At 41.8% G+C, this 72,089-nt stretch overlaps 3 long non-coding RNA genes across 5 annotated transcripts in view; all 3 read left to right on the forward strand.

The window, feature by feature from the left end:
• On the forward strand, positions 7,529-12,446 carry LOC110394785. Its single transcript, XR_002435882.1, has 3 exons — positions 7,529-8,055; positions 11,535-11,771; positions 12,186-12,446. It is a non-coding gene; the product is annotated as an uncharacterized LOC110394785 (long non-coding RNA).
• LOC110394229 lies at positions 21,612-56,495 on the forward strand. Of its 3 annotated transcripts, none has more exons than XR_002435465.1 (5): positions 21,614-21,642; positions 22,167-22,213; positions 34,199-34,326; positions 44,855-45,057; positions 55,870-56,495. It is a non-coding gene; the product is annotated as an uncharacterized LOC110394229 (long non-coding RNA). The 3 variants fall into 3 exon arrangements; XR_002435466.1 differs by lacking the exons at positions 44,855-45,057; positions 55,870-56,495 and adding exons at positions 36,005-36,143; positions 36,578-37,064; XR_002435467.1 differs by lacking the exon at positions 22,167-22,213 and having other exon boundaries at positions 21,612-21,642.
• LOC110394623 overlaps positions 63,374-72,089 on the forward strand; it is a 13,796-nt gene continuing 5,080 nt past the window's right edge. The window contains exon 1 of the long non-coding RNA XR_002435756.1: positions 63,374-63,683. This is a non-coding gene — a long non-coding RNA (uncharacterized LOC110394623). The remainder of the gene's footprint in view (positions 63,684-72,089) is intronic.

Genomic DNA, 72,089 nt, shown 5'->3' on the forward strand with positions numbered 1-72,089 from the left:
AACCTTATCAAGGTCAGAGTTTGTTCTGGCACAGATTTGAATATGAAACTTTGTAGATATCTGATTCCCAAGCATCTTTGAAAGCCATTTTCAGCACTGCCAGCTTGCCTGTAATTGTGGTCAAATTTTAACTTCCTTTATTTCATTTCCATTTTTAGAATAGGCATACAATTTAGCTTAATCTAATCAAAAGCTAATTTAATTTATTCAAATCAAAATATAAGAGAGTTGCATGAAAAATTTTTTGGTTTTGTTTCGGGTTCTGTTTTCTTGGCTACTGAGCAAAATGCTATGAATAACTTACATTTTTGAGATGATAAATTTAAATGTTTTCTTTTTTTTCCCTCTTAAAAGTGCTTGAAAATAAGTTACTTGTTTCAAAAGAACTGAGCTTATTTTTGTTTGTTTGCTTGTTTGTTTGTTTTCAGTCAGAAGCAAATGCAATCTTATGGTAGCTTTTATCTCAAGGCCTGCTCCAATGTTCTCTGTAACCAAAAAGTGAGCGATGGTCCCAGGTACAGGGATATGGTACAGCTGGGAAAAGTTTTCTCTAGTTCTGCCTCTTGATTATGTTTCGCTACTTGTAAGGCACCTAGATTTTCCAGGAACTGGCACTCACCTACATGTGGAGTAGTTTAGGAGAGGCATTCATTTGCTGCCAGTCTCATTCACCATATAACTTTCATACAGTGTGGAAAGCAACTGCAAAAACTACTGGAAAATAATCTCTGCCTACATCAACCTATAATTTGTTGATTTGCACTTAAATCAGTCAAATGTGCTCAAGTAACAGGATAGATACCAAACAGTGCTTTATTGAAAACCACTTGGTAGACTTACAGCAAAAATTTCCTTGTACATGTTGCCTGGCTTTATACAGTTGTGAGATGACAAGTTTGATTGAGGTGCTCAGCCATAGATGTCTACATGCTTTTTGACATGCCATGCCTGCGGTGTACCACACCCCAGTTTCAGCTGCTGAGCACTCAGCCTGAGTCTCCCATACATTTATATTGTGTCTAGCAGCCTTGTGCTGATGTCCCAGGTGCCCTGGAGCATGACGGATGGGCTCCTAAGCAAGGGCAGTTGCTTTGACCTACTTCTGCCCATTCTGTCCAACTGCATCCAAGTTTGAAAATCACTGAGAACTAGGGGTTGACAGCCTTGTTCTCCTTCTCACTATGTTTTATCTTTAGTCTAAATTATTTTTACTAATATTTTTATGTATGCAGAGTATAAGTAAAGAGATGAGACTACATATCTGAGGCAAGAATTTTTTGGGTAATTGCACATAAAGAGAGAACAACAAACCAGAAATAATTTGTTCTGCAATTTGTCCCAAAAGTAGTTTACAGTTGTAAATATGTAGATTTTATATACTAACTGCTGAAAGTCTTTGTGTAAATATAGGGTGATGTGAAAGAGGAGAAAAGCAATAAAGAAACTAAGCTTTGTAAACATTTTTAGCAGATGTTCTTGAAGAAATACTGAGGCAGTTCTCATGCTCAAATCTGTGCTGGATCAGTGGGATGTCATCATGCTCACCTGGATGTTTTGAACATGTTATGAAGGTAAGAGAGAAGAGAAAGCAAGGGGAGAGAAGGTTATTTGTTTATCACAGAAAGGGAAGCAAACATTTATGAGATGCCAGCTCAAATGCTCAACTGTTGTCTGCCTTGATTTGTTGGTAAAACTTCAGGACAGAGACAAGGCCTCAAAGCCTTTCCTACTTTGTGCCTGCAGTGCCAGCCCTTATCTTAGCCCACAGGTCACCCCAGATGTTAAGGCTACATTAACTTTTACGGGGTTGCATAGTGTGAGTTTTCAAATACCTAAATCTGTGCAAACTGATGAATGTAATTGCAGGATGCTACTGGTATCAGGGTGGAAATTATTATTTGTTGAAGTAGTAGTCCTGTATAGGGATAGCTATCAGTAGCTATCTAGGCGCACAAGGAAATGCCTTCAGTTTTTGGTCCATGGATGCATCCCACTCTGCTACCACTTCTTTTGTCTGAACTTTTTGACCCAAACTGGGCATACCCACTCTGTCTAAAAGGTGCTTTCAGTGTTGTTCAACAGCCCCTTTCACATCATCTCATTTGCCTTTGTCCTTTTGCTGCTCTGTGTCAAAGACCAATCAATCGTGAAAGGAAGAGTGTGGTCCATTTCCAGGATGAATTTACTTCTGATTAACTTCTGGTGTAAATGGGCAGGATCTTGCATGCTATGTTCAGCGTGGCAAGGTGACCCCTTTATCTAATGCCTCTCATCGTTATTCTCAGCACTGCATTGTACTCAATGAAGCAAGCTGCTACAGTGCCTCCTGCCACACGGGATGCGGCATCCTCTTTCTGATCTAATCCGTCTATAATTGAGAAAGGTTATGTCCCTGAATGTGCAGGGGTTAACTGTCTGGAAAGTTGCTCTAACTCTGCAAAGGATCATAAGGTGAACAACAAGCTGATGATGAACCAGCAAGGCATCTTCATGGCCAACAGTATCCAGGGCTCTGTTAGGATGTGTGGCCAACAAGTGGAGAGAGGCGATCCTTCCCCTGAATTCCATACTGGTGAGGCTGCATCTGGAGATCTGGGTCCAGTTCTGGGCGCCCTAGTACAAGAGAAATATGAACATACTGGAAAGAGTTCAGCAAAGGGCCACAGAAATGATGAAGGAACTGGAGCATCTCTCCTATAAGGAAAGGCAGAGAACTGGGACTGTTCAGCCTGGGAAGGAAAAGCTCAGGAGGATCTCATTAATGCCTACAAATATCTCACAGGATGGAATGAAGAAGACAGAGCCAGGTTCTTTTCAGTGGTGCCCAGTGTCAGGACAAGAAGTGTCAGACACGGATTAAAACAACAAAATTCCATCTGAATATCAGGAAACACCTTTTTTATTATGAGGGTGAACAAGCACTGGCACAAGTTGCCGGGTGAGGTTGTGGAGTCTCTATCTTTGGAGGTCTTCAAAAGCCAAGTGAACACAGTCCTGGCAACCTGCTTTATATGACCCTGCTAGAGCTGCGGGGGCAGATTAGCTTGTGTCAAGAGGGTCCTGCCAACCTCAGTGTTTCTGTGATTCTGTGATAAGGTCATGCTTTGTACTCTGTACCTCTAAAGTGGAATACTTGTTTAGGATTACCCTGATAACTTAAAAATCCAAAAAAAAGTATTGCTTTTTTCTGTAGGGTTATATTTATTGTTTAAAAATATTGCTGATAGTTTGTTATAAACTTGATACCAAGGTAAATGAGTTCTAAAGTATAAACAGAGGGCTGTATTGTGCATTACCATGAAAATCTCTTCTGGACAGGATAATCTTTCAACGTCATCCCCTCTGGTCTCTGAATTCTTCCCTGCCCACCTTCTTCTTTAGCCACACAGTCTTCTTTGAGTGTGCTGAAAGGAGAGATGATGTTGGTGGCTGTTGCCTCATCCTCAGTGTGGATGTTCATGTCCCATTGAGTGGAGAGCAGATCTTCTTGCAAGGGTCCATTGATTCCCACAAGGTTAACCCGAGAACTTAAACACCAAAGTGACTATTAGAATCTGACAGAAATTGATTACAACAGGGTCTGGATGTATTTGTCTCATATTAAGCATTCAGACACATCCAGAAGTCTCCAACAGTTCTCGAAAAAAGAAAGTCTAGTGGATCTTCTAATTCTGAGTGTTTTTATAACATAAAACCTTTGCTGTGAAACCCTTGTTTGGTCTTCTCCTGTGAACACATTTCTGAACTGCAATTCTTAACCATGAAGAATGTTCATATGTTTTTGAGTTCTTATATGATAGCCACAAACACCAAAAGTTATTAATGGAATGGCATATAGTAAAAGCATGAAAAGTGAACCCAGAGGGTTCACAACCATTAACTTCAGAAGCAGAAAAGCTTTTGAAGTTGGAAATTTGCTAGCCATGGAAGCTTCATCAACCACTTAGCTTTTACAGTTTGCTCTCCAAATGTGATGCTGGTGAAGGGACAGAACAGCTGGAAAGATAGTTATTTTCTTGCCAGCTCCGTGAACTCTGATTATAAACACATGACTGCATGGCACACTCAAGTGACAGGTTAGACCTGCAAATAAGCTCTGCTGAGGGTATATCACCAGTCATGCGCTTCTATGGGATGACAACACTTGCAAGTAACAAATACAGCTTAAAAGTTTAAAAAATCAGCACTTGTATCGTATTTTGCTCAGAAAGAAAACAGCATGTCATATTCTTCCCTCTTATTATTGTGAATATAATGCTTTAATACTGCAAAATAAAATGTATGATGCACATGAGTTAGTGTATACGCACATATTAAGTATATATGCACATGAAAACAAAAATATACGTCTATACACATGCACACATCTGCATATATTTCTGTGGTCCCAGTATACACAGAAGGCTATAGCCAAGCTGTCTGGTGAACTGGACATGTCCCAAACTGTCCTGCCCATGTGAAATAAATCCTCTAGAATATATTAAAGAAATAATGAGAAAAAGAAGCTAGTGCATTGAAATCCCAGGAAATGTGGCGAGTTTCATACACTTGATTGCTGGATAGCTTGCATCCCTTTTTCAGAAAGTGCAGCATTACTAACTGTTAGCTGTCATTTTTTTTTATATAAAGCTAAAACCCATGTAATTCAGACTGCATTGTTTTCATGTTTACCTTTTTAAAAAAAACAACAGAATAACAATAAGCAAATAACAGTTTGCTGTTTGACACAGTAACAACTATTGTGTTACTGGTTTGTCTTGCATCAAGGTGCACAATAAGGCACAGCCTGACGTACCATGCTGCCCCACAAACAAAACCACACAGACGTGTGTGGTCACAATGGCTGCTCTGCAACATTCCTGCAGCTGACCTGCTGAACAAATGATAAGTCTTTTTCATCAGTTTCATGCATCTTAAAGAATAACAGCTGTTACAGATTTTCTCACTCTCCATTAACTCTAAACTTCAGAATTTGAAGGCAGAGAAGTTTCTGCTTGATTTTCACTCTGAATCTTGTCTAAAAACAAACTGGAAACAGCTATGCCCTCAGTCATCTCAAAAAATGTAGCTTTAGCTAATGAAGATGTATTAATGAATTGGTGCTTAATTCAATGGCAATTTTAGCAACAACAAAATGTTCCATTTTAAGTACTGTTAGTCAAAGAGCAAACAGTGGTAGTGGAGTTCCCTCTTTGGGGCATAAATACACATAGAAAAATTATTGACAAGCCAACAGGATAGGAAAAAAGCTATCAAGAATCTGTGGGATCAGATATGGAAAATCCTACTTTCATCTCCTGCTGAGACTCACTGATTGTCACCACTCTCCATCTTTCCACCTTTTCTGCTCATTTAGCAAGTGCCAGGACAGCATTAGCCAAAGGATTTTTCCACTTATGTCTATTCTAGCCAACAGGGACGACGACAACCCCTTATCTCGGTTGCCACAACCTCTGAGGAGCCTCAGACAAGGATCCTGTGACGCTTGGGTTGATATGAAATATAGAGACTGTCTTTTGGTCTGCCTCAAAGCAACCTCAGGCTAAATATGTGCCCTGGATCTCACCTTGCAGACAACTGCAGTGAATGGATCGCCCCAGTACTCTCATACTGAACCCCCACTATCAGCATTGATAGTGCCACAGGCACTGGGTGCAATGAGATGCATGCCCAAATGAAGGTTGCTTTCTTACTCCTAAAGCAATACTGGTGATATTGCACCAACAGTATTACCTTTAATCCAGAATTTAAGTTAAGAGATCTGGTTTTGGCATCAGAGACACCTAAGAATCAAGATGAAACTGCTTATACCATTAATTACATACAGCTCAACATACAAGCTCAGGTAATACTAGATGCACATTTACAACTGATTTCTTTATTTGTGGATGTGTTGATCTTTCAAGGAAATTAAGCTGCCCATATCCATACCCTCAGGCTTGAGGCTCTACTGTTAATTGCTTTTTTTTCTGAGTTCTGGTGATACTTTCTGAGTTGCTGTCATTCTTTATTTTTTGTGGTTTACATTGCCACATCCTCAAAAAATGCATACAATAGACAAAATACCCACCCACTGGAAGCCATTTATTTTTCTTCCATATGGACATCCCCACGCTTACTCACCCATCTATTTAATGTAAATAGAGTAGGTAGGGAGATAGCTGTCAGGGAGAATGTTGTGCTTTAAAATCATTGGAGACAGCAAAGTTATGCTCCCTCTCTTTAATAATAACAAACCAGAGCTTATAACTCTTATCAAGCAGTCTGTGCAACGTCTGCATCCTTTCACTAATTTCAACAAACCGTCCTCGTGAGTGGGAAGATTAGCTGTGGGGTTGTTTATTCTCAGTGGAATTATGGCTATGTTCTCCTCAAGTGAGGGAGATAGGAAAATAAAATCTTGTTTGTATCTCATCTTTCCTGTGTTCCTGCAGTGGGAAAAGAAAATGCCGAGTGAGTTAAAATGCAGGCAGACGTAGGGCTCTTCCCTGTTAGAGGGCTCTGCAGCTGAGCGGGCACGGAATTTCGTGGAATATTTCTTGGAATATTCCAATATTTTCTTTGGGAAAACCCAAATTGTATCAACAGCTGAAACATTTCCCTCTTGCTAAAAAAAAGAGATAAATTAATTTATAAAACATTGTTGCTCACTTGCATATTGCCTACAGCAGCCCAAGCCTGCCTGAGCTCACTCCATTTCTCACTCTTGTAATGTAGCAAGAGAAATATGGTGGCAATGAAAATGTGGAGTTCTAGGTCCAAAACTGCTTCATTCTTTGCATTCAAAGAAATTTTGTAGGATGAAGAAAGTTACAATGACTGAACAATCAATTGATTAAACAGCACACAGTACTTCATAGCATGTCAGTAGGCATTAATTACACGATTGGCATTAACAGAAGACCTCTGTTTATTATTCTTTTTTTTTTAAGGGTTTTTTTTTTTTTTTGATCCAAAGTAAGCTATTTCCTCAGCTTCATAAATGCAGCTTTAGACCTCAGATCTTGAACATCCGTCGTTGTGGGTTACTTCAGCAAGGGAGGAAGTAAAGGATATTGTGTGTGAGTCAATAGCTGACTTTTTTTTTTTGGTTTAGTGTCTGAAGTAAGAAGGAAAAATTGTTCAGGGTTAGCTCTGACCTAAATAAAAAGGAGATAATTTTCTTTGCGGGTTCTCCCTCACTTTCTCATTTTCTCTCTTTACATACTTACGTGTGTGTGTGTGTGTGTGCCTGTACATACATTCAAAGATACATATCTTCAGGTTATATTGTATCATTTGTTTAGGTAATTCTTTTATGATTTAAAAAATGTGTTTGATTTTGAAGCAAATGGTATATTGGATGGAACTTTTTAAAAAAATCTTTCAGAAAAACGTATCATTTAGAAAAGATTTCAGATATTGAAATCCATTTCTTTTCTGTCTCTCTTTACTAAGTTACACAGGATTTTAGACAGAAATTTGTTCAGCTTATATAACCGTATGTTTCAGTAATTACTTTAGTGTGAAACCTTTGTTGAGCCCCACTGCGGTCTGTAGTGATAATAAGGAATTCACGGTTATCTTTTTTTCTGACAAATCTATGGAGTAGGTAGAGAGGGATAACTTTGACTTCAGCTCACAGGGGAGGCTACACTCTATATTGTAAACTCTGCATCAAGGGGGACAGTGTTGGGAGGTAATAAACCAAAAGGAACTATAAAGAAAGTAAGAATCTGGCTTTTTTGATGCTAAGCTTACTTCCACACATTTTTTCTCTGTGTAGACTTGTCCTACATTTCAGCATTTGGTGTAGCACACTGCAAGCCCCAGTTTGAAACCTGCAGCCCTGCAAACCAAGTGACGCCGAATTTTTGCCTGCAAAAGATGTGCTATTATTTTTCTCCATCATTGCTGAGGGAGTTTGCCTCCGCTGTGTTTATCTGGGGTGGAAGAGGAAACCTGCAGGCAGCTTGATGCATGGGCAGCAAGGGCCGGCATGATGTCATAGCGAGGGGGAACAGAGCCCGGCTGTGTCGCACACTCTGGGCAGGGAGCAGCCACCTTATCAATTAGGTAATGTCTGGGGAAGATTGGGGGGAATTTAGCTGCAGTGCCCTGGGCTGTGTTGCTGATGGGACCTTGCAGTTTCTCGGCAAGCGCCAAGATCATGCTGACATGACCAAGCAGGGGGAAAAGATGAGGAAAGGGTAGGAGGGAGAGATGACTTCCTTCCAAAAAAACCTCCATGGGGGCTTTGCAATCTGTGGGCTTCTCACTGAGATGTGGTGGAGACACTGCTTGGTGTGCTGCTTGATGGGGGTAGTGGGATGAAACATTGTGTTTGCCCCAGATACCCCAGGTCTGGCGGCAGATCTGCAAAGGGCTGAGTGCTGCTGAGGAGTTGACCTTGGGAAGCCCGTGGGGGCCCCGTGCAGGGAACTTTTCCCTCCCCTCTTCCTAACAGAGAAAGACCAGAAAATAAAGGACTGTGAGAGCAACAGCAAGGAAACACTGGTGACAACCTTTCCTTTCTAAAGGGAAGATTTGAAATCAAATGTATTCCTAAGGAACACATCAACATTCTATTCTCTATTCTACAACAACCTCAAGGCTGCCATAAATGAACTGCCTCTTTCACCCAGTATCGTGTCAGGAAGGTGTGTGAGCACCTGGTTTGCTCTACAAAATGGCATATGTCTCAGTGCTGCCTCACTATCAGAGAGCATGTCCTGTACGTGTTTGAAGCCAGGGCTGCTTCAAAATGCTCATGGCTGTTCATGGTAGGGATACTTCAAAATGGCTGCTGGTTTTAGTAGGGATGCTTTAAAATGGCGGATTTTTTTTTGTGGCCTAACCTCAGTACATGTGAGAGAGGAGCTGAGCTCAACGCTGCAGTGAGTGCTCCTAGGCCTTGTGATTAATCCTCTTTCCTCTAGCTCCCAACAGCAGTTATTGAGCCCCAGTAGTGTTCAGTGATGCTTTGCAAATGTAGGGAGAAGCTTGCTCTGACACAAGAGGCTAGGAAACAGCGACAGCCATGAGTTTTGCTCCCACCAGTGTGAGGAGGCTGCGACCTTCCTCTCGATGAGCACTGTCCCCATGACTGTGGGGCTCCACAGGGGCTGCTCCCGACAAAACTCAGCATAAATCAGGATTAGTGCACAGCATCTGGGGAGCTGCGCCAGCGGCGCGTCGACGCGAGAGGGAAATCAGGCCTCACTGAGCAGGCTCCCCAAGTGACATGTTTATTCCTGCCAAACTCCCATCCTTTATCCCCAGCACAGAGCTGCCCTGTAAGCCCCTCTAAGTCCCTGGTATGTTAAACTGATAGGGCAGCTCTGCTCTCGTCGTACTGGGAGGGAAGGTGGAGGGAAGAAGCCGGTGCTGCTTCCTTCAGCCTCAGTGGCCCAGGCTATCACCTTCTGCCCCACCATGGGACTGATCCTTGTTTGTGGCCAAGGTGCAGCCTGCAACCTGCTCATGGAGTGGGAGGGAGCAACAGGAAAATGCTGAACAGAGCAAAATCATTCCCCTTGTCCTCCCTCCTCCCTCCCTTTCCTGGCCGCAATTGATTTAGGAGCTTTTCTTAAGTAAAATATTTCATCACGAAAGAGCTTTTTTCCCAGAGCTGCTGAGAAATTGTCTCCCTCCATCTCTCTTATTTATGTATATATATATATGTATATAGGAGTATACAGCTTTCCTGGCCTGGATTGCCAGTACTTGAACTAATGGGTTGATTTTCTCTCCCTGCCTGGAAAACCGTAAGTAGCAGTAGAGCCTAAAGTGGCACAAAAAATGACCAAAACATTGTTTCTGAATGTTTAAAAATTTCTCTTGATGGATTACAAGGGATAAGAACCTTGACCTTTCCTCTAAGACTGGGAGGAGAGCTTAGGAGATGGCAAGTAGGTTTCCTAATGTGTTTAACATTAAAATTTCAATAAAAATCAAGTAAATCCACAGACTAAGGGATACTCTTAAAATCCATGGCATTATGGGGATAGGTTTTAGATTGCTTCTGATTCCACACTTATCTTTCTAGAGTTTGGACACAGGATGTAAGTGCTGTGATGTAAGACTTGCTCTTGTGTGCCAGCACATGAGCAGGGGCCTTGTGAAGCACCCAGATGTCTCACCACGATACTGGGGACATCCTCTTCTTCTGAGTGCTTCATAGGGTGAAGACTTCGATGCTCTATGTTCCACTGTGATATTTATAAGATGTTTTAAAAAATTCCTTAGAAAAACATGAATTCCATTTGTTTAGATCATACCTGTAAGTATATCCAGGTTTGCAAAGTGTGAAAATGTCCAAACTTTCTTCAGTGATTAGGGAAGTCTTGTCACATATAGAAAACTACCTTCTGGGACATTAGTGGAGGCATTCAGTATTTAAAATCATAATAACATGTGATTGGGACCCCACCCTGGACTAGACCCAGTAGAACTTAGTGGAAAAACAGGAATTTTCATTAGGAAAATTCCCCAGTTAGGATATTTGAGAAATGAGCATTTTTCTTTTTGCCCTTACAGGAAAATTAAGACAATTTAGACAGTGGAAAATTCTGCTTTCTCTTACCTTCAAACTGTTTTCTGACACTTGCCTATCAGACAAGAACAAAGATGAACAAAAAGTACTTTCCCCTATTTCTTGCTTCAGCTGTTCAAAGAAGCTGTTTAAACAGGAGATGTTAGTCTCTTTCTTAAAACTTTAGGTTAGTAATGCATATAATTACCTGCTTTTCTAGTTAAAAAAAAGAAAAAAAAACAGCAAAAACCTGAAGAAGAGTGAGTGTATCAAAAATGCTGTGGAATTAACATCTTCCAAAATACCAAGTAATTTCAGAACTTTTAGAAAAGGAATTGTTTAACTGAACAAAGAGCTTTTCCTGAAAGAATTCATTGTCACTTAAGCCAGACTTACAGTGAAAGCATGCCATTAAAAATTGCTTACCTGCAAGGTCTGTGCACAGAATGCAGAAATAATATGCACTACTTTTAAAATAATTCTAGTTTAAGACCAAATAACAGCACCTAATTTATTCAAATTATTCTGCCTTGTTGAGAGTTTTAAGGAAGATGGAATTTAAATTAACGGGTAGCATATAGAAACAACATCCAACCAGCAGCTGTACCAGGCAATGAACTATTAATATTTCTTTTCAGACTTAGGTATTGATTGATACCAAAAGGAAACTGGGCCTGAAACGGAGCATCCTTGAATAAGAAGTGGAGATTTTCTGGGGCTCAGAGCTCTCCTTTCACACCACAAAAAAACAGAGGCAGTGATAGGGCAGAGCCTGCAGCCACCTCCCTGCAAAACTCTGTTTGCTGGGGTGAACATGTGCAAGATTTGAGTGCACTTAGTAACTACATTGTGAATATTTATTTTAAATTAACTACTTTTATAAACTTTCCCGGCAGCAAATTCATTATTTTAACTAATTGAGGAGATCAAACATACCAGGACTATGATACAGTAATTCACTAATGAGAACTTGTGTTCAGAAAAGAGTCTGATCTTTCATGGTGAGGTATCAATTCTGCAGGATATCAGCTCCTACGAGACAAACCAAGAGGGACTACAGAGCAGCTCACATAGCCAGATGGTGACTGAGACCCTGGAGACCAGCAGGACCACAAACAGGCCTGTTAGAGGGCGGAAATAATATTTGGGTATGGCAATTCATGAAGTATCTCAGAAGAGATGGATGATGGTCTGAGAGACTGCCTAAAAAACATCCAGGAGTGGAAATATATGACCCTGGCATGGCTGCATGGGCAAGGTAAGGGAATGAGCCAAAGAAAAAACTGTAATGATTTTTTTCCCAAATAACTGCCCTCAGTCCTATTAAATTCACCATCAGTATTGACACTTAAATTCAAATTCTGGGTTCAAAACTTGAAATTAATGTAAATGCTGAATATTTTTTAAAGCTGTAGAAGAAATAAAATCATAAAGCAGAGAAATCAGAGGATTTGTACATAATCCAACTGATGGAACTAGAGTTTGTTGGGACTCACAATAAAATTGGTTCCATTTGATTCTTTGCTCTCTAAAGAATCCTGCCAGTAAACCAGAATCAGTAAGGTTTTCCCTTTGTTTGCCCTCCTGGATCCTGGGTTTCCTAATGAATGTATTCCATTTGCAAGGTTAAAAGTTGCCACTGCAAATTCTCATGTTTGTGCTTTCCTCAAAGACCACAGGAGCTGTGCCGACTTCAGGAACACTGCTCATGACAATAAAGCTGAGCCACAGAAGAGTTTCCAGAATCTGGATAACTATTCACTGCGCTCTTAGTTAAAGAACAGTTAAGATAGACATCTTAGAATAAATATTTCCTAATCTTATTGCACAATATTCAATCTGTAAACAGCTTGCACACATAAAGTAAGAGATACAGGAGCAGCTGATAACAATCCCTTCCTGCTCACAGTGAGGGAAGAGTTTGCACGAGCACAAAGAGCTTCCCAGCACTGCTTTCTTGATGTGATTCTTGATCAGGGAGCAGCCTGAGATTCTCCTCTGGCGGGGGACACGAACTGTGAGCCAGAAGATATTGAAATACAGTATCAAATCCCTGTCCCACCTGATGCAGGAGAAAGAGCATCTGCTCCAGATGTCTGGTTGCATCATTGCACATCACCTGTGAGAAAAATACCCACCCAAAGAGGAAGGGAGGGGACCTTCTTCCTCAGATCTGGCAAGGAATGAAGCAAGGCTGTAAGAAATGTGTGGTGACCAGCATTTACTGTGGCCTTTGCTCAGGAAGGCTTTTGGGAGATACACACTGAGATGAGAGGTGTTACCTACTGTGCACAGGGTGTCGGTGTGGTGGGGTCACTTGCCACTTTCAGGTGTTAGTGTAATGAGGGACAGCAATGTGTTGGAACTCTTTCTTGTGTGGGATACTTATGGCATGTGACATGAGTGTCTGGTGCGTATCTTTCTATGGTGGTATTACTATAGCTGAGCACCAATGGCCATAGCAATGTATGATTTCCCTTGGCCCTGACTTCGGTGCAAGCACCGTGCCTAAGGAGTTGAAAAGTGATGACTGAACTATGAAACGCTACTTGCCTGGTATTTTAGTGGATGGGGAGCTCTCATGCTTCTGTTTAATCAGTGTACTCTTGAGTACTTGGTTTTTGCTTGTCCTTCCATCAATCAGAACTAGGTTTTCTTCATTTAAAATACATTTTAGGCAATGTGGGCCTGCAACTGTGTCTGGCCACTTGTAATTTTTGTGCGGTTCATTGATTTAAGCAGAATAACTATTCATTTTCCAAAATTTTTTAACCTTTAGAAAGCTAAATTTCAGGAAAAGAAATGCGTCCTTTGTTTTCCTCCTCTTCCCGAAATTTCCACAAGTCCTTTGCCTTCCTGGCCATATCTGCCTTGAAATGCTTTTGCCTGTTGGTTTGTGTGTGTGCGTGCACACATGCCTGCTGCAAATTTTTGTGTGTGCATATTTATATCTTGGTGGCTGTGTTGCCAAGGAGCTCTGAAAGAAAGCAGAGCTGAGATAACTTCTAATCCACCTTTCTGTGATAATGTGGCGCAAGTGAAAAAAGCCAGGGGTCTCTCTTCACTCTAGCTATGCTCTAGGCTTGGTAGACTGGGGCCTTTAACAGGCACTTGGGACTTTGCTCTCTCTGTCTCAAGCTGTTGCGTGGCAGAAAACAAATACCAGGATGACTGGAAACTATAGGTCTTTGATGAGGAAGACTCAGAAATTGGATGAATGTTTTTGGTTGGATGCGGGCAGGCTGGAGCACCTCTCCTGTGAGGTTGAGGGAGTTAGGCTTGTTTAACTTGGAGAAGTCTCTAGGGAGACCTCCTTGTGGCCTTCCAGTACTTGAAGGGAGCTTACAAGCAAGAGGGGGACCGACTTTTTACACAGTCTGCTAGTGAGAGGACAAGGAGAAGTGGTTTTAAACTAAAAGAGGAGAGATTTAGGTTAGATGTTAGGCAGAAATTTTTTACTCAGAGGGTGGTATGAGGCACTGGAACAGGCTGCCTGGAGAAGCTATAGATGCCCCATCTCTGGAAGCATTCAAGGCCAGGTTGGATGGAATTCTGGGCATCCCGATACAGTGGTTGGCAACCCTGCCCCTGGCAAGGGGGTTGTAACCAGGTAATCTTTAAGGTCCTCACCAACCTAAGGCATTCTATGATTCTGTGATTCTATGGTGACCCTTTCTGCCTCTCAGAAACTTTCCTCTTATATCAAGATATCAGTCACACTGTTTAAGCATGGCTGCTTTTACCATAGTCTCCCAGAATAATTTGGTTTTGGAGTAGGCATATTCCAACAAGTGTTCTTCATCATGCAGTTCCTCACTTGGCTCCTTCTGCATTCTTTACATGTACATAATATAATATATCTGCTGGTAGTGGGGATTTGCAGAGCTATTTGCTGATGTTGCCCCTGTCTAGCAAATAGAAAGAGACAGTTTGACAGAGAATCTTTGGAGGATAATTAATTTTTCCGTTTGACAAGGATTCCAATTAAGTGTGTTACTCTTCTTCTTCTGGGTATTATGAATAATGGGCCAAATGTTCCCATGGTGTAACTGCATTAATGATTTCAATCAAGATGAAAACATATGCAGTATCTTTTGAAGTTTTGTCATATGTAGACTTTCCAGGATGTTCAGTGTTTTTTCTTCATCTGCATTCCTTATCCAGTGGAGTTGGCTTTGCTTTTTAGTATCATGGATGCATTAAATTTCAAAGGTTGACTCTATCCATCTGGAGCACTTGGCATCTAACTAGTGGCATTACTGACAGGCTGATACTATTCTGTAATTTGACTTCTCAAAATGTTTTTGAATGGATTGGTGCCAATACAAAGGCAAAGCATCTATTATTGGTCAGTTTGTCAGAAAAAAAAAACCAAAAACCAATAAGCAAGCACAGGCGATAGTTCTATTGCAAGAGCTGCTGTGAGGCTTAGACTGAAAGATCTCACCAAGCTATGAAAGAGATTACCTATATTACTGTTGTATGGTATTATGCTATATGAAACAAAGGATATTACTTTACTGAAAACGTGACTGTTTCAGATTGAATTGCATTATTTGTCATAACTATGGGTGACTTTAATTCTACCCCTTTTTAATTTTTTTAACATTAAAACTTGGCTTTGCAGCCTTTTCTTTCTACAGGTATGTCATACGAGTTGTAATTTCCTTCCAGTATAGCTTTTAAAGCATGTTGAGAATGGTGAAATGTGGTTGTGTACAATTGTACCAATTTCCCCACCTGTTCCTGACAGCAGCAGTGGGATCTATGAGCAGATGCACCCTCTGGCAGGGGAGGAAAGGCAGTATTTTTGAGTGCTGACTCTAGGCTCTACCAGGCCAGGGTGGTCTTTCTTTATCCCTCCTGTTTAATACCATTCCTCTTAGCTTCTGCCCTTACCGTCCCTACATCCACATCTGCTCCTGTCTTCCTTGCATCTCTTTTTCTATGTACTTTCCTCACTCATCTGAGCTTCATCTTTCCTTCTCCTTCTTCCCCTCTGCTTATTCAACCCTCTGCACCTTTGCCAGGCTGCTCTCATTCTTCTCTGCCAGAACATTAACAAGGAAAGTGGAGAGCGCAGCAAAGGCAGCTTCCCCGCTGTCAGCTCTGCTGTCTGGCTCCACAGAGGCCCCAGATAGGAGAAAAGACTACAGGAAGAATAATTGCAAAAAACATTTTGCTTGGCCCTTTAGCCCTGGGATGTTCTGTGGAGACAGCATAATCCGGTTGAAGGCAGGAGCTGAGAGAGGTTAGAGCAAGGGACCATCAGGGATCTTTGCAGACAAACTAATAAGTTCCAGCTGAGCATTTGTGAACACTAATTTATTTTTGCTTCAAAGTTGAGACTTCAAACTTGACCAGAAGCAGAAAGCACATCAAGGATGACAACGAGCTACTTCCTAAATGCTAAGCTCTCTTCCCAAGCACAGGAGATCCTGGAGCTCTACACATAGTCGAGAGATATCCCCTCACCCCCTTCTCTGTCAATGAAATTACTAAGTTTAGGGAAATCTTACCTGAGGTGTGTGCCCAGAAATGCCTCAGGGTGGCAAAAGTAGTCAAAAATGCCAGCAAAATGAGCATCCCACTAGTAAGGTACCTTATGCATGCCTTCCTCTGTTGCCTTTGGAAAAATGAGGATTACTATCCCCTTTGTATTAACTGTCTATGTGGTTGTAGCAATAGTCCTTTCTCCATCATACATATTACTCATGCTTTCCCCTTGTTTGTTTTTGCAGCGTGTTTGTAAGTCACCCTTTCATTTTCGGGCCTTCAGGCACAAAGTCAATAACACAAAGTCAGTAACACAACTGCTTCCCTGCTCCTTGACAAGACTTCAGTACTGCTCACTTGCAGGACACTGGGCTCCCTTTTTCCTGTGGCTGGCATGTAGCTCTTGGTATATGACCAGCTCCTGGTTGCTTGTTTTAGAGCCTCTCCTCTTCCATGCTCTCAGGCAAAGTGGCTCTGCCAGCAGTGTCTTGAGTCCTACCCTGATGCTCTTCTAGGCTGTGGTGCCCAAAGTTTTTTGCTCAGGCTGCATATTGCTCTGCCAACTTGATGTCTTCACAGAAAGTGGCAAACATTCTGTGGTAGATATGATCAGGTAATGGGAAAGGTTTGTGTTATCTGTCATATGAACTGGGTCTTTTGCTAACCACGGCCTTTTGAAGGGTCAGCAGACTTACCTATCTGGATGAGAATTTCCAAATTTTGTCCCTGAAAGAGATGGCCTTCTCCGGAGTTTCCATGAATAGCTAAAGTCATCATGGTCTTTCTACGGCTTTGTATCACATAAATGTCACACAAATATCCAAGTAGATGAAGCTGTGACACTGCAGGGTTAGATCTGGAACCACAGTTTTCCTGCAGCATCTTTCTTCAAATCTACTCATTTTGCTCATAAGTTATGGGACTCTAGACCACAACTTTCTGAATGGAAATCCCAAATACACAGATGCTGATTGTTTTTCTTTGTTATGAAGCCTTTTGTACTGAATTCGTGTCCAAGCCTGCTCTGTACAGGTTGGAGTAGATGAAGTTCATCAAGGAATTAAGTAGTTATCTCAAAGGTCTGTCTTAAGCAAGTCAAAATAAACACATATCCACATTGAATGTGCCATGCTGGATTTACTAGAGGAAGAGCAAATTCTGCAGAATGACATAGCTCAGCCATCTTCCTCCACGCTCATGTTTTGGTGATACAAAAAATTTAAGTAAAGAATAACTAAGTGAGGAATGATGGGAGGTGAAATGTTCAAAGCTTAAAAAAAGCTGTAACAGGGAGAGAGTGTTATTAGACTTTATTATAACTGTACTGTGAAGCAAAGCAAGTAAAATGCTTTCCTCAAGCATACAAGCTTTAATGTGAAGAGATTTTGCCTTTGGCAGAGTGATGCTCATGTTCAGTAGTGAGGCAAAGCTCTCATGTTTGGGAATGAAAAATTAGCATGTGTCTATATAATAAGCTTTTGCTGTAGCTGAGTAAGAGTATCATGAAGTAGCAAATGGAGCATTCCATACTTTAGACTGGAATGGAACAGTGTAGTACTTATTAAAAAGGCTGGACACTGAGTCTACTTAGGAAAAAAAGAAAAAGAAAAGGCTCTCATTGGAGTTTGTTTGACATCTGCCTGGTAGCTGGATCCATTCCTGCTTTAACAGCCCACACAGAGTGATGCTCTGCAAACACAGCATTGTCACCTGAACAATTCACTCAACAGCTCACTGTGCTGTCAATCAGAACAGACTCATTTCTTCTAAAAAAAAAATTTTATACCCCCTTATTTTTTTCTTTTTGTCTCCAAGCCTTTGTTGATGTTGACAGCTCATCCTTTGGCCATCATTCATCCTGGCTACTGCAAACTTTGGAGAAAATAAAAACCCTGCTCCCCTAATCAGATTACAGGGCCTGCAAATTGAATTCAGCTCCTCTCAGTGTCCCCTCAGCTGGCTGTCATTAGGAGCAAAGGCTGGCCCTTGGCAGAGGTCCAAACACCAGCTAACTGAATTTGAGATGCTAGAGTCTTGACAGGCCAACGAAGGTAATTGAAGAGCCGTGGGGATCTTGTAAAATTGCAGGCATTGGGGATTACACTTGGGGGGATCTTTGGGACTCATCTGTAGAAGGGACAGTGCACTGGAAAGCTGTTTTGTGCTCTTGTCTCCTTCCACTGTTAAGACTGGCACAGAAAAATAGAGGAAAAATACTGAAATGCAAAAATGAAATTTTCAGTACACTGACTTCTCTGCCTCTGTCTTGACTGAAAGCCCAAATCTGAATGTTATCCAGTGGTTGTAGTTTAGAAGTGTCTAGAGGCCTCAGGGATAATATAAACACGCTGAATTAGTAAATCTATGTTTGAATAATGCCCGTTCTTAAAATATTAAGAACTGAAAACAAGCCTAAAACAAGGCTACAAACTCATGTTTGGATTTATTTTCTGAAGTATCTTATCCTGGAGTCCTTGTAACTCTTCCATCTATATGACTTAATGTTTTAGTTCCAGTTTTGCTCTGTCTAGGACCAACTATCTTCCAGTGAAACTGTGTTGTTTTGGTGGCTGATGTCTCCTACCATCATGATTTACTAAATACACCAAGGCAGAGGGGAATTCTTTTTTGCCTCTCTTCCAGCACTTATAAATACCTAGATTGGTAAAAATGTTTTGGTTTTATCCAAACACGAAGAGGTTCTTAGAAAAATATTAATGTTCTGGTCTGTTGTTACTTGTGGATTTGGGGTGCTTTCACAAATTGCCCTTCCAGAAGACAGATACGTCAACTCCTGAAGACAGGCCCATGAAATACACATGTTGAAACTGAGCTTGAACTGAGGAAATCATGCAGAAGATTGGATTTGTTATAACAGATGAATCATTGTAAAGGACCTTCTGAGACACCTGATTCAAGCTCTGAGAAAAATGGGCTGGTTTCACAAGGGTAAAGCTGGACCTAAATGGGCTTCTGCACCTCTTCCACATAGCTGCACCATGCAGAACATGGTAGAGAAGAATCCTGTTATAAAAAGCTCTCACAGCTCTTTTTTAAAAAGACTTAAATTTCTGCTGATATGTATCGGCAAGCATGCCCTTGGCATAACAAAGTACATTGAAGTGTGGAAGCAGATGCCCAGCAGGCTGATCTGGTTGCAAGTACCTTTGATCTATTTGGTATCGCTTCGGTTATTGATACATTAATTGCATCCTTCGTTAAATCATAATTGGTTTTAAAAGTACTATTTCTCCCCCTACTCCATCCCCAGAGAAAAAGCTGTTTTACAAAAGAAAACTGTTTCTAGGATTCTGGGGCTGACACACTCTTGGGACACTTCATCTGTTTTTCAGCCTGAACCCAGCTCTATGCCAGCTACACGGTTTCAGCTGAACTACTGGTGCATATTTACTCTCTCACCATTTAGCATCGTTATCAGCTGCTTCAGCCTCTCATCCATCATTCAAAGTACAGTTTAGGAAACCAGAATAACACAACATACATTATATGCAGTCCTCTGCTACTGTAAAATTGTATAGCCCTGGAGAGGGCAAAGGAACTATGCTGACTTCCTATATTTTTCTCTAAAATCTTACACCGTTCAAGTAGCAGCAGCAGTATTATAAGTAGGATCAAAAGTGTAACCTTTTTCTGAAGTTCTTGACCAAGGTCCAATCCTCAGTTCCCATTATTTTGTCAGATAATATCCCCTTTCAGTACTAAATGTTTGCTTTGGACTGATTTAATATGATAATAGGGCTTTAAAACCTTTAGCTCTCCTGAATATCTGTGTAGAGGACAGTGTGAGGCCACATGATATTCCCAGTGTGCCCTTGCTCAGTTCTTCCTGCAATTTGTAAAAATGCAATAGTGTTCTTCTTCCCTGTAGCTGAATATCTAGGTACTGAACGGGCTCTATGCAATTGCGGTTTTGAAGATGATGTAATGTATTAACACCTATGGGTTGATCTAAGGGTTGCACAGTAGCCGTGGTTCTGGTGCTTCCCAGCTCGTGAATGCTTAACTGCACGATCTTTCTTGTATGCTTTTTTGTGGTTTTGTTTTTGTTTTTGGTTTTTTTTGTTGTTGTTGTTTTTTTTGTTTTGTTTTTTTTTTGTCTTTTTCCTTTAGGACATGAGGTAACCCGTCATAGAGAGGGGCTGAAGGGAGGAAAGAAACATATTGGTTGTCAGAGTAGTTAGCCATGTAGAAACTACTGAAACTGAAGAGTTTGCTTCCTTTGCATAGGTGCAAATCCATCTTTCTGGAACATCATCTACAGTAGGACCTCTGAATATTCTAGGTAAAATTAGAGGTTTCTGATTAGATTTTTATTTTATTTAAAATTCTAATTTTTTTCTCTTACCTCCCTCAGAGAGAAAATAATTAAAAATATGAAGTGCAGACATTTTTATTGGGGTGGTGCAGAAGGCTGTGGCTCTTTTCCAGAGGTTTTACTCTGGGAGCAACAGCTCTGACATTGTATATACGGAAGCCCTATCACCTTCATCAGTAGAAGAAAAAAACAAGGAATATTTCAAACACCTTATAATGACCTGTCAGATCATAAACATTAAGTCCTTAAAGCATAAATGTTTGCCTCTATGAATCACTGCGTTATGTGGAAGATGAATTCTGCATCTTCGGTGTAGATGCAGAAGAATTGAGATGGTCCCAGAAAACACATTGATCTCTCTTTGTTCTGATGGGTCTGAAATCACTTCAAGGTGACCACAAAGGTCTCAAAGTAAGGTCAGGCAATCCTTTCTGGTGAAGGACAGAAATGTCCTTAAATATACTAGACCTGTAAGCTTAAGACAGAGTTGCACTGAATGCTTTCAATAGTCAAATAACAGGACTGTCTCCCAGATAGCAACAGGCAATATCTCAAATCTTATCCCTGTACTTGAATGTGCTATATTTACAAAAAGCAATAAAATATGTTTTTACAAACCTCTCATGTTCACTTGTACGAAAGACTTCTGACAAACCTAACATGGTTACAGTACCCTTTTGTGCTAGCAAGGCTGTGTGACTTCAAACTATCAAACTGTCTGTCTTTATGTTTCCCATGACTCTTCCTTCTGCAGACTACACTCCAACCGGATGAGCATTGTTTTTCTTCTATTGTGCTATATAGTTTGTGTTTCCTTAAAAGCCATCTTTCAGTCACTATTGAGGGTGCTTTTTTTTTTTTTTTCTTAACATAATAGGCTGCTATATTCCAGTAAGATTAGTATTTGGGAAATTTTGTGCTTAGAGTAGAGAGTAAAATAACTTTTTTTTTTCCTTAAACCTTGCTGTTATTCTGTTTTAACCCTTCTTAGCCACCTACATTTAGGACCACAGTGAGCAACAACCCTTAGCATGATATGAAGCTCTCTACCCATCTGCTCTACAAACACAAAATTTAAGCTGTAGTGGAAATGCTCAGTCACAGCCTGAACCAGTGCTTTAGCACCTGGTGGGAAGGCAGGGCCAACCCAGGGGAGCTCAGGTGCATGCAATGTGCCAGAGTGACCGGAAGGGGTGGAGCCAGGATACGCCTCTTCCCAGACCCCATTTAAGGGTTGGCAGTGGAGGTGAAAGCATCTCACTGAAGATCCCTGCCTACCTGAGGCCTTCCAAAGGTGGTAGGTTTTTTTTTTTTCCTTCCTTCCTCTTCTCCCTCCCTCCCTCCCTTCATTGCTATGTCTATGGCTGCTGTATTTGGGCTTGTCTTCATTTGCTGCAGCCAAAGACTGCATCTTGCTATTATCTCTGTACTTTCCATTGCGTTACAGTGTTACTAAAGCTTTCTGAAATGAAACTATTGGCCAGTAATGGGCGGACTTGAAGGGATGCTTAGAGGGGATAAATCTGTAGAATCATAGAATATCCTAAGTTGGAAGGGACCGAAAATGATCACTGAATTGCAGAATTGTAGGGGTTGGAAGGGACCTCTAAAGAACATTGAGTCCAAGCCCCCTACAGTAGGTTACAGAGGTAGGTGTCTAGGTAGGTCTTGAATATCTCCAGAGAAAGAAACTCCACAACCTCTCTGGGCTGCCCATTCCAGTGTACTGTCATCCTTGCTGTGAAGAAGTTCCTTCACATATTGGTATGGAACTTCCTATGCTTAAGTTTATGGCTGTTTCCCCTTGTCCTTTCTCCACAGACTGCTGAAAAGAGGTTGGCTGTGTCTCTTTGACTCTCGTACTTAAGGTATCTTATAAACATTAATGAGATCATCTCTGAGTCTTATTTTCTCAAGGCTGAACAGACCCAGTTTGCTCAGCCTTTCCTCAAAGGGGAAATGCCGTGGCCCTCTGCTGTGCTCTCTCCAGGAGATACCTGTCTTTTTTTGTACTGGGTAGCCCAGAACTAGATACAGTATGCCAGGTGAGGCCTGACCAGGGCAGAGTAGAGGGGGAGGATCACCTCCCTTGACCTGCTGGCTACTCTCCTTTTAATGCACCCCAGGATCCCATTGGCTTTCTTGGCCAATGGTCCTCAAGTCCAACTCCTGGCTCCACACAGGATGACCCAAAATTCAAACCCTATGTCTGAGAGTGCTGTCCTTGAACTCTGGCAGGCTTGGGGCTGTGACCACTGCCCTGGGAAGCCTATATTGATTTTGGCAAAATGTAAAAATAGATTTCAGCAGAACATGTTGTATTAGTCTTTTTCTATGCCAGTTAAATGCAGAACTCCGTAACTATCGGGAGACTGCATTTCAACCACTCAGCCAGCTCCTCTGGTTACTAAATCTATGACAAACCTGCATGACAAAATTCAGACATGAGCAGATTGTGGAACTCTTTCTCTTCTCCCCCACTTGGAAAGCAGTTGGGAAAACAGTATGCAGCTTTCAAATGTTCACATAGTGCTCTTTTTCACTTTTATTTATATTTAATATATAATGAGCACATATTAATGTTTCTTGTAGTATTAATCTGTTACAGATAATTAATGTTTGAATCATAGAGTATTCTGAATTGGGATAGACCCCAGGGACCATCCAGTCAAACTGCTGGCTCAGTGCAGAAGCACCCAAGATTCCAGCCCTGTGTCTGAGAGCATTGTCCAAAAGCTTCTTGTATTTTGGCAGCTTTGGCAGTGACCACTGCCCTGGGGAGCCTGTTCCATGCCCACGGCCCTCTGGTGAAGAACCTGTTCCTAATCCCCAGCCTGACCCTCCCCTGATGAAGCTCCGTGCCATTCCCTGGGGTCCTGTCTCTTTTCACCAAGGAGAAGGGATCAGTGTATGTAGGATGTAAATGAACTCTGGGCGGGTTTTGGCTTGGGTGCATTGTGATACCCTGAAGGTGTTCTGCCGAGCATACTGCAAGTATAGTACTAGACTGCCCACTGTTCATCCTGACAACACATTGATGTCTACTAATTGGTGCATATATATTTTTTTCCTTTTGATTGGTTATGATGTCTCCAGCTCAGGTGAGGTGAATGCAGTGGGGCTGGAGAATTCTGTGCTTCTGACTACTCGAGAAGCTGCTGATTGTCCTTATGTTCTCCTTCTCCAAAAGTCTTATTGTGTAACTAATTTGTTATGAATCTCTTTAGGATAACCTTTCACAAAGGTAGGAAAGCATAATCTCTTTCTTCAAGGGTTGTTTTTATTTTTCAGTCCTCCTTCAGGCTTGTATCTTCTGTCTGTACCAGTGCATTTTTCATCATCTAAAACTTAGGGGATACCTTGTCTTGTTATACTGAATTTCTAATAGGCAGCCTCTCTAAAGTAGCCTTGTGTGTCTGCTGTACAGCTGAGAGGGAGGCCTCGTTTTGTGTAATGGTTTAATTATAATGTCAATGTGGATTCATTAGCATGACAGCTGTCACCGTAAATGGCGACTGGGGAGGCTTTTGGACCCCATGGGGTCAGGGTAATTGATGTAGTGAACAGAATACTGTATTCTCTGAACAATGGGGTAGGTCCCCATTCTGACCTGGGAAGGGCAATCAGTGTAAGCAGGGAATCGATAGCAGCTGAATTTTCATCCATGATCAGATTGATTCAACGATGTTAACCTCCCGTGCAGATTATGTTCTGCTGGAGCCTGGACAGGTCTCTCACACCCTGAAGGTGACCAGGCAAATCCTGATGCTCTAATTTTTGATATAAACCTTGAGCAAACACAGGAGCAGCTGCAGTTCTGCTCCACTACTGTTTGGACGAAAAGGGGATCTGCCCAAACATCTGGAGGCAGTTCTTTAAATTTGTTTTGCTATTGCTTCCATAGCTCTTACTCTTCTTGACATCTACTGCACAGCTTGTCTTCTCTTGCCAAGCTTTCCTCTGGAAAATGAGCTAATAACATAGTATTGCTTGATTTCTTTAGCCCCATGGGAGTAGCACAGTATTTAAGCTGCCATTATAGGAGTCCTGTTAAATGTTTGCGATCTGTGTTATCTACTATGGGCTTGTTCTTCAGCAAGGCCATCACAGCTCTACTGTTGATGCTTCTCCAATTGCAGTGTCTCAGGCTGATGATTGCTTCTTATAAAATATACTCATTTGATTTGTTCTTGTCTATTCAGTGTGCTCATCTTTTCAGCCTATGCAAAATTCATAATCAGAGACATATTTTTGGAAACTACCTAGATTAAGAAAAACAAGGTGTTACTATAGAATAAGTAGGTGTTGAGTCTGTAAAACATGGAAGGTAATTTGAATACTAGATTAACTCTGCTCTGGTAATGGAAAGTTATTTTGGGGGGTCGGGAAAAATAATTTGAAATTATTTCACATTTAAAGGGTGCAGTGATATAACTGATCTGCTGTAACTTTTCTTTCTTCTGTGATAGGATAAGAAGTATTCTCTACCTTACCATCTGTCTCTGAGAACAGGTAGAATTGTATGCATGAGAGGTGTACAGAGATTTCCCATCTCTTTTATGGGATGTATGGGTTTATACATATTTTTAAAGGAAATTATTGTTTTAAATTCTGTTGAGAAATAACAGTAAAAGTTAGGAGAACCATGGCAAGACTCAAACAGCTTACCCTTCTACTTTGCCATCCATCAACCACGGCTCCTGTTGTAATAGGGAGGCTGTGTTTGTTCAGAGGAAAAGCACATTGGGTATATGCAACCCACCTCTGCTGCTGTATGCCAACCCTGCCTGCAGTCACAGCTGGGTTTTGTTCTACCAAGGCCCACCCTTCCACTACTAACCAGGAGCCTGATGCTGCCCAGCCTTACCATTGCTGCTCTGAGCACTGCTCCTTGCCTTCTTACATGCTCTGGAGCCCAGGAAACTCAGGTGTGCTGAAAGGTAACTCTGACCACTTGTCTGGAAATATTGCACACTGCTGCTGAACCCTTTGGAGGAAGAGAGGAAGCCTAAATAGTTGGGGATACAAGCAAACAACTAATACAAGTACGGGGGAGGGATAGTGGAGGGAAAAATGCTGAGACCAGCGAAGCAAAGTGACACAGGACTCAGTGGGGAGCATCTGCTAGCATTTCATGAACTCCAAAGTGCATAACATAAAGGGAAGGGAAGTACCTATGCTAGGGTCTGATAAATGACAACTGTCAGTGATTCCTCTCTTCCACTCAGGATTACTGCAAGCACCAACTAGACAAAGGCTGGTGGCAGACCATTGCTCAGCTCCCCACATAGAACAGAGGCCAAGAGCCCTGTCCCAGGGGTGCAAAATGGAGCGGAGGAAGGAGAGATTTGCTATACTGGCATCTGTAGAGCCCTTTCAGCAACTTCCAAACACACCCGAAGGCAGGAATTGCATGAGGAATCAGTATATTTAAAAGTAACATTTTCCTGTGTTAACAGTAAGTGACAAGAAACTTATAACAGCCTCAAACATCTTAACTTTGAACCTTTGGAATTTTCAAGCTAGCTCTATTTCTTAGCCTGAAGGAGCTCAAGCATCACTGGATATTAAGATACACAGTACACATCTCTTTGCTTCTTTGGTGGCACTGGGTGTCAAGATCTCTCTTCTGCAGGTACAAAGACAGAGTTTTGATTAGGGGACTTCCTCATTTGGTGAAATGAGGATAGTGGAGTTCTTCCTCCCTGTATCCCATCCGACAAAGTTGGGATTGCCAAATGTAACAGTTTGCGTTTCTGCCTGTTGAACTGTTCCTGCCAAGCCTGTAGATGTAAGTACAGCTGCTTCTAACACAAGAAATGCTGCCTGGGTATGTAGAAATATTCCCTTCCCAGAGCTGGGATTGTTTGCTTGACAAAAGTCACCAAGAAGGGCCAAGAATCTCCAAAGCCTGTCTTACCCATGGGGTGCTTAACTCTTCAGAAGACTGCTGAGAAAATGAACTGAGATAATAACGTACCGCAGTGGAAGTACTGTGTCTAGAACGACAGTCTCAGTATGGTCTGTCTCTGGCTGATTGCCCTGGCTCAGTGATACAGGGAGTCCACTTTGTTTCTGTCAATGTTGTCTGTGCTTCTTGTGCTGACTTTCGGGGCAAATATGGAGTGTGTAGCTGCCTTTGTTAGCTGAAAGCTTGTTACTGGATTATAAAATGTCTCTTGTGAACAAGAAGATAAATATTTCCAGAAGAAAGCACTAATATTTGAGAGGGGATGAATTAAAACATAAGCAACAGCAAATAAGACCACACTCTAATTGGGGCTGGGGAGAACCCACTCCTGAACCAAAATCAACAAACCCCTTCTCCAAAAACTGGGAAGAAGTGTCACTACAGTATTGTTTCATTGCAGAGTAAGGGGAACCACTTAGACCCCTAAGCCTGCACAGGGGATGTATATATGCAGGTTTAATCTAGCAGTCAGGGGACATTGATCTGTTATGACTTCCATGGTGAAGCCAGGCTTGTATAAAGTCATCAAAAGGGCATTCTCTGTGCCTTTTCCACCTGAGGTGAAAACTCATGTTTAAGATGGATACCATGGATGTAACCCTGCACGTAATTAAAATGTAAAAGAATATGATTAATACTGATAATGGATAGAGAAAGGAGAAAGTAGGGAGAGGGCACACTTGCTGCCTCTTGAGGAGGCTTGTGTATGCACACGCACATGGTGTTGCCTCTCTTGGTTGCATAAGTGCTTTTAAAATAATGAAATTACTTCCATCAGAAAGAGGAGAGAGATGCTTGCAAGATATGGGTTTTGGGGAGGAGGGAGGGGGAGTAGGAAGGTTTGCTTTTGTGATTTTAAAAATATCTATGCCTGTATTTATACCAGCCAGGGAAGTTGTGTTGCCAAGTCTTTTAATGCTTGCAGAGGAAGTACACCACAAAGCAAGAAAAATATCTGTGGAAGCACTTTTAGAATGAGCTACAGAGGGGGGAAAAAAAAACAAAACCATAAGAATACAAATGCTTCATATTGTGTGGTCTGTAGGGGACTGCTTTGAGGGAAGGGAGAAGAAAGTCTGTATAGAATAAGAACGTGCGTACATATGCCGCCTGGTAATCTGACCTGATTGTTGTGACCAAAAGCAAGGGACTTTTAAACTTTTTCCTTCTGAGAAGAAGGAAGGAAATCTGCTGCAGTAACCCTCTTCCTATGTCTGTGTTCTGAGTACTGTCAGGATTAAAGGGAGCACTGTAGCAGGAGGAGATATTTCCCTTGGTAGAAGGGGGAGGAAGGGAGACCCCTCTGTGAATAATCTCTAATTCAGCTAGACTTTGAGCAAGGTACTGAAAAGCCTGGAGACAGGTGCAGAGGGGTTGGTGACAGATAGTTCTGACTAGAGCTCTCATAAACCGGTGGTAGGAGCAGCTCTGACTTGGGCTGGGGCAGTTCACAAGTTAAGTGCTTGCCTGGTAGCAAGAGTCAGAAGAAGAGAAAGCAGTGGTGCACTTAACGATAGTGCAGCTACCTCCAACTTCCAAGTACCAGCCTGGAAATGGAGGCAGTGTGTCTGAGTAGAGACTTGTGGGCTCTGTGTGACTGGGACTGTGCTGTACCAGGCAGGAGTGATGGGGGGGAAAGTGCTTCCAACAGCCCTCGTGCCTTTTCCAATCCCCACTAAGCCTGTTTTGATTCATAACCATTCTGCTGGGTTTGGTACTGTTCCAGTGAATGGTCTGGCTGTGGACGAGCAGTTCTTTATCTTGGGGAATCCTGACAGCAGATGCATGTTTTTGAGATCAGAGACCATCTAACAAGTCAAGAACTGCTCAAGTGAGACTTCTGTGCTAGATGATTCTAGCTTATCTAAAACATTTTTTTTCTCCACAGTGAAATAAATTCCATCTCTAGTAACTAGATGTGAGCACACTTTATTTTGTACCCTACTGATAAACTGTAGTGAAACATTTTAATTTCTTTAATGACACATGCTTGCATATAAATTTGCACTGCAGTAAGCAAATACCTGAGCCCAACCTCAGCTTACAACTATTCTTGGACCAGCACCTCTCCTCTCACCCTCCACCCAGCTAACCATCCAAAATAGTGCCTACTGCATGTGACAGCTAAAGAAGCTGTGCTGTAGCTGCAGCAGTGGCAGCCTGCATTTGGCACTTGCTATCCAGGGTTCTGCCGTACCACGGAGCCCTTGTAGAGGTTGACATGAGCAACTTCAAAGGCTGAAAGCATTCCTAGCAAGCCAGCCCTGTGGACCAGCCACCTTAGTGCTGTTGCTTTGGTGTTTGAATGCTGGGCTCAATGTACAGTTGGTATTTACTTGGTGATCTGTTTTATTCTGACAAGCTGTGGATTTAATGTAGTAAGTGACCTTTTTCCTACACAACATATCTATGAACATGTTTCTGTTGGTAAGATGGACAGTGTGATTATGTGTAATGCACAAGCAGATTCTTTCTGATCAGGCTTCTTCCACCACTGACCTTTATATAAAGGACTCTTGCACCAGCAAAATCTGTTAAAAATAAAGCGAAGACCTTCTCCTAAAGGCCTTCGTTCTTCCTTAAGAGTCCTGTTTTCATTTCCCTCTTTCCCCTGTGACTGCTCAACAATCTCCCTGAAATCCTGGGGACTGTCAAGAGAAATGATGACATGCCTTCTCTTGCAAGTAGACCAGAAGTCTGCAGTGGCAGAGTCAGAGCTGATTGCCTATCTTATCTCAAGTCGCTAGTCTCTAATTCAGGCTTTTACAAACAACTACCAGTCCTGTGTCTTTCTGGAGCTACAGGTTGGTGTTTAATGTACTACTTTCCTAGGGCTTTGCCTATCAAGTTGGAGAAAAAAGCCTTTTGGCTTTTTGATCCCCGTTGGGAAGGGACTCAAATCAAAAATTCAAGGACCAGAGAGCCCTGTAGGGGAAAAGGTGAAGGACAAGGGGATATTGCCCATCACTCAGGACTGCTTTTTCTTGAAACCATCCTAGAAGTACAACAGGCTGTGATTTATTGAATACTAGGTCAACTTACACACACATATATATATAAAAAAAAGTTAAACTAACTTTGGAGGTTCACATTATTCTTGGCCAGTAAGCTGCTGATTATTTTAAAATTTGTTCATTTTTGGCTATGTAAAATTTGAAGTGGTATCTGTGGGGGTGAGGGGTGATAGAGATAATACTAAAGAAAGACTTCCTTGGAAATTATCTGACTTATCTCCATCATCAGGTCATGAAAAAGGTTTCTGAGCAGTTTATGAAGGTCTGTCCATCCTTGGAGACATGCAGGCTGCCCTCTGGAATGGCAGCTGCAAATAGGGTACATCTACATGCCAGTACCACCATCCAGTTTAGTTCAGGGTTATACCATTTCAGTGCCATGGGACCAGCAAATTGCTCTAAAACTTGTAAGAGAGCTCAGCATAGCATGCATACTCTCTTTTTCAGAAGTTCTGGACTATGGGTTTATGCTTCTTGGTGTGGTAACAGTCTGGTTGCTTAGAAAAACATGGTGCAACCAGCTGCGTTTTCTGATAGTATCTATGTGAAGCTTAGAAGCTGCTGTGAAATAACAGACTGCAATGATCCCATTAACAAACCTGTGGGGCTGCAAGGCTTAATTTGTTCCAGTGCATTTTTATATCTACTTCTCACTTCAAAAGGAAGTGTTGCTCCTTTAAAAAAAAAAAAAAAAGTCAGAAAACTGCTGGTGGAGAGTGGAATAATTTTGCTTACCAGGAGGTGATCACAGATATTTCCTGTTGCCGGTCCTAGATTATTTCCTTATGTGGCCGTTCAAAGATGCCATGAAAATGGTAAACCAGTGCAAGGTCTCTGATTAGCATGATGAGCAAACCTCTCATGCTTGCTGGGAAGAGTGCTCTGACCTCTGGGTGTTGAATATTGGACATGTGCACTCATGCTGTGCAGTGGCTCAGTTTGTCCTGCCTTGGTTGTGCATCAGTCCAGCTCCCGAACACGATGAAATCTGCTGCTGAAATAGTGATTCTGTCTTTTTCTGAAAGATGTAATTACAAAATCTACTCTCTCCAGCTTGTTTGACTTGGATACGATTTTGAAGTCTAACTTGAAGCTGATATATTTTCTTTGTACTAGCTACTGCAGAATTCCACAGTCCCTAGGAGATCACTTACGTCCCTAAGAGAAGATGCATTGCAGAATGAAAAATGTTGTGTTTCAAAATTTGAACAGCGAATTTCTCTAATGCAGATATACTTTTAGACAAGCTAGGATACATCTACATTAGTGTATCAGTGCTTTTGAAGCCCATCTCCCGCATCCTCACTTAGCATGCCTTGGTTTGTGTTGTGAGGCAGCCCTGAAAGTTACAAGCCATTTCTTTTTGGATGGAAAGGAAGCAGATGTGTGCCTGATGCACTCTAGCTAATGGGTGTTGAGTCTGGGGCAAACCAGGTGAGCTCGATGCTGAAGCTCCCTCCAAGCTGCATCCAGGGTGCAAGTTGGGCTCCCACCACCACTTGCTCTACTTTACAAATCCCTTCCTGTTGCAGTGTCACTGCCTGCTACTGTAGAGCTGGCCTTAATGTTCTGTAGGATTTTAACTTACAGTCTGTGTTCTTTTCACTGACTTCCATTTTATTACTTTGATAATTTCACAGATCAGTGAAACTCAACTGTCCCAGTCCAGTTGTTGGTTTTGGTTAGTTGGTTTAGGCTTTCAGTGGGTTCTGGTGGTTTGGCTGTCTTTCCTTCACCAGGCTTTTACCAGAAACTGGACGTTTAAAGCTTATTTTGGAAGTGTATCAATTTGCTGTTTCTATCACGACTCAAACACTTTAATAGCTGCTTATGTATTGTAGTGTATGTTAATCAGTCAAATCTGCTCTACATATCTAGAATAATGTTTTTGTCTGCAGGCCTGTCACACGCCTGATGGTGCAGGAAACTTGCCCAAGGCAAAACCTCTGGACAGGCAAAGCCACAAAGCATCTTAATGGCACATTTAACTGCTGTTTTTTTTTCAGTTTGAATAGAAAAAGCAAGGCCTGGTGAATAAACACATACTGGTTTTCTAACACTAATAGTATCAGTTCTGCAGCTTCTGAGGGAAGCTGTACTGTGATTTCAATTAAGTACATTTTCTTCTTAATGCCAGACTTAAAACTCATAATGATGCATAATACAAGATTTATTGCTGTTTGTGTTATTATTTGATTCATGTGATTTTACTGTAGCGTTTGCTAATTCACTATTCATGTATGCATAGTGGGTGGGGTTTTCAGTAGGGCTCTCTATTAACCTAAACCTTTTTCTGTCGGAGCTTGTGAAGGCTTAAACTGGCTCTTATTTCAGTCAGTAGGTCTCAGTACTGATGACAAGGAACCAATTGTAAACTACAGTCAACACTTCCTCAAAATCTTTCTCATTATAAATATAGATTTCTCCTGTTCTCTGCCCTGAAGAAAGTATGATTGTGTTAGTTCTCTCTGGACAGCCTTCTATCTTTGTACTGATCTACTCTGCAGCGTGTACCTGCGTATGCTGCGTGAGTACCCATAATTAACACTTTGCATACGTGTTGTTCTGGCTGTTTCATTTCAAGAAAACAAGCTAAAACCTACACCTTTTGGCTTGAATGCTCTTTTGCCAGTGCCAGTACGTGTGCAATGTTTCAGAAGCATGCTGCTAATCAACTTCTCCTCTGATTTACATTTCTTTATCAAGAAGGCTGAAACCGCTTAGGTAATTCACAAGTGAGATACCGATGCTTTCTGTTAGTGGAAAAAAAAAAAATAACATCTATCAACACACAACGTGGATGTAAACTTGAGCACAGACACAGCATCCCAAACCAGAGTGACTGAATCATTCCAAAAGTGCATTCAAAACCAGCCTTTTGGAACTGGATGATCTTTGAAGGCTCTTCCAACCCAAGCCACTCTATGATTCTTTTGCTTTCAGCTCCTGTGGTACCACAGGGAAACTTTCAGCTGCTCTTACTAGCAGCAGTGTCAGCTCCTGCTGGACTGGAGGGGAGAAGGAGAGCGAGCCTTTGTGTTTTTGTGGTGGTTAGACAGGAGAAACATGACTTATTGTAAACAAAACTAGCTATTGACTCTCAAGCTGTACCAGGACAGCTTTTGCCTGGGTTTTCTTGCCATCATAGCACGCTGTCCTTGCTGCACGCTGCTGCTGACTGGTGTGCAAAGTGCTCCCGTTTAGACTTTGCCACAGTAACATTACATTCTGTGTTTTATGACAGCACTCGCTAAACTCAGAGAGGCACCTACCCATGCCTGAGGTGCAAGGAGCTCACTTCTTGCCTCTGCAATAAGCCAAAGTGAACAGTGCAGTGAACAAGCCTTCCTGAACAAGGAGATCAGCGCTTGCAACCACTCTGCCTCATGGCTGATGATAGGTGCCTATCACTTGGAGCCCAGATAATGGTCTGGGGATGACAGCTTGCTGTCTTCCCACTCTGACCATGGCAGGATTACCCTGGGGGCTAGGCACATGGCATCTCTTGCCTGGCTCCATCCATCACTCTGGTATTGTGCTGCAGGGACACTGCTAAGCCTGGCTGTGAGATAGAATGACTAGGGTGTTTTCCTCCTGCTTGTAAGCTGAGTGAAAAATGCTGCTATGTTCCTTGGGTAGTTCCACTGAGGTCTGAACTAGCAGGATCCTTCCAGTGACGCACTGTGCTTTCCTGAGGACCTAAAGACTCGTTCACGTTTCAGTCAGCTAGAATGCAATTAAAAGTTGTACTAACGTCTGCAGGCTAAGACATTGAGATATCAGAGATTTAAGTACCAGTGTGAAGCAAGTTATTCTGATTGTACTTCGCCTCTTCAAAAAAAAAAAAGTATCTTGAATTTTGCCTATCTTGCCCAATCTATCAAAATATTTGAATGCTTTCCCCATTTAAAAAAACACCTAACTCTCAACTGTAATCTTACAGATCTTAATACTGTAGTTATCAAAGAACGTAGCTGGTTCTTTTGTTAGGCTTCGAGATTCCTGTTGGAGTGTAAAAGAGCTAGGGTTTAGATCTTGGGTGCTCTATGTAGGTGACTGAAAATGGATGAACTTTTCTTGTTGTGCTATATTAAACATTTGTGACTTTTATGAGCTTGGGTTGGAGCACAGGGTACAAGGACAATACATGGAATGAAGACTTCTTTTTGCAGCATCATGTCAAGGTGTCCTTGTGACACTGCAGATAACGCATTGAATACCTGGGGCTAATCTTTGTGATTCCTCCTAAGACTAAAAATCTTGCCATTTAAATAAAAAATAATTCTAGATACACACTGATCTGAAGACAAACAATCCCTCAGAATCTCATCTCTCTGTGGGATAAGTAAAAAGCCACCAGCCACCATGTGCTTGTAACTCAGAGGGTGATATGCAAATTAAGCTAAGCAAATGAAGAAATGGAAAGATGCATTAACACTAGGAAAATGGAAATTGGAAACTTGTAGGAAAGAACCGAGTTGTGTATACTCACACTTAATGCATATTCCTCATGGAAAGAGGTAGGAATTTTCTTTTGGCTCAGAAGCAATACATTCAAATGTAAACCTGAAATCTAACAAGCTCTTAAAGAAAATTTAGCTCATATATTTACTCATTCATATTTTCTTTCCTGAGGACTGGACAAACTCTGCTAGCAGATACTAGCAAATCAGGAGAAATCCTAGTGCTTGTCAATTCAGAATACAGACAATGCTGGTTGTAAGTACTCTGGTGATATAAATATGTAGTGAAGTTGTAATGGTGCTGAAGACATTGAGGTGGTTTTGTCCTTGTAAAATTGTGTACTTTTGAGATGATGTTGCTATGATGGGATTGAGGTGTCAAGAAAATCTAACCTTCCTTGTCAGGTTTGGATGTGGGGTGCTGAAGCAAAGTCTTGAGAGGTGTGTGGTCTTGGACCTCAGCATGGAGCGGCACTGGGATCTAGATCTTTGCTTTCTCTCCTGTTTGTAAGAAGCAAACACAGGTTTTGAAGGTGGGTACAAAAGTAAACTGTCCAAAGCCTCCTCCGTCTGAAATTTCATGGTGAGTTCAGTTACTGTGCTCTGGGTGATGGGTGTAGTTTGTTTACTGGGTATAAGAAAAGTCCAGGCTGCAATAGTAACACAGGTAGTCAGTTCTAGTTACTGCATGTGTAACTGAGCTCTGTGGCTTTTGAGCCCAAATCGCCTAACTCCTTATGTCACTTGGTATGTTTTGATTCTTCTGACCATACCAGTGCATGCGGTCCCTTAGGTGAGTAAGTCTATGTTTCTTTTCCCTTTTTTCCAGCTAAAAACAACTGAAAATATTTTGCCACTTCCTCCTCTGCAGTGAGAATTTGGCTGGGGTCTCCCTGGGAATAACTATCAGTCACTTGCAAAAGAGTCCAACCTCTCTGAGCCTGCTTGCGCGCCTAAGCTTTTATCAGGGAAAGTTTAATTCTCTGTGGCTCTGCTGTGAATCCTTTCCCTCACATTACCTATGGGCTACATGGTGTTATTTTGGCTGGGGAAGGTCAGAGTGAAGGCATCTTCCCTGGGGGAGGTGGGCAGCTGAGTATACTGAAATTCTGTGTTAATTCCTTAAATCTTTGCGTGTGAATATCTCTCCATGGGCAGCTCCCCTTGTGAAGTGCCTCTGGAACGTGGCTCATGTGCAAGGCAGTTCTGTTCCCAGAAGCCTTAGGTGGGATGACCATGGCATCAAAAGCACTCAGCATGGCTACTGTGACAAAAGCTGGATTAGAATCCAGATAGAGGCTTGAAAAACAAGCCAACCTTGATTTTTTTTAAAAATTTTTTTCAATGCAGAGAGAGTAGAATACAGCAGATTTCTATTTTAAGTGCTGAAAAGATATGCTGGAGAATGGCTTGCTGGGAAACCAAGTCTGGCTGCTGGAGAAATACAGCCAGGAGCTTGGAAGAGTTGGGGAACCCATACATGCCCTACTAACTATTGAGGAGCCCAGCCCCTGCATCACTGGGGCTGCCTCTTCTCCAGACTTGGGCTCCCAGCTCCCCAAAACTCATGTTCAGAGTTCTTTGTCCAGTTGCACACAGAAAACTGTAAATCTGTACCCTTGTTTAGTGTGGCATGTACTCTGCCTCTAATCCAATTTCCCTTCTGTTTGTTCTCTGTACAGCCTCATTCAGCCTGACAGCTATTTAATAAACCTATTTGCTTTTCTTTGACATGAGGCAGAAGTCGTGGGTGTTGAAGAGCCATAAGGCCCTAGTGGACAATGAAACCCTTTCCCACTCAACACTCTTCCAGCTCAGCACAGATAAATTGTGTAGAACTGGGAAATTAACCCATCCTGTCTTTAAAAAAAAAAAAGAAAGAAAAGAAGAAGTCAGCATTCACAGGCTGATCCACAATTGATTCTCTGTAATGAGAAATTCTCTGTCTATTATGATGATTGGGAATGATCACTTACACGGCTTTTGGCTATGTCACCTACAATGCAAACCATTCAAGAATACTTGCATTAAAGAAAGATACTACAATCCCGCATAAGGGAACAAAATTACTTTGAAAAGTTCAGGGAAATGTACCTATTCATTTATTGACTATGAAAATGTGTAACAAAATTTCCAGCTTAAAATCATTTCCATTTGGTTTTGATGCACACCGTTTGCATGCTAACCTTTCTCTGAATGTTTTTCTCTCAGTAATGTTAGGTAGCATGTGGAGCACCACAGCAAATATCTTTCAAGTCTCATCTCTAGGGATGGGAGGAAAAAAAGAAAGTTAGGTCTCTTATGGTACAACTGGAAGACATGAAGACTGCAGTGATGAAGGTGATAAAATGTTAGTACTTAGCTATATAGCTGTATTTAGGAATGAGAAGGAATTTGAATTTGCTGAACTTCATATATATATATGAATGTGTGTGTATATATATATATAAAAGTATATATAAAAATAGGAAAAGCCTTACTGTTTACTAGCAGTCTGTATGTTAACTGAGGCTTTTTTTTGGTAGACTTTTACCTCTTTGAATGATCTGGCAAAGATATATACGTATGAAGCTCAAACACCAACTGCCTGAATTCCAGAGTAATGGAAAAAAGCAAGTGTGGGTTTCTGAGATTGTTTTTAATTTCTTTTGGGTCTTGAATATTATGTAGGCTTAGTGTTGCTCAAATGACAGATTAAGCAATTAGAACATTGCCTGCAAGTTATTGCAGCTATTTATAACTAGTTAATTTTTCTTAAGTGAACCTTTGTATTTTTGCCTGTAGGCCTTCGTTTTGCATGAGGATCTTACTGAATTTGATGCTGCATAGAGACATGGCAAAAGATCTTTCCCAAAGAAACAATACTAAATACCCAGAAGGAGTCGTTCATTTGACAACCCAACTCAAAATCAATGAATGTCGTAGTCACAAGGCTATTACAAATTACAAATCTGAGTGATGTATGGATCTAGCTGCCATTGTTGTCTTTTTAATTTTGTATATTGCATTGATTCTGATAACCAGTGAGAAAATTAAATATCACTTTTCTGTGCCTCTATAAAACCAACACAGCAGATATTTTGATTCTTTTGAACTTTCCTTAAAAGCCATGTTTACTAGCCTCTGCTTGATATCTCTGTGCCCTCTCCTAGACTCTGCAGTCCACATCTCTTCTTGGAGCAAATCACTAGCCCCCATGTAAATTGAAACAGGTGTGTGTTGGTCTAGGAAAAGGGAAGACGCCCTAGGAAAAAAGGACATATGGAAGGGTTTAGAGGTAAAAGATCTTTAAGAGAATGACTTTCAGCCAACCTTTCCCCATCTTGGACCTTTTTTCCCCTTCACTGAAGATGTTCTGTAACTGTAAATGCATTTTGCCTGCAGAGTTGAGAAATCTTGAGGTAGCTTTGCATGTAGCAAGTACAGCACTTGATACCTAATGCAGCACTCCAGCTGTGCACTGCCAGAGGTACAGACCTATGTGTACCAAAGATGTCTCTGCAGGGCATGCAGTATGGCTTTCTGAGTGGCCTGTGGCCAACAGTAAGCCCCAGTTCCTTCTCCATCAGATTGCAACTGCCTCCCATACTGTACTTGCTTGACGAGTGCGATGGGAATGGCTCCTACTGAGATATTTGAACATCACTTATTGATTTCAAGAAAATAGATATTTTTAAGAGTTAAAATGTTGTAAACATACTTAGCAAATAGCATCAGTCGACATGGGTTCACAGAAATATCAATACATTTCCATATCTCTACTGCTTACTTCTTATAACTATTCTCAATCCTAGTAAGGTTTTGAAAAGACACCTGAGAAGTATTCACTTCCAAACCCATGACTACTACTACTGCAGGACACCATTATTTTTGAAGTTGCTGACTTGCTTCATTTTTATTGCAAAGGGGGAAGGTCAGCATCAGCTGAAAGAGGCAGTGCTGCTCCCTGATGTCGTGTGGGAGCTCTATCAGCTGTGGCAGCACCTATCCACAGTGAAAGGCCAAGTGGCAAGCTGAACTATGTTAGAGAAAAGACTTGCTGGCAGATTGATGGAGAATGCTGACATACTTCTGTAAACCACAATACAGAGGGAGTTAATCAAGATCAGGAAGAGTGTCTGTCTTCCTGAGAAGTCATTTCCCACCTCAATTAGCTGGTAGTTTTGGCAAACGTACACAATGGTTAGGCCCCGTCAGTCTGAGTGATGCTTTCTTGAGCAACTCTTACACTATAGCCTTTGCTGTCTCTCTCTGTGATTACGCTGCTGGCAATTGGCAGGCTTTGTCAGCAAGCCAATAAATCTTTATTGACAGGCTGAACTCAGTGTTTTGCTCAATGTCTCCTGTTAAGACAGAGAGGAAGAGGAGCAAATACACAGGCCCAGTGTGAGTACATTGTCTATCAGAAGGTTGGCAGGAGTTTAATTTCTTTGTTACACTGATTGTCACATTTTATGAGGGATCCTGTGTATGTCTTTGTTGCCAGACTGGTCTTGTTGGGATTTTTTTCCGCTCATGCTGTTTGCATGCTCATTTGGTGTTTCATCTCCTGGAGTGACCAACATCTCAATTCTGCACTGAAGTCCACTTCAGCTCTTTGAAGAAAAACAACATTTAGTACCAAACGATGACAAATATCCCCCAAACTACTGATCAAGAGGAAAAATGAGCCCTTATGCTTTTAAGTCTAAGCAAAGGCAAGCCATAAACATGTGGTAGGAATGGATGATTTCTTTTAACCTTTTTACTATGGTCTCTGATATTATCCAGTATAGGTTACAGTCCTTTTGTTTTTCACTCTGAAATTGGCAGAGCTGTGCTACAGGGCTACATTAATGTGTTTTTCCACTGTCTGTTCTCCAGTTTTTTGGTGTCCCTCAGCATAATGGAACTCTGTGCATTTTCTTCCTGCCTGACAAGTACCCTGTTATTGTTTTGGACCACACTGGAGGCTCTTTATAGTGGAAGATCTGGCCAGCAGCATGTGATGCACTGACAAATTCAATAGCATGTCTTGAGGCTTTTATTTATCTATTTATTTCCAACCCCTGCTGGGGCTACCCTTTGTTCTAGAAGTTAAATCAGAGCAGAGTCATATTTTTCTTTTTCTTCTTGTCCATCAATAATTAGAATCAATCTAGCTGTGGTAGGTGAATACTCTGGGCAAATGTTGCAGTTAGACGTAAGGGTTGGACTGGGTGATGACAGTAAGCGTTGTGACTGCTCTGCTGGCCACAGTGCATGAAAGGTTGTCTGATTTACTCTTACCACCTGTGAACTGAGATGTTTTAACTTGTTCAAGGCCCAACTCAGGCAGCTATTGCAGTCCCCCTAACTGCATTAATTATACAGCTACCTTTTGTAATTGATAGGGTACTCATCATATTAAGAACTGTAAAAAATGGTGTGAATTCAGTAAAAAAATTTCCTCTTGTGCTCTATGTTTTGAGCTATTTTCTTATCAGGTATAAGGTAGTAATTAATACAATCTCCCTGCTGGAATACCGACCTGTAAGATAACATGCTTTTGCATCAGGGTTGCAGACCTATTGTAGGAAAAGCTGGTGCTGATCTCTTACCTCTGTCATTGAAATAGTGTATATGGCTTCATCAGGGTACTGCAAGGAACAAATGTTTTGCAGATGAGAATGTATGAAAATACTGCTGTGGCTGTGGTGGTATGATATTCTCCCAGGTAACTAGTGATAGGATGAGAGGTAGTGGCCTTAGATTGTGCCTGGGGAGGTTCAGGTTGGATATTAAGAAAAACTTCTCAGAAAGAATTGTTGGGCACTGGAACAGGCTGCCCAGGGAGGTGGTGGAGTCACTGTCCCTGGAGGTGTTCAAGAAATGTGTAGATGTGACACTGAGAGACATAGTTCAGTGGGCATAGTGGCTATGGGTTCACAGTTGGACTAGATGATCTTAGAATCAAAGGATCACAAAGGTTGGAAAAGTCCCCAGTATCTGTCCTTCTGATGCGGCTGGCCTTACAAGAGATGTACTTTTGTACATGTGGCACCATTGGGTAAATGGGAGGGCAGAGGCAAATACTCTTCTGTACTGCACACTGGGTTTTCAGCTGCAGAGGGAAACCAACAGGAGTACAGTTTTCTGGCAACTGCAGAGTGGGCCCTTCTGACTTGTCAGTTTGCACCCCTGTGCTGAGCTTCCTTGATATCCACAAGAAAGCCATGGTCAGGGCAGTGCTCCTGCTGCTGTCAGACAGAGGGGTCACAGAGGTGGTTTTGCAGGGAGTGGGAGACACAGCAATTAAGCTGTAGTGGAGCCTCGTTAATTGTCTGTGCCAAGGGGGAGTGAAAGCCTGTAGGCTTGGCTTTTCCCTTCTTAGCAGTACAGAGGTCAGCAGCCACTTCATTGTGACTAAGGTAAGTCACTCCAAGGGGAAGTCTCACCCCCATTTCATTTTTTCCCCCATGAATTCTTGATTGCTGGCTCAGGGAATGTTTTCTGCCTCCAGGGCAGCATCCTCTGGTACTGCTTGAGTGGGAGAAGCCCATTTTGGGGCTGGAAGGCTGTGTGGAAATCACTGGTATCCTGCACTGGAGGAAAAAAGAATGAATCCCATTTTCCCCTCCCTTTGTGGGCTAGAGGACTGCAGAGGGCAGGCAAGTGAGCCAGAAGGAGGGAGCCATGCCAAAAAGCAGGGCCAAACCCAACTTACAAAACCCCAAGTGCTTGGTTTCATGCAGTCTTTGCTGCCAAAGCAGTGCTCTTCTCTGGTATGCATCAAGGCTGCCTTGCGCCTGGCACTGCATGAGCCCTGTGCCGACATGCTTCCTGCCATGCAGAGGCATCACAAGAAGCAGTTAGTTAGCAATGGGTTTGCCTCCCCACACCTTACTCAGTATGGGCAGCACGAGCCTTCCACAGGGCTGTAATTCTGTCTCAATGCTGGGGCTTGGTGAGGGCAGTGCCCATCTGTTGCAGTAATTTGGTGGGTGAGAATAAGCGGCTGGGATAGCATTTCACATGGAAGGAGAGCAATGTGCACAGCCTCTTTGTATTCATCCTAATTCAGAGAGAAGATTGTAGGGAAAAAGGTGGTGGTGTGGGCAGGTCCTTCAGTCCTTGCATCAACTTCCCTGCACCAGCAGGGCAAAGCAACTGCAGTAGCTTGCAGGGAGAAGATCTTTTCTTATTGATGTTTCCTTGACATTTCCAAGAATTGGAAGATATTAATGTTCACATAAAACAAAGATGTGAACAACTTGGAAATGCACGCCTAGACTCCAGGGGTAGTTTGAATCAAGAACAAAACTTTTGAAATCCTTTTTTCTCCCCTTCAGTCATTTCCTTGTTAACACGTTGTCCCCAGAATACTGGCAGCACTCAAAAGCGTTGCCATTGCAGAACTCAAATGCAGGACTCATTATTGCACATTTCTGCCTTAGAGCTGGATCCTTGCATCATCACGTAGCCTTTTTCTTGAATAGCTCATCTGTTTGGAGCTCTTTGGAGGCAGGCAGTAAGGAGGATGCCTCCCTTAAATGCAGAGAGAGGCTGACACAATATTGCAGTTCATGGAGCATTTCCTCCCTGTTTAATGCAAAATCACGGTAATTGTACAGGATGTCAGATCTGCAGTTATTCTGCACTGTTATGCGCTAATGACAGCGTCCTATGGGAGCACAGAACACAAATATATACAAATAGCTTGAGATGGCTCTTGTTGCTCTCAGAAGTTGAGGGTGAAATGTTTTAACATGCTAGGGTGCAAGTGCAACCCAGGAAAAGTGCAGCAGGGATAACACCATTACACTTCCAACCACTGCAAGAGGGTCAAATGTTCAGAGCAAGACTTGCAGATGGAGATGCATCAGCCTGAGCCCCCCATGGCATTTTCCAGTGTTATCTCCTCAGCACCAACCTCAGCCATCGCCTATTGCATTTCCCACAGGATCTGAAGGCACAGCCCAGAGAGTAAGGGATGGCACCGTTCCATCCCAAAGCCAGGCCTCACGTTCTGGGGGAGCGGGGACTCATCCCGCTCAGGGTCACTCAGTACCCAGCCCCAAAAGAGTCACTCACAGTTTGGCAAAATGCAAACTTTGCAAGAAGGCATTTTCTCTGAGGGGTTTCTCAGCTCGGATTAGTGAGGCACTCACTATCAGCTGGCAGAGCTCACAGCCTTTTCCTGCCTGGCAGTTGCAGGCTGATTGCTGCTCTGAAATGTCTCTTGCTCAGAGCTGATTCCAGAGCTACCTTGTCTGGCGCAGCTATAAGCCATGGGAGATTTATATATTTAAATGGAGAGGGAAAAAAAAAAGTCAGACCTAACATCTGATTCCTCTGGGACTGTGAAAGGAAGGTAACTGGAACCTATTTTCCTATTTCTTTCTCAGCCTTATCCGAGAGCAGCCAGCCTATCTGTAAGTGGCAACTGTGGAAAATGTGCTCTGGCCACTTGGTGTGAAAGATAGGCAAGACTCCTAAAAAATCTTCTCCGCAGCTTATCACCTTTCTGCTGGCTCCACAGCAAACTAGTGCCCCAGTGCAGAAGGAAACTGGCTGTCTGTAGGGCTGGACAGGGCCTCATCAACAACTGATAAGCTCCCCTGTGAACATTCAGGCTCTTCAGGGCTTACTGTCCTTTCAAATACCACAGAAGCTCCAGCTGGGCATGTTCATATACAGCCAGTGTTTGGGGATGTGCGTCTGGTTCTCCATTGCTCTTCCTGCTGTTTCAGGGATGCTGCTTCTTGCTCCTACAAACATATTTTACAAAATTGGGTAGAGCTGTCTGAAGATAATTCTCCCTCTCCTTCCCTTGTACTAGTGCAAGACTGCAAAAATTCACCATGATGCTGCAGTAGTAGCAGAAAGGAGGACTGGATGTGTGCATGAGAGAAAGCCCACAGTCTGATGCCTGGGTGTTCTGCCAGAACAGGGGCAGTGGCTCTAACTTACTTTCAGTGGTGCCAGGGCAACTGTGATGAGCTGCTGAATAAGTTTCTTTTTCTGCTGCAATTTATATACAAGCACTAGGAAGAGTTGCTCTTCGGTGGAACATTCCTGCCTACTTTGAGGACAGCAGCTATACGGCATGTAGGTAAAGAGCAGACTAAAATGTGCTCTTATGTGAAAGTAGGAGAGGGGTGGATGCCTTATCCCTGGAGGTGTTCAAGACCAGGTCAAATGGTGCCCTGAGCAACCTGATCTTAGTGCCTGATTTAGTGATTGACAACCCTACCCATGGCAAGAGGTTGGAACTAGATGATCTTTGAGGTCCCTTCCAATCCGAGCAATTCTACAATTCTTGGTGCAAGGACATAGCAAAAAAGACAACGCACCAAAGTTGTGATTTGTATTTTGAAGAGTAATGCTTGGCTTACTCCTGCTGAAACTTCAAGTGAGCAAAGCAGCAGCTCTGTTGCTTTGACAGGACGTGATGCTCCCAGTACTTGGAGTTACTGCTTTCAAACTACAGTTCTCTTTGTGCAAAATGTTTTACTCAGGTACACTTAGCGGATAACTTGGAGTTACTGTTTGAGATGTACGCAGTCACTGCTCCCATGGTAAGCTGAAGCAGTCTGGGTTATGGTGAGCAAGAGTGCTGGGTTTGTTTCATGGAGTTTGCTGGCTATGCTTTGATTGAATGATTGTGAGCAGTTAATACACAGCTCACACAATCTCACCAAAGCCCAGCTCCTCGGGGTTTCTCTCTGCAATTTGGCTAGGGAATCATTTGGATCAGTAACTTATAAACCTGAACAGCTAACAATAAAACCACTCAGTTCAATAAACAAGTAAACAAAGCTACAGTAAAATAAATAATTTCCCCGTAGGGCATTGTCAGTGTTAGGTTGCCATTACAACCACAGAATATCAGACCCCAGAAGTTTTATGCATCCAGATCCAGAATAAACCAGCTGGGATTACCAGGTATATGACTTTATGCCAAAATATGAGCATTTCTGTGCTTGAGAGAGTGCAGATACTGGGTATGATTAGTTGTCAATGAAGAGAACAAAAAACTGAAAAAAGGGAACAGAGCTGAGGATCATTATGTGAGATGGAAACCCTGTTGAGCAATATTTAGTCCGACAGCCAATGGTTTGTGTGCACCAAGAATAACACTGCAGGGAAAAAGGATATGGCACTGCTGATAACTGCTGGTATTGCAATATCAGCGATTTTTGTACAGCTCAGGTAAGGAAAATAAGTGTTGATCCTTTCCTGGTTTGAGGTTTTTGTTTTAAAACCACTATGAAAAGCAATTCAAATGTAAGGGGCAATGTCTCCAACAGGACATACATTAAGAAGCTGGAAGAAACAATATAATCACTGTATAGAATGAAATCGTACCGTTAGGACATTTCAAGGTGATTATGCAAAATGGCTGTTACTGTCTCCTGAAAGCCTCTGCTATTAGGAAGGTGATGAAATTTCTCCAGAAAGAGTTTATGCTCCCAGTATAACAAAAGCTAACACAGGCATGTATATTTTTCAATGGAACACAATCCTGTGAAATGAGAGAGACTGAAGAACTGCAAGGTTAAGTGGAAGTGAATGAAGTACGCTTTTCTACTATGCGAAAAAAGATGCAATTATTACAAAATAAGGAGGTCAGTTTTGACACGTGATCTTTTGAGTACTTCTGGAAACTTAGTTTTGGCTAGTTTGTGTTTGCAGAGAAACAGAAGCTGTATTTGCATGTTAGCTTTTTATCTGTGATTTTGTTTTTTAAAAAAATCTCAACATCTCTCTTATTCTCAAGGTATACAGATGCTCCCATGTTTTGTAAATATTAAATAATGTCATACTGAAGATCTTCATTGCATGTGTTTCTTTGTAGCTTTAGTTCAGAATAAGGTCTGGCATCCTGGAACACATTCTTTCCTTCAGATGACAAACTTAGTCATGTGATGACATCTCAGTAATGGGCAAAATACACATTGAATGAGGGTAGAATAAGTAATCCCTTTAATCTCATGTTAAATAGTCACCATGTGTAGGTTTCTCATCTGCCAAATGGTCAAAAGATGGTCCTTGTCTTCATTATTTTAACTATGCTTTGTTTTTTCTTGGTGACCACAGAAACTGTATGCTATCACCTGCTGGAATTTGGTAGCAGTGGGAGTTTGGGTTCAGTCCCTTCACTGTGATGTTTCTTAGCCTGGAGTCTCACCAGAAATCCTCTGGGGAAGGCACTGGGAGAAGAACCCACTTTATGCTTGGGTGGTAAAGCCAACTTGCTGCTAGAGTGCACAGGAGACCAATGACCTGGGGAGTGCCAATCGGTAAGTACCATTTCTTAAAAAAAAATGTGGTCTCTCCATCTTCCTGCATCTGGTAAAACACTTTCCAATCCTTGCACCCTCTCAGCCCCTACTTTGCAAGGTAGTTACCCACCTTGCATTGTTCACCAGACACATCATGTGGGCATGCCATAGCACAGCTTTTTGTGCAGGCAGCTAAAATAGTTTGGATCCTTCCTGTCTTGGATGGTATGTCCCCCTCTCCAGGACTTGCTGCGCTAATGCATATGCATTGCCCTAGGAAATGTCTGCTGGCTTAAGTCACAGGGGAAGTGTTTACTGGTTGTTTTTGGGGCAGGAACACACAGTCACATGCAGGGATATGGTCCCTCTCCAAAACCGGAGTGCCTCACCACCACCACCACTCCACTGACCTTTGGAGATGGCTGTGCAGCTCATCCCCATGGTCACTACAGCATGAAAGTCTTGCTTGAGCATTGAGAGGGATGGAGTGGCCAAAAAGGGGCAAAAGCTTTTGGGTGGGTGAGGTGAAGTTGAGTTATAATGCATTTGTAAATGAAAAAAATGCTGTATTGGATCTACAAACTGCTTTTCCAGATTAACAGAGGGAAGTTCTATATTCTGGCCAAGAATTAACTGCGTTTGATCAAAGGTGGGAAAGGAAGTGGGTACTGGAATTAAAATGTTTCAAATTGTGCAAGGCATGGTGAAAATAAAAGAAAAAACAACTATTGCTAAAATTATTTTATGTCGCTTACTATCTAAGTTACCTGATCACTTGCAGCCATGCATTACTTTACATAAGGTCAAGAGGCCATGAGTATCAGAGAGGACAAATTTTCTTGGTCATGTCAAACCACAACATATTATTGTGAATGAAAATCAACACTTAATAACTCTGAGACTGATTTTCCCTTCTTTTCTGAAGATTGAAATGGTTTTCAGTTGATCAAAAATCATTTTCAATTGATCAAAAATCATTTTCAACAGAACCTGAACTTACTTTCCATAGGGAGAGTGGGAACTTCTCTGCAGGCTGCAGGGCAGGTAGCGAGCAAACTGGGTAGTTCTATATTGAAAAAACAGGCACTGTAATTTCTTAATACATATGTGGTGTTTCTTACTAGGGGATGAATATTAGACTATTTAGCAGAGCTCAGTTTCTGAACATTTTTCTTCCACTTTATCTGGCATTGCAGCTGTTGGACAATCCTTTAAAAATACACTCCATGCCTGATCTGCAGGTTCATTTCCTCACCTGTGGCATGGAGATTATGATGCATGGTGGTGCTCAATTAATTCACACATCGGTGACACAAGCTATGTGTCCAGGACCAAACTGCAGACATTCTGCACAGTGCCTCTGTATTAATGCTGACCTGGGGAGAGCTCTGCCTTCGCCTCTCCATTTGTTTTTCTCCTGTGTATCTTCAATCTGGCCGCAACTGGCATTTCCATGGTCTACTTTAAAACAGCATAACAGAAAAAGTGATTGGGTCTGCCAGGCATCCTTGAGGTTACTCTGTGCATTCATCTAGAGCTGCACTTCTTGCAGAGGTAAGGAAACATTTTGCTGTTCAATATAAATGAACATATCAGGGTCACTCTTAGAGATGACCCCAACAAATCCATCCCAGATAAGTGCCTGACCTCATGGCAGCAAAATAAAAATAAAACACAATTAAAAAGTAGATTAAGCCAAGAAGCTTTATAATACAGGTGGAAGCTTGCCAAGCGGGGGCCCTGGCAGGTTATTAGGGGCAGTGAATTTTGTGGGCTGGAGTTTTGGCTGAGGATGTTTTGTCATGAGTTTTGAAAGCAAGCTGAATCAATGTATTCAGACAAGGTGGGGGGAGGAAAATCACCCCGTCCCACAGCAAGAGTGGTACTCTCAAAAAGAAAACAAGAAAATGTTATTCAGTGCTGCAAATATTCCTTCTCTTTCATTTTTTCACTCAGTTGGGCAACAGCAAATGGTGAAGCTGTGAATTTGTCCTCTGGCTACTAAAATACTCCACTTCTCCCTTTGTACCAGTTACAATAGTTATGGAGGCTGAAGTTTTATAGAAAAAAAATGCCCTGCTTTCTTAATGAGAATGTTCAGTGCGTCTGCTGCTTTTCAAGAGGACAATAACTCATTATGTTAAGTCTGTGGGATGGGTATTTGGTGAGAGAGGTGTTGTTTAGTGCAGACATCTGATTGTTTACTATGGTGTCCTGCCTCATGTCAGGAATGATGGGGATCTGCTGTTTTGGAGAGAAAAGCACTGCTGAAGCTTCACTGATCTGTCAGCATAGAAACTCTGTAAACTGGGGCTTTATCCAGAATCCAATGAATAGTCCCTCTGGTTCTAATCATGCTAAGAGGTTGGTACTTGCACTCTTTGTAGTAGATAACTATTCCTACGTAAATTAATGTGTGCATTATTATGTTTGTAATGGACTAAAATGTACCTGTGTGGTGTAAGGTGAAGGAGAAAGGTACATGCATCTCCATTACACCTCAAAAGCAGGTGTGCCAATACAAATATGAGGGCTGCTCTGAAAGTAATGCTTCCCATTTTATTATGTCAGCCCACAATGTCAGAGGTGGATGTTGGTGGTATGGCAGTAGAGGTTGAACCTTCCTGCCAATATCCCATTACAAGTTGTTGCTGTGAAACAGATAACAGCAGAGAGGCAGTCTGACCAAATGGTGTTTGACATGGAAGTATGTCTGAAGTAAAGGTGTGTCATTGTATTTCTCCATGCGGAAAAAATGACGCTCACTGACTTTCATTGGCACTTGCTGAATGTTTATGGAGACCAACCGGTGCGTGAGCACAGTGAGGCAGTGGGTGGTGTGTTTCAGCAGTGGTGACAAGGACATGAAAGACTAGCCACATTCTAGATGGCCAATCATAGTAGTCACACCATGAAGAGCCTATCAATCAGCTTATCTGTGCAGATTGTCTAATGGTGATGACTATGTTGAAAAAGTGTTTTGTAGCTGAGAATTTGCTCTACCAGGTAGTGTTATTGTGCTCTTTGTATCTGTTGTAGTTTCCTTGGAAATAAACAGGGGGCAATACTTTTGGCTTGACCTATGTAATTAGTGTTAACATTTAAACAGTTCTTAGCCCATAAAATGGCTGGGGCAGGGAATACTGCTCTTTGTAGAGCACCTGGGTGCCAGCACCAGGAGGCAGGCCCACATACTGCTGTTCTGGGGTCAGAATGGATGTGCTGCCAGGGAATAAGAACAAAAGATCTGTGTTCTGCTCTTCTTTCATCACCTCCTTCTTTTCCTACCAGACAAGTTAGGAGAAAGTCAAGTGCTTCTGTTGCTGGGTACGTTCCATTTTCACTGTTATGGGAGTGTATTTACATGTGGGAGTGTTTAAGGTTGATTTCTCTCTTGAGTTTATTTCTCCAGGTGAAATGTAGTGTCTTTGAAAGAGCAGCACAATGTGTTTGGAGGGCTCAGAGAAGCCAGGTTAGGCTCAGCTTGTTATCTCTTAGCACACCTTTTCTCTGGGATACAACAGAGTGATGTCTTACTGTTGCTAGGTTTTAGGTTATTAGGAAGAGTTCATCCTGATCTTAGCTGAGCACGGGCAGGTGACCTCCTCTGCCTGCCCTTGGCCCACTGAGGTGGGGGTATCTCTTCACTGATGATGGGTTTGGCAAAATGCAGCCTAGATGCCAAGAGGAGGCAGAGCTACGGTGACCTGTACCTTGCTCCATGGATCCTGGAAAGTAGATGCCAGGTGGGAACAGGACATCAGGGGAGATGTAGAGCAAGAAAGTGACCGAATGCATGGTGCTCTGGGAAGTGGTTTAGGGAAATCTGGTATTTTACTCCAGCTTCTGCCTTTCTCCTGCCATGGTCCTGTAAGAAGCTCAGCTTTTCCCTCCCTCCTGCTGCCCTTTCTCTCTTTTACCCATTCAGAATGTGAAGCAGAAATAAGAATAAGGAAATCTTGATCCTGCCAGTGCTAATAATAATAGGAGTGATGATAGCCTAGCACATCTGACATCCTGTGTGATTTAAGATAAGTGCAAAGCCTTTGTATGTAGGAGTTGGACTGGGAGAGGCATCCTCCACGAGGCTGTGTCTTTTTAAAATACCTGGTGCTGGAAGGAATCTGATGCACTCGGAAAGCAACATGCGTTGGTTGCTCTGAAGCACTTTTACAAGGTCTGGGATAAATCAGCTCTGGAGAGTATGAGTTAGCAGTAATCAGAGGAGGGTAGGGAGGTTTATCCAGGATGTGGGAACCACTGCATACTGCAGCTTGCTTGTGTGGAAACAATGTGCCAGAATAGATTTCTGTGGGTCCCACAGCAGTGGTCCTTCACCCCCTTTGCAGAGCATGTGCATGGCCCTGGTGCTCTGGAGAGCTGCTGGAGGCTCTGGATCAGGCCTGGAGCATGGCTGTCCCATTGAGAGAGGGCTTACCTGGCTCTAGTTGGAGGCTGTGTGGCTGCTGCACAGAGTGCATTTGGTTTGTCACTACATGAGTTGCCGGGGCCAGTAGCAAGGGTCAGACAGGAGTGAGAAGAAGGAGGTGCAGCAGAAAGAAAAGACTTGTGAAAAATGTCCCAGGTCCAACTGTAAAATCTGCTGCCTTCACACAAACAACCAAAATGATGTGTTCTTAGCACACTGGCTATATATTCAAAACATAATGATGCTGCCTAGGCTCCACTGGATTGTTGAGGGCTGGACTGAATAGTTGAGAATCTACAAGGTACCTTGATCTACATTTTTAAATGTGTAAGGGTGCTGCCCAGGTAAACAAAGCCCATCCCCTGGATGATGCCTAAGTGATGGCCCTGACGCACATTTGTAAGATGCTGCACTGAGCTGTAGCCCAGGCCTCTGGGAAACGCTGTATGTGTCTACATGGGAAGCTATCAGTGAAAGCAGGCTGCAACAATAATGTCTGTAAGCCACTCAGGGATGAAAGACATGCTGCAGGTTTGGTATCTAATCAATCTGGGTTTCCACACTGGAACCATCATCTCAGGCCCCAGTTTCAACACAAGTTAAAAGACCAACGCATGTTGCAGGTAAATCCCAGCTTCTCCTTGCTGCAGCCCCATAGACATTTTTTCATTTGGTTACATTTTAGAGGCAAGCAAGGCCACATTAATTCCATTTACATGATGCTGAACAAGATTCCCACTGAGACAAAGTACTTTGGCTTCACTGATTCATGCTAGCTGAGGATTTTGTCTGCTGTTAGCAAGATACTGTATGAGAATATTATTTGGGAGTACCCTTTGATATTTCCCCTGGTGCTGAGCACATTATGTACTAGAAGTTATCTGGAGATTAAAGTTGAAGTCAGGATCTTTGTGCAACTCCTACAGCTGTGTTCTTTCTGGTACAGTAAGAACCACATCTGTATCATTTCAGTTTTGGAGCAAATATGGGCTTTATCGGATAATGCTGTATATGCTGGAGGGGAAGCTATCAGGGACAATGAGATTTCTGCTTACGTAATAATTTTGACATATCGAAATTGCAGCTCTGTCAGTTTTGGCAAGTGTGACCCAGCCTCGTGATGACTGGAAGTGGAATGTGATAATTTTAAGGAAAAGGTCTGGAACCCAACAAGATACTGCAGGGTGACATGCAGCCCTCTGGGATGGGATGTGGGCACGCTCCCTGCTGGCATGTGCGATGCTCAAGGGGGAGAAGAGCTGATAAGTCCACTGCTCGGGGCTGCCAGCATTGGAACGAAGGACAAAATAAGCATTTTGGTGTGTGCATGTGTCTTTCTGACCTAAGGATACCCCACAGTGGATTTAATTCACTGGGCGTAACCTTATTAGTGTTTCTCTACACCTACAGCCTCCAGTGCAGAAAAAGCATCTTCAGGCATAAGCCAGTCACATTGGCTCAGTGGCCATTTCTCATGCAAAATGACTGAAGGATTTAAGTGTTCTCAAGTGAGGATAATCTACACTTGTACTAATCTCACCACATCACCTCACTCCTTGTAAAGTCCTCTGGTTTTGGTTCCCATGGTTTTTAAAATGTGTGTTTCAAGACCTTTCTTGCTAAAGACCCATGAATTACTTAAGTAAGGCCACATGAATGTGGTTCTTTGCATGCACAAGTGGTTGCAAAATAGGCATCTTTAGACCATAAATATGTGATTGTCGGCTCATCTTGTCTGAATTTTAGACCACAGAAGACCTGGGACATGGGACACTCTGTAAAACTACCAATATTTACATATTAAATAGGCAGTAGCCACGAGAGTAAGTGGGATAACTTAAACCAGCTAACAGCAGACCCAGTCAAAATCATGAATGATTTTCTATGAGGCTCTGCTAACGAAGTATGCAAAGACAGAATAAATATCAGATCTTGGATCAATACTGATTTCTTTCTCTGCTGGAAATTACAAAGTTTAGGAAGTAACACAATTTTGTAAGACATCAGGCACACCACCTTCCCTGCTGTTTTTTCATAAATAAATTAGCATTGCACATTGTTGATAAGGTATACATTAGACAGACTAAATCTTGAAAGAATTTGGAATTAAAGGAGGAATTTTAATTGAAGGTGGATTTTTCTGGTTTGGTTCAGTGGCAATTTGTATTTGACCTGGCAGTTCAACATCTTTATCGGTGATTTGAAGTAAAATAATAACCTGGAGATAAGGCAAAGACTGTCTGAATGGTTAAAGTCAGGAAGACTAAGCAGTGATATAAACTGGCCTGAGTGACTTTTTAAGCACAGCCCAGTGAAAGGAAAGGAAAGGAAATACAAGTTTGTGTGCCTTAGAATAAAAAAATACAGACCTCATCTACAGGGAAGGGGGGGCTGTTCCCTTAAAAAAAAAAAAAAAAAAAAAAAAAAAAGCTTTACTGGTTATATTGGACCAGAAAGCAAGCAGAGGATCACAGCATAATAATCAAGTTCTCTTTACCAGTAATACTTGATTAAATAGAATCATTTCTGAGCTTGTCTGTAGTGGCAACTGATGAGAACGCAGGTTCAGCGGGTTCTGCCTGTAAGATGTATACTCAGAGAACACAGAAAAAGCTGTAAAACAGAATCAAGGGTTAGAGGGAGAGACTTAGATGGAGCTGCTTATGTGTGTTTATACTCCATAAAGGTACTCCTGAGAGATGTCATTGCAGGAGGAGAAGGCAGAACGCCAAAGGGCTTTACAGTCCAGTGAAGCAAGGCATAACCGGAGTCTGTGGCTGGAAGGTGAAGCTGGACAAATTAAGCTGAAAATAACACATATTTCTATTAGAGTGAGCCTAATCGCTGGAACTGGAAGCGGAGGGCGGATTCTCTGGCCCCTAAAGTCTTTACATCCAGATGGATGTCTTTCTGGAGATAGTCTAGCAAAACACAAGTTATTGGACTCGATGCAGAGGGAACTTGGTGAAATGTAATGACCTGTGATGTACAACAGGTCAGACTAGATGACAGAATGGCTCCTCCTAGCTTGGAGCATTACAAATCTATGAAAACACAAACTCTAGAAAATTATGACAGCAAGCTGTAATATTTTTCTCTGCTGAGATTTCTGCAGAACTCCTAAGTAAATCAACTTATATACAGCTTTCTAACCAGTGTAATAGTACATGGGCAGACTTTTTTTCTTGAAGATATGATTTAAAAAAAAAACTCTTGATTTTTGGAAAAATGATTTTATAAGATTTTTTTTGTTTGGTTGGGTGGTTGTTTAAGCATGATTAAGAGGCTCTGATGCTAAGGCTTTCCCAGAGCAGGGAGAATCCATATGCTGCATGTTAGACCCCACCAGGCTATGCTGTTTTAAAACACTTCCCATAGTGATTTGCACTTTCTGCATGCTGCTATATTGGCTGTAGCTGCAACTGTACCGTGCTCTAGGCTTCCCATCCTCTGTCACAAATTTTATATAAATTGTAACAATTTAACAAAACTGGCTGATATGCGAACCATGTTGCCATATTCTGATAAGAGGGAGGTGTTTATCTATACGCTTCTTCCAACTGTGGCTGGGGTCAGGAGATGTCTATGGCGTGCTTTCCCTCCTTGTTAGAAATGATTGATTTTGTGTTATCTGTTGAGCTGCTCTTCTGATGTTCAGGAGATGCTCTCCATGACGGTCTCTCCTTGGAAGACTGTAGGGAAGAAGGGACACTACATAGAAGCAGAAACAAAGGTATCTGCAGCTCTTGTTGAGGAAGCAAGTGCTTAACTTTAAATAGGTGCTGAAGCCCATCAATACAACATAAATAAATAACCTGTGAAACATTGCAGCATTTGCTTAAACGTCCCCCTGTGCTGCCAGTTCTAATGAGTTACGACTTCAGTCTACTGATGCACTTAAGCAATTGCGTAATTCGCAGCACAGGAGAAATCCCTTGACTTTAATGGGGTTTATGTGCTCAAAACCATCTGCCTGCTTAAGTGCAGAACTGGAATAAAGTGCTCTGGACAGCAAAAGGCAAAGTGGGAGAGTGCGATGAACATACAGCACTTACTTTACTGTCCTCTGTTTGCTGGCCACAGCAAATAGATTTGCAGGTCTTGGGAAGGATGGACGAGTGTGAGGGCCTGTGATGGTCTTTCCTTTGGGAAGGGGCAAGGTGCTGCTAGAGAAGAAATAAAATCAAATTCAAACATTTTTCCAGTGATTCCAGGAGAAAATTGAAACCTGAATCTTCGCTTGGTGGAAACAAATGAGTTTTCCTGAGATACTCAGTGCCTGAGCTATAAGCAAGGAACTCTCTCCTGACTCCTTAGGCAAGAGATTGATGGGTGTTTAGTTTGTTGCTAAAGAGACAACAGTTGTCGATTCCTGTCTTGTTATTCTTCCCTTGTTTCTCCTCTCCCCACTCTACAGATAATGTAATTATTCAAAAACACACACACAAAAAAGGAAAGTTTAGCTTTTTTTTTTCTGCAGAGATTATTACTCCTAACGCTGTGTTAACATAATCTCACAGCTGACTGAACACTCCCCTCTGACCTTTCCTTCCTTGGGGACAAACTCAGGTTTAATTGACATTTGTGTCTGTGAGCTCTGCTGAGGGGAGATTAGCAGTGGCTTAGCTAATTAGTATTTAAATGTTCACTAATGTTCCAATGGATTTGTCAATTACAATCTTATTAAAAATTGATTCAAAGATTTCACTTTTTGGAAAAAAAATAGAGATGTCAGAGCTGATTGAATTTCTGAAAAGGATTAAAGAAAAAATCAAATCTGCTATTATGATCTTTTCAGTCATACTGGAAGACAGGAAAATATTTGGAATCGTAAATGGCCCATACGTTTCTTGAGATGCAAATATGCTTACTCCTCACTACTGCATTGAAAAAAGTGCAGACGCATGAGATCTTATTAGGATTATTGAAAATATTCACACTGTAATTACTTGTGTTGATGTTCTTCTACTCCAACAAAACTTTAACAGTTTGGAGTACTAGAAGAACCTTCCCCATAAATGTAACAGGTAACATTACAATAATTCTGTTTTTTAGCACAAGCTATTGATCTCTTTAGTGTCCCTCATGTTGTAAATGGTAACACCTTCTACTCAGTGCACTGAGTGTTATCTATAACAGTTTTTTAGCCAAGGGGTTTCTATTTCAAACTCAATCTGCAGTTTATACAATAAATGTTGGAGGCAACTTCTGGCTGTGGAAAATTGTTGGCTGATCAAAACAGGTGCAGGTTGTTATAAGCTGATACCCTCCTTCTGACTTGGTTGTTGAAGGAGGGTAATGTAATAAGACAAGTTGGTCTTTTACCCACTTTCTACTGATGTATTTCAACCCACAAAGCAAGTAGGCAAATGTATTGAGGATTAAAGTTTGGAATTTGGTGCACTAGAGGCAATATGTAATGCTTTGTCAGAAACCATCCATTACCCTCAGTTCAACTGGTTTGATTTTTCTTCTTTGAAAGATGACCCAGCAGGCTCAGTGGGAGTTTCAGCTGTTTAGGGGATACGCATGCCCTCTGAAAATGAAGCTAGTGTCTTTGGAAATGTAACCATGGATTTACCAACTCAGGACTAGTAAGGAAAGATTGTCATGTGCATTCAGGAATGCTAGCATCACTGGAAAGCCCAAGTTCATTGACCTTCCATGCAGGCAATGCTGTGTCTGACTTTGAGATACAAGAATGCGATTATTTGTTGTTGTTGTTTTTGGCTTGTGATTTAAAAATGAATCAATCTGTATCAGCACAAAATTACTTTTTTTACTGCCTAATGAAAAAAAAATGCAAAACAAATGAAAAAAAAAAACACCAAGAAAAGATGCTTTGGATTGAAATAATCCAGAGTGTTTTTAGTTTAATCTGAAACAAACTGATGTTTCATTCTCATATCCTTTGTTTAAAACCTAAGCTAGGAAGATATAGTCCAAAATAGGAGATATAGTCCAAAATAATTGTAGTCATCATTTTAAGTCATAATTTTACTACCTTTTGCCTAAAACACTTGGAAACTCATATCAGTTTCAGAATTGTTATAATTTGCCCAGTACATTTTTCTTGCTGAGCTCTGCTTCCAAGAACCCAAGTTGCTTTTGGAAGGGGGTTGTAAATTCAGGAGTGCCTATGTGATTTCCAGTCCTTCCTAACACCCTCAAAGTCTTATGCCATGGCCCAGACGCTCTGACTCTTTTGGGTCCTAAGGGTCAGTAGGTCATTTTCCAATAAACTTCTCGGGAGCTCTCATTAAAGTAAAAGGGTTTTCACTGAATTTATTACAAGAAATTCTTGGACTAACAAGGAAGAAAGAATTACAAGATCTGCTCTTCCCACACCTGAGCAATGCCTCTGTCTCCCTCTATCTCTTCTTCTACCCACCACCCTTTAGGTGTCCTCGTCGCCCCTATTTCATGACCTTCTTCAGAAAGACGATATGCAGGACACATCAGCAGCAGTGTAAGCAGCATGTGAGGCGTATAGACCTGGGGACATCAAATCCGAGATCACTGCAACTCTCCACAGTCTGTGAACTGGCGAGATACTATGCTGTATCCTCTCCAAACATTCTCCAAAAGCCATTAATTACAGTTATCAGGGAAAGAGTTTGGTGCTGAGTTCAAGATACTGAACCGGAGACATGGGGAGAGCCAATTCAGAAGGAAAATCACCTCTGCATCCTACAGCACTGTCTGACATCAAAAGGCCCCTGCCCTTATGCTGGAAAATGGATGTTCAAGGTAGTCCCAGGATATAGCTCTGCCTCCCCCAAACCCTGATACTGCGGGTGTTAGAAGAAGCCTTGATAGGGGGAAATATAAACAGAAAAAGACATCTGGGGACTGTAGCCAACAACTACGTTTTGGCACTGCAAACCAAACCACAGCCTCAGCACTGCAAGGAGGATATCTGCTGGGGTCATTGCTCTCTGGGAGGAACCACATGGGGACAAATATCTCCCATCCCCACTGCCTGCTAGGGGGTGGGAGCAGGTCAAGGGGGCAGTGGCATCATTAATCAGCCCAGACGGGTTTTGTGGAGAGAGAGGGCCCTGACAGAAGGCTGTGGCTCCAGAAGGCTGGAGTCATCTAGGGTACAAGTGCCATCCCAAAATTCACATGCCACCTCCTGCCAGAGTGAGCATCTGGTCAGAGAGCCCTACCTGCTGCTATTGTGTCCCTGCAGGAGCAGAGCAGCTGGTGGCATGTCACATCTGTAACTGAGAGGCCAGCAGGGCCTTGCTGAAAAGATGGGAGATGGCCTTTTTGTTAAATGTGTACATTGAGGAAAATGAATTATGAAAGTAATGTCTCTGTTGTTAAAAGCCAGTTAGCTTCTGTATTGCTTTGTCATCTTTGTTCCTCAAAATGTCTGTAGTATAGGAAGAGCCAGTCCACTTCCTAGCTTCTTGCATAATGTAATGCATTACCCCTAATGCTTTGTCTATTAAGAGATGATTAGTCAAAACTCATAACAGTCCTGCAAAAAAAATGGGTCAGTCTGTCCTGAGACTGGGCAGGAAGGAGATGACAGCTAGATGAGGAGCTCATCTACACAATCAGAGGAGATTGATAGCATTGTTCAGATACATTTATAAAGTATGGGGACCAGTATGCGTCCCTATAACCTAAGTCAGAGCTAGTAAAACCCCATGTGCCAAAAAGGGAAATACAGTAAGAATGTATTGAATTAAGTGCCAAGTTAGGCATAGCACTGATTAGCTAATTTAACTGGCACATTTTCAATCTTACTGCCCCATCCTTTTTTACAACTAAGAGCTTTACTTTTTGGTTCCACCAGGCTATAGCATAGAGCCCTACTGCTCAGATCCGTCTGCTTCTAGCAGGTATCAAGCAATACATGCAAAGAAAAAATAATTACGACCCCATCTGTGAAATTAAGGGGAAAAAGTAAAAGAGAAAATATTCCTTTTCACACCAGTGAAGTGCTGTATGTTTTCCATTCATTGCTTTTAGAAACAAAGGCTAGCACATTTTATTTTGTGAAGGGGAAGGGGAAAAACATGAATTCAAGTGAAAGGGTTACTGATGGGCAGAAATCACCATCCTCTTCATTTTTGAATGAGTAATAATTGTAAATGACATTGAATTAAACGTGAGGTCACTTTTATTCACTGAAAGCTTTAGAGAACACTGAAGTTATAAACTCCCATTAAATTAAATTGGTTCTCTATTGAAGCAGGCTTTCTACATGACTTTAAGCGAAACTTAAAACAGTCATCCTGAACTTGAAATTTGACCTGGAATATTTCAGTATATTGCAAGTGATGAGTGCCTGTGTATGAAAAGTGGGCAGCCCCATCTCCAAACGCTCCTCACATCGCTGTGTGCACCAAGTGCAGGGTCCTGCGTGGAAGTTGCATCAGTTGGCTGCAACCATATGGTGCAGAGATTAAAGATTATAAAGGATGCCGTTATTTTAGACAATTTCACTGAGATTTTCTGCTTGGATGAAGGCACAAGGAAAGTCTCTTGCTCTGTGTTTTGCACAGCCGAGTGTTAAATCACTTCATATCAGAGCTGAACCTCAACCTCATCACTGTTAATCTTCTTGATTGGTTAAGTCTTTGCGTTCTGTCAGAAGAGCTAAAATCTGAGTGTCAGCGATCAGCACATGAAGATTTTCCAGCAGAGAAGAATGCCTTCCCTTTCCCACCCCCTTTCCTCTGTTACTGAGGGGAGGGAACATCCTCCTGACCCCTTCTTCCCAACAAATCTGTTGTTTGCACTCTGCTGTTTTCTGACTATACAGTAAGCCTGGGCTGAAGGAATATTCTTGCAATGCATACCCCACTGCTCAACAAGGCTTTTTACTCAGGTAGCACTTGTCATTAACCCACCCCAAGTAGTAGGAAAAATGTGGACTTTCTTGGGTGTGTGAAGGTATCAGCCCTGAGATCTGGACATCCTTGTCAAATGAAAATGGGTGTTATAAGGAAAAAACATCTTTAGTACCAAAGGCCAAGGGCAATTCCCACTCTTATTTATACTCATTGATGGAACTGGCTTTCTTCACCAAAGTCTAAACCCTGGCCCTTAGTGAGCAGGACCTGTTCTAGGTTCCTAGGTGACTGGTCACTCCTGTGGGTAGGAGATCTTCTCTCCAGGCTGCAGAGCCACCACTACTGCTGTCCTAGGAGCTGCTCCATGGGTCTGCAAGCTGAAAGGCCTCTTACTGCCTACCCTGCCATGCCACTGCTCCTCCTGTTCTCAAAGCAATCCAGTTGGACTCCCAGAGAACGTAAGTACTGCAGACACCTCCCATGTTGTCGGTCTTGCTTCCCAACAGCAGAGGACGTCATGATATTCAAGGAAGCACAAAGGTGTTTTCTTCCGAATTCTACTTCTTGCCGTTTTGTCCATCAAATATTTTAGCCAGCCACTGTGACACCTAAGCATACTGTCTGGCACCTTAATCACAAGGTATTGTTTCTGTTTACTGATTGAATGACAGAAAGATTTTTAAAATGAATGAGGCATAACAAGAAAGGTCTGGTGATGCATGAACAAGCTAATGAATGTGGGCATTTGGATGATTAATAGATACATCTCAAATACAGATATCAGCAAAACTTTGGTGGTGTGAACAGACTATTAGCAAATAAAGGCAAGAGTGCTAAGAAAGTTGAAGAGGACAGGTGCTCAAGAATCAAATGAATGTTTGAAAGCAAGATTTTGTGAATAGAAATAGAATGGGGAGGAAGATAGAAAAGATGGAAAGATGGAAAAGAAACACCAACTCCAACATGCAGCAAGACTTTATGGGGCCACTTTTGTGATAAATAGCCATGAGATGCTCACTGGATGGAGAAGATCATCTCTGCAATTACGATGCCTAATGATGATCCTACTATCAACCACATGCACTCCACTGGATGCCTCACTGAATGAAGCAGCCAAAAACCTTGCTAACAATGTGTGGAGTACCGTTTCTCTCTGTGTGCTCCTTCTTGCAGCTTATCCTCACAGATGTGACAGAACCACAGCAGAGATTTTGCAGAGCAGCTTCAGATGCATTTGGAAGGCATGCTTCTGGTTGGAGCTGGGATATTTCACGCAGAGGATAATGTTTGCACCAAATGTCAATGTACATTTTGGTTTGGTCAGGATAATGCCTAGCCAGTGACCTTATACTGCCCCAATTAGCAGATAACTGCCAGGGAGTCCCATTCCTTATTGTTAGGAGTGAACAAGGCAATCATGGAAGGAAGGCAGCAATAATAACAACAGCTAATTAGACAGCGAGTGACATACAAGGCAAAGAAAAGGGAAAGATATGAGAGTTTCTATATGGTGTGGCTGCCAGCTGAAGATGAAGTAAGGATCTGGAGCTCAGGATATAAGCATATGGCTTGAGTCAAGGTTCAATTTCTTCTCTCTCCTCTTTGGGCACATTGACACTTTGCAACACAGCATCTTTGCAGCAATGCTTGTTTAGGCACAATATCTGTGGCGCAGAATGGCATGAAGCAGAGGTGCCAGTTCTGGCCCTGATGAAGTGGTGGCCAGTTGCCTTCAGCATCCTGCTCAGCCCCACTGTTCTACTCCTGGAGAGGGCAGTGGTCTTCCTCTGCTGGCTGCGGCCTGCTGCTCTGCCACAAACAAGCAGTAGCAATCTTTTCCTTGTGCACCAGTGGCATGTGATGATCAGTACAACAGGGAGAGCTTTACTTGGCTGCTTTGGGGATATAGCGGGAAAAATGACATGTTCTGGGGGAGCCCACTCCAACACCTTCAAAGGATGGGGATTTTTTGTCCTATTGCACATTAATATCATCAGCACTGATAGTCCTCAGAAATTGTCAGAAATTCTTTCTGAAATTCACTTTTTGAGGTATTTTTCTGTGTTAAATATACAGATGTGCAGAGAAAAGTGTCATTTGGAGAACCTGAGGGAAGTGTTGGTACTGCCAAGATTACTAGATGAAAGGAAATATTTTGGTCTGATCCTATTGCCACAGTCAGATCTGAGACTTCCTTTATGGTTACTCCAATTCCAGTTTGTTGTATGTAACTCAAGAAATAAATTTGTACTTCCTCCAGCCTACTCATGCCTACAGAAATACCCAGTTACAGTAGTATGATTCTGCTGGAACTGAGAGGTTACTGACACGCTCCTTCTGCAACTCCTGTGCTTACTCTCTTTTTTTGTATGTCTGTAGAAAAGTCACTAGCGTGGCATTTTTTTTTCAAAATGTTTGCTGTGGGCTATATCCTACTCTCACTAACCCTCATAAAATTCAGTAATTTCCATTAACGTTGATGGAGCTGACCTGGACTTGCACCTAGCCTAGATAATGGAATTTGACCTTAGGTATCTATAGGAAATGTAATCCTCTACATACTGCTTCAGATGAACCATATTTCCTGAACTGGATGGTGGCTGCAGTTGGAGGGGCTCCCGATTTTAACAGAGAACTCTGGGCATTACCGTGAGGCAGATACAATTAGGTGTAACTCATTAGGCAGAAAAGATAAAGCAGCACTTAAGGGACCCTCTGACAGATGCGAGTGTGTCTCTGCAGCTCTGAGCAGGGAGAGGGTTGGGTGCTTGCCCCTTCTGCTGCTAAACCTCCTCACAGTGCCTACAGAATAAAAGCCTCATGGCATAATGGTGGCGGTGATGACAAGGGTAATAAGGCTCATGATAATAAGGACAAGCAGGGTTTCCATTTCCATTACCAGCGCAATCGATTGGGGTTTAATTTTTTTCTTTTTTTCTTTTTTTCTTCCATCTAAAGCAAGTTCTGTAAGGGTCATGAGATAAAACCCTGAAAAAAGGCTTTAAAAAGGTCTTTGGAAGTAGTGTGGAATTTTAAAATCGAATCTGTAATTTGAAAAATGAAAAGTAATATAATTGGTACACAGTCCATTTCCATTAGAAGTAGAATGCCACTCAGTCATTTCATCTCAGCATAGGTTAGGTTAAGCATACAGGTGAACTGCTTTCTTTTTTTGTAATTCCCCTCCCTAGGGAATATGCATTTGCAGTGTAGCAGATGCAGCTTCTGGCTTGTTACACACACACACACGTATATTTCACTCTTTGGGATGAAAAGTCACTCCTTCAATGGGAGTAAGAAGTTGCTATGCTCTGAATGTTGCATGCCTGTTGAGTGGTGGCACCTTGGTGCTCCCACTAGATGTGAGCTCAAGCACAGGCTGGCACCCAGCACGGCTGGCTGGCATACCACCCAAGGTAAAACCATGGCTTTCCTTTCCAGGAACTGGGAGCCAGTGCTGAAACTGGAGCGCTACAGGAATAATCCTCGCCCAGAGCTGTTGGCTCTATTTCAGGGTAGCAACTGTGAATCAAAAATGCTTTTGTGTCAAGACGCACTGTGGTCCATTTGTTTTAGCCTGTGGCTGGAAGGAGTGCTGTTCAGATGGGTAATGATATTTGGGAGCTCAAGGATGAACTTGGCTTCCAGAAAAGTCTTCTCTGTGCTCTGCTGCCCGTTTCTTGCAGCAATGAGGTGTCTCAGGCAATGTTTGTGTTTGCTGCGATATCCACATTCATCAGTCAGGTTTCCATGCGGATAGCATTGCATCTGCAGAAGAGGACTAACAACCATTCCTTCTTCTTCCTCCCTCCATGCTACTGGCTGACCAGATCGATTTGGAAGAGCAAACCTCAAGCAGATGAAACAAAGGACAGAGAGGGATTTATCTACTGAGTGAGGGACACATTAAAATAAACATATTTCCTCACTACTGTAGACAAATGCCAACCTTTTTCAAGATCTAAAATGCAAGCAGGACTGAGCAGAATTAACAAAATTTTAGTAGCATGGGATTTTTCCAAGGCACAGAGAACAATAGAGGGAGGAAAGCTGAAAGCAAAAGGGGTATGGTGGGGATCATGCGCAGACAAATAGAGATGTTGTCCCTAAAACTGATCTTAAATGAAAAAAATGATTCTGAAGGAAGCTTGGACTCTGAAGCACTGGATGTAAAACTTAAGGTGCTTATGCAGAAAGAGGGACTTAGAAATGAGGGACGTGTTAGGGGAAGAGCTATGTGTCATACTGTAGACACAAACTCCCTTTAAGCACACATTCCACCTTACAACCCACCTTACACATACAGAGGACAGCCCAGCTGCATTCCAGTAGACTGGGAAGAAAATACACAGCAGCTTAAATGGATGGGTTAGAGGAGAAGCTGGGATTTCAGAAGAGTCTGGGGAAATAGGAAGTTGAACGCTCCTGAAAATCTCAATCCGAGGCATTTTATAGAAACCCCTGCCACAAACCAACGTTTTTGCAATGCTCATTATGTTCGTGCTTGTGCAACATGTTATTTTTCCCCTTCTCTGAAACCGTGACTTAATGCATAGTAATGGCATGTCAAAGGCAGCATTACAGCCCTGGTCCTGAATGCAATGCTGAGTCTCCTGTCATGCGTGGAATGTAATTACCATTAAGGCTGAAAAATGAGGGAGATGAACAGTAGTGGCAGTTTTTCTCAAGTTTACATAAACACTGGCTGCAAGAAGAGGGCAGGAACATTAAAATCAAAGAGTTCCTGTCACATCAGCGCTTTAAATCTCTAAGCGGCTCCTTGAAAATCATCTGGCCTCGGTGAACACTAACAGCCGATAAAACCTTCAGTTAAGGTCTGCTCTTATCTGCTAATTTCAGGGCAGTCCTGCCCTTTGCTCACTGTCCCTAGGAAAGTAGCGATTTTGGCACTTTTCAGCTGGCTCACTAAACTTGCTAGCTGGAAAAGAAGTAGGCATGGGGATGAAGGTGCTTGGAGTCTCTGTATTGCTCACGGGGCACTGTAGGGAAACACTCCCAAGGCTTTGCTTCTGCATCCTTGTGGTTAAAGGCTGGGTGACAGAAAGCACCTCCTCCTCCTGTGCTGCTGGATGTCATCTCTTGGGCACAATGTACCAAAGTCAGACCCCAAAACTCTCTGAAATGTGGGCAGCACCTCTCTCCCACCTGCTCCCCACTGCAGGTTCTTTGCCTACTGCAAGCACTGGAACATTACCATGCCCTGGGGTGGAAGAAGTGACAGAGAAGATGTTTGAAGATGTTTTGTTTATTTTTTCCTGAGTCATTCGAGTGGTGTTTCCCTAGAGCAGTGCCTAGCTAACAGCCAACACACAAGCCTACAGGTTTCAGGTTTCGTTATGAACATGAAACTCCGAGCAGATTCGCCAGAGGATGTTTCAAAGGTAAATTTTTTGCATGAAATAGAGCTGATTTATTATCTCTGTGGTTTTCTGGAGAGTTTTTGGCTTCTGTTCTCTCCTTTTTTTTTTCTAACGTGAAACCTGATGGCTTAAGCTGGGATTTGTTTTGTGGCTTTGATGAACTGAAGTCTGCTCCTCCTGCCACTTTTAATGGACCAGTGTTGTAAAGCACTTTAGGTTCAAACCTCCCACAAAATCTGCTGTTGGTAGAAAATATGGATCACTTCTTCTAGGTCTTCCACACTGTTTTTCCTCTCCAAAATCCTATAAGGGCTTCAGAGAAAGAGATGAAATGGTGATCTTCTCCCTGACTGCCATTTCCTGCTGCTGGTGCAATCACTTGTTTCAGTGCTTGCTTGACCTTCTAGGTAAATGATTTCCTTGCGTCAAAATGCGTTCTTCTCCTCCAAACCATCTAAGGTTAGTTTAACCTGTGTGGAGATTATATCCAGCTTCTAATGGTTTAGCTGCCCAGTAACAGTTAAACAAAAAATATAAAAGTTTAATGCAATTTCACATGCAGGTCTTAATAGCATAATCTTCTGTTTTTATCTATGCCTTCTTTTTCATAAGACCATCTCCTTCTGTGGGACAAGCATTTTCCTTGACAAAGACTTCTCCCCACTCAGCATTTGTTACTGATAGAAATCTCTTTCTGGTAGAAATCTGTGAGACTTAAATATTTTGGGGAGGAAAGATTTTCCATCTGAAGGTTCTAGATGAAGTAAAAATGAAGACTTTTTATAATACAGTCTTTAAATAATATTTTCATTCTCTTTTTGTTTATCAGAATTCGGATTCCCAAATGGTCTAAAGATTCATGCTTGCAGAGCTTCTCTTTACATTGACCATTTCTCACTCTAAAAATGCTTCTAAGGCCCTTAATGAGCTTATTTACTTGGGGAGGAGATGGTTATGGGGACACCTCTTTGTGGCCTTCCAGTATTTAAGGAGAGCTTATAAGCAGGAGAGAGATCTACTTATTACACAGTCTGATTGTGATAGGACAAGGGAGAATGGTTTTTAACTAAAAGAGGGAAGATTTAGGTTAGATGTTAGGTAGAAATTCTTTACTCAGAGGGTGCTGAGGCACTGAAACTTGTTGCCTAGAGAGGTTGTGGATGCCTCATCCCTGTAGATGCTCAAGGCCAGGTTGGATGGGGCCCTTGGCAGCCTAATCTAGTGGATGGCAACCCTGCCCACAGCTGGGAGGTTGGAACTTGGCAGTTTTAAGGTCCCCTTCCAACCTAAGCCATTCTATGTATCTATGATAAATATGAGTGTAGCAGCAGTGTGGCTCAGGCAGAGACTAGGGGTGGGAGCCTGAGCCTCAGTGCAGTTCAGAAGTGTAGGGGAAGTTTGTGTAGACTTCTCAGGGCCAGACCACTAGGATGGGGTGATACACCCAGGGCTCTATCAAAGGCATATTCACCCTTTAAAGTTACAGAAAGGTGTTTTCGATCCTAAACCCCAGAGATACTCCAGGTACTGTAAATCATTCAGGTATTTGTGTTCTTTGGTGGTAGTAATCAATATAAACAACTTTCACTGCTTGGTACTCAGTCAGGACTTCATCTAACCTTAACCCCAGGTAGGCAATGAAAAATGCCATCCATTAAATATTAACTTAAAGACATAGTTAGGAGAAATGTATAAACGTAAAAATCACAGCACTCAAGTGGAGTAAAAAACACCCTGGGGGACAAGTATTCTTCAGTACAAGTGAAACGAAAATTGGATACCTCAGAAATGGTGAGAATGTTTTTGAGTGTATTACCCTTTTTGCAGTGTCACACAACTAAGCTAGACTTTTATCAATCCACTCTGGTGGTAAAAGCCTGGAATTGAGAAAATCGAAGAACTGAAAGTGGGAGGAGGGTGTTAATAAAGTCTAATGTGCCATGTATTTGTTTTTAACCAAGTTCTATAGGTGACTGCAGTAAAGGAATATGACAAGCTTCTTCTGTTAATACTTCATATTCTCATTAGAGGTGTAGTTTATTCATGCTGTGTTTTCTGAATAAAAGAACTGAGGGTGGGTGAGAGGAGGTGAGAAAAGCAGAGAGAAGAAAGTAGAGACCATGTTGGAAAATAAAATATTCCTCTGAGTATTCATCCTTTATTTTGCTTTTCATTCCATGTGTGAAAACAAAAAAACAAAGTGCAGTCTTCCTGTTCCCTAAAGTACCAGAGGACAGAATGGGTTTGACTCCTTTAAATATAATGGAATGAAATCATTCTGGTTTTTATTCTTTCATTAAATTTTTCACTTTACTTGTACGTAGGTTGATTTTTGCCTCTGTTTTGCCACTGGATCCTTCATTTTTGATCATCAAGGAAACCTTTGGCTCTTGAGTCTGATTCAGTGCATTTGGAAGGGACATGGTTTAGCTGCTAGATAAGATGTTATTTTAATTAACGTATACATATGTTAATTAAAAATGCACACGCATATACATATGTTAATTAAAATAACACCTATTTATAGTTCTGAACTTTGCTAGCATAAGCAGTGGCAGGATCTGGATCACTGCTTTGCCGTTAGCTCTGCTAGCTGGAGTGAAATGCAAACAGAAGGATGCATTTCAGGAGCTAGCTCAAGCAGAAAGGGATAAGCTCCAAACGAAGAGGAAATCGTGATGCTGGCAACAATTTGTGCAGTCTTAAGGGTAGCAGATGAGAAAAGTTCCTTGTGGAATTTCAAAAAATAGGCTTTGCAGTTATGATCAGAGAGGGAGAGTGCAAAAAAGAGAGACTGTGAACTTTTGTGTCTTTCTTGGAGTGAGTTATCTCCTGCTATGTCAGTTCCTTTCTGGATAACTTCTTGCAAATGTTTGTGCAGTGGAGCTTTCTTGGTATTTGTATTTAAAGAAGGCAATCTATGAATGACTTTGACTGGCCAGGGGAAATCCCTTACTCGTGAATTGTATGAAATGTTTGCATATCTGTTGTTTCAATAAGAAGAGATGGTGCTGGGTGGCCTGTCTGAACAGATGAACCCAAAAGCTTGTTGTTTCTTCTGCTTTTGTTGGTCTGATAATGTATACTACCTCCTCTGTTGAAGACTGCCAAATCAGTACAGTTCAGACCCTGAGTATCAAACAGTGGCTGCAGACTTTGTATTAACCTTCTGGATATAAAGACAGTAACACAGAAGATTGTTAGATTTTTAGAAGAACATACATTTTGAAGGGAATGATAAACTGCAGGAAAAATTAAATTCTTTGTTCCTTGTTTGCTTAATTGGGATTTATTTTTCTGTTAATCTGTATGATGTTTTAAAGAAAGTACATCGAAGAATATAGTGGTCTATAATACCACCTATAGATAAAAGCACAGAACAGCCCTTTCCCTGCTCTGTGACCTTGCTTCACTATTGCCTCGCATGTTATATACCATGTTGTGTGCAGGAGATTGTGGCACATGGCACTCAGCTGCAGCAATTTTTTTTGTACACACTACCCAAAACTATTATTTTTTTTTAAATTTGAGTATGACATTGCACAGGTAAGATAATTCATCACTCACAAGCAGCTGAAAGTTATTATTAAAAGGTTTTTATCCACATATATGCAATTTGTCATTTTATCAGAGGGTGAGTGAAACATAAATTATACAGAAACTGAGTGAAGATTCCCTCTCTCCATGAAAGCAAATTGCACAAACGTATATCTCCTCAGTTCCCTGGGAGGTCATCCCTACCTCACCGTTTGGAAAGGTGAAATGAGTGCAGATCCTTTAGAAGGAAGAAATAAAGCCTGATTTTTCAGTTCCGTGGACAAGTGTCCTCAATTAACACTGACAGCTATTTAATTTCATTTAAAATAAGGTGGTTTAAAATATGATTCTTATCTCTCCACCACAGGATGGACTAAATCTTTCTTTTAGAGCCACCCAGCAGCGGGTATTAGGGGAAGTTGGTTATATTTCTTTCTACGGAAACCTGAGCTCCATTAGCAAAATATAGATTTGAGCAGATACGAACCCAGCATCTGGCCTTTTAGAAACAAGATAAAACTGTGAGGAGGGAATTAGAGAAGTTCCAAAGCTCACTTAAATCAATAGGGAGGCTTCATAACCTTCACCAGGTTTTGGATCCTGCTCAAGAGAATAGAAGAACTTGTTTACCATAAAGTAAAAATATCATTGTCAGATCACTAAGACCTTGGTTTTGTTTTTCTTCAAAAATCTCTTGTTTCTCTCTCTGCTGGGTCCCACCCCAAATACTGCTAAACTTCTAATTATACGATGTGCTTCAACAGATCTAGAGTTGGTAACATAGTAAAACCAGCTACTGCAGGAAAAAAAAAAAAAAAAGTATGTTTTAAAAATGGCTTTTCAAACGGATAGATCCATGTATGCAGTCTCATGGTTAGTCTGTGGGCTTTTTATTTCTCAAGTAAAACCGATTTATTTATTTACATATTTACCTGTTGCTACTGGGAAGACTTAGTAAAATCACAAAAACCATCTGGAGAAGTGTAGAGTGGAAGCACCTAGATACCTCTTTAAGAAGCTTTAATTGAATGAAGTGAGAACAGCTGGTGTTGAACTGGTTGCTAAGAAAGTGTCATGTAGCATATTGGCTTATATAAACACTTTGTTTGTGGCGATTACAAAATAGCTTATCTCTGTGGATGTGCAGCTCCTGAAGTGTAAAGCCTGAAGACACAGTCACTAAATTAATGTGTATTGAAGACTCCAAGTCAGTTTTACTGAGCTGTGCTCAGCTGAAAGAAGTGCCCAGGTCCCAGGCTCTTACCGTTATATGTTGATGGCTTCAAGACACGACTGACCAGGGAGCTAGATAATCTCACCTGAGCAGATTTTCTATAAAAGGTTGAACCAGGTGATTTTTTTTTTTTTTTTTTTAGATCTAGTTCTCAATGAGGCGTTGTTCTATGATTCATAGCAGCCTGCTAAGAAGCCGGAAAAGCTATAAGAAACACAGACTTTATTTCTACTGAAATGTGGACACCACTGGTGAGGCTTCCAGCTAATAAGATGCACCAAGAGGTCTGCATCTTGACCGCAGTTTACTGTTCGAGTAGCCCAGTTCTAGATGACAAAGAGCTTTCTCCTCTGCCACTAATGAAAGTACTGAGCACCTACAGTGCTGCTGCAGCTCTTCCAGATAAGGGAATGTGGTGAAGAACTCCTTGTGTAGGATTGCTGCACAGAGTCTCTCTGTGGGTGAGCAGCTTTCTCCTGGACCTCAGGTGCTCCTGGCTTCCTTCTGGGTCAGGTGTTAGCTGTCCTAAAAACAACAGGGAATGCTATACTAATGTTTCTTGTATGCAACCTGTGCACACATACTGCCACAATGTGAATGAATGTCTGTGCAAAGCATCTCCAAGGACGACTGTGAGCACATAACCCCTCTCTGCTATGTGTTTTTTCAAGCTGATGTTGCGTTGCCCTTTTATCACACAGGCTGCCTGCAGGCAGAGAGATTATGGCTTTTATAGCTGTGGTTATGAGGCCATCCTGCGCTCCTGAGAAATGCTGGTAAAAAATCAACTTGATGCTGTATGTTTTAACAGAGAGTCCCATTAGTTAGAGTGAATTGGGTGTAGCGGAGAGGTCTAAGAAAAGTTTGCCATTAACTGGAAAAACTGCTATGGTGAATCAGACCAGAATACCCATGTAGACTTGTATGCAGGAGCTACAAGCAAGCTGGACAGAGAAAGAGGGATCATTTTTGAGGTAAATTTTCCCAACTAATGAACATGAATGTTTTTAAGGCTCACTGCTTCTTTAACATGCATTAATGGATATACCCTGTGTGGATTTGCCTAATTCTTTTCTGAACCTGTTTTCTTACCATCTTCACAGCCTTTTGTGGCAGCCAGTCCCAAAATTTATCTATTTGTGTGGAAAGTGCTTCCCTTCCTTTGCTTGTAAGGTTACAGCTGGATAATTTACTTGGGTGCCTCTGGGGTTGCTTTGTCAGTGACGCTATTTTTTTCTCACTTGTTTTTGTTGTATCAGCTAGTCTTTTTAGGTTATTTTTGAATTCTATTTAAATTTCCTCTTTATCAATTTTTTTTTAACACATCTCCAATGAGTATTACAAAAAAGAAAAAAATGAACTACCTTAGTTTTACCTATTTTATAGATACTTAAAGTCAAAATGCAACTAAATTTGCAATTAAATTCTGCCTCTTTTCTCCCCAATAATTCTGCTGTTTTTTTAAGACTCGATTGTCTGCTGATGTTCTGCTCTTCATCTTTACCCGTTTTTGAAACTTGTGTTTTGTATTAGTTTTTCACACCCATGAAGAACAAGACAACTGTGTGGTGTCCTTTGTCCTAGGACATCCATTAATAACCATGAGAGGTTGGACTCAGTGAGGCTGAAGATAAAATTATTGTAGATTACACATAGGTCGCTCCAAAAGTTATGCCTTCTGTTTATTTCTGTGGAAACTACAGCAGATACAAAGAGCACAATAATACTATTTGATAGAGAAAATTCTCAGCTACAAAACACTATTTTTCAACACTGTCACCACAATTAGTTATACATTTTCACCAGCAATGAACAAGAGCCTCCATGCTGTGTTCATAAAATCTGCACCAGCACACCCACTGTTGCTGTCATCACAGCTGAAATGCACCACCCACCACCTCACTGTGTTCACATCCACTGTTTGATCTCCATAAACATTCAGAAAGCATCAATGAATGTTAGTGGGTGCCATTTTTTCTGCATGGAGGAATTCAGTTCCACACCTTTGTTTCATCTGCACTTCCATGTCAGACGCCATTTGGTCAGACTGCCTCTCTGCTGCCATCCATCACACAGCAACAACATGTAATGGAATATTGGCAGGAAGGTTCAACCCCTAGTGCCATACCACCAAGATCTACCTCTGACATTGTGGACCAACATAATAAAATAGGAGGCATTATTTTCAGTAGAACTTGTACTAAAAAATAATCTGGTTCCCAGCACTCTATCTTTGAGAGAAAGACTATTTAAATGCTAGTGAAATTTAGCTCTGGCACTCAAGAAAATGAAATATCCCAGCTCTTGTGTAAATAAATCTGCTTTTTTCTTACGTGGGCCCCACCATAAATGATATTTAATGAATACTTGTTCTCAGTCTGTTGCTTCTGTGGGGCAGCAATGTATGCAAGGGATGTGTAGCAAGATGTACCTCAGATGAGTTTTTGCAAGAGAGTTCATTTGGACCCTTTGACTCATTTGATCGTTGTCATACAGAAGCTCACATAAAACTGTAGTGCTGGGTTTAATGGTGGAGAACGAACAAATCTCTGTCTCTTGGAGACTCCTTCACTAGCTCAGCATTACAGGGAAGGCCAGGGCTAGGAAGCCTACTTCCCTCATCATTCTTATGTGGTCAACACAACAACAAGACACCAAGGAGATAAATGTTGTTCTCCTCTCCCGCAAAGGTGCCCCTCTACCAGCACAGTCTCCATAGCCATTTGAGTAGCCAACTTGAGTTAACCTAGAGCTGAGGAAAGACTGAGGGAAAGAAATGAAAAATAAGCTAAATGAAAAAGTAGTCCAAAATATGAATTGGTTTAATAACATCCAGCACTATTTTCAGATTAATTAATTATTCTTTGAGACAGTATAGTCAAGCTTTCTCTAGGATCCATTTGTTAGAAGAAATATTAACTTTCAGGAAGTGTTTTTTGTCAAGATTCTTACACAGAGACCACCAACATGCTTTTGCATCATTTTGAAATAATATAATTATAAAAATCCATTCACAACCCAGATTTCAATTTGAAGTCACCATGGCTGGGTTTGGGGAAAGTTAACCTCTTTAAATATGAGAGACTTTTCATCTTAAAACTTCTCCAATTTGATATAGAAAATATTATGGTACTGCTGCTTGATTTGCTGTGTACAACTTCTTTATCTGAATATCTCAAAAGTTAAATATATACTTTCCACTGTTTTCTATGTAGTACACGTGAATTATTTATTATTCAACATGCCCTACTACAAAATTCAAAGTGAAATTATGACATCTTCTAATTACGTGCACTTCAAATCACTCTTCAGCCTCTCAGAAAGTTGTGCTTATTGATTAGCAGCAATTTTACTGCTGTAATCTGACATAGAATGCTTCCAAGAAATAGCTTTTTACTGATGCATCATGTTTGTATTTGGGACTGCCCAGCCTTCTCTGAATAAGCCAAAACCCCTGAGCAGTGACTAAGACCAGCTGGCACAGAGGGGAGAATGCATCGATTGAGTGGGTGGATTGGTGTCTTTCCTTGGATTTTTGCAAGCTGTTGTTTTGCTATAGCTGAAGCGCATGCATCATCTGAGTTAGAGCTTTAGAATTTCTTGAATAACAGGAAAAAAGCTATTTTACAAGAGAGGGAGCAGGGCATGAAAGATAC

The sequence above is a fragment of the Numida meleagris genome, chromosome 2 (genome assembly GCF_002078875.1).
Source record: "Numida meleagris isolate 19003 breed g44 Domestic line chromosome 2, NumMel1.0, whole genome shotgun sequence".
Lineage (NCBI taxonomy): Eukaryota > Metazoa > Chordata > Aves > Galliformes > Numididae > Numida > Numida meleagris.